This window comes from Papaver somniferum, unplaced genomic scaffold (genome assembly GCF_003573695.1).
Source record: "Papaver somniferum cultivar HN1 unplaced genomic scaffold, ASM357369v1 unplaced-scaffold_132, whole genome shotgun sequence".
Taxonomy (NCBI): Eukaryota; Viridiplantae; Streptophyta; class Magnoliopsida; order Ranunculales; family Papaveraceae; genus Papaver; species Papaver somniferum.
The window spans coordinates 17,436,353-17,508,441 of NW_020622381.1; the positions used below are offsets into that span (position 1 = coordinate 17,436,353).

Consider the following 72,089-nt stretch of genomic DNA (forward strand, 5'->3'; position numbering starts at 1 on the left):
TTAAGGAGAGAGATTTGTCTACCTCGAATATAGATGAACATTATTGTTCCGACGAAACATGATTGCACTGATAAGTGTTTTCCCGATTACCTTTGAAACGAGACTAACTCTGTTGAAGAAAGGGATGCAACCAAAAAGATTAAACTAATTCTAAATCTTGTTAGAATCTAGGCTGATAGAATCAATCGGTTGAAAAACAATGTCAATGCACTTATTGGTATAGTAAAAGATCGTGACTCTAATTTAAAGGCTCTTAGCGAGGAAAGCAACAAAGTTTTCTCCTCACTCGAGGTAAAACTCAAAAAGGATGCCTTGGAAATTGAACATCTTTTGAGTAAACTCTCTATTCGAGGATGTTTTAAAGAGTCCACTATACCAATCGCTTTTGTCTCAGCTGAAGCTAAATCTCAATCTGTTCCGATTAGAAATGATGTACTTGTATCTTCCTCTAATAAAGGAAACTTCACATCACTCGTAAGAAATAAATCTCCAAACAATGTTGTTAACTCTGTTCACTCTGATCACTCAGGTGATCGGAAGGTGTGTCTCTTTTGTGATTCAGAAGGACATGTTGAACGAAAAAGCAAATCTAGGTTGAATGACAAATCTATTGTTCAACTTCAAAACACCTTAGATTTAATTCTCAAAGGTGTAACTGACATTCGTATGTCTAAACCAATTGGTCTTAGTACTCATCCTGTGATTTCTTCCAGGAAAGTCAGTTCAATTTGCTCAACGAATGATCAGACAAATTATAACTCTAATACAATTTGGTCAAGGAGATTTTAGAAAGGTCCCTCTCAACCTAATAGGAAGAATGATGTCCAAGATGTGAAAAAGGTTCCTTTAGATGGAAACAATAGTGGAGATATGAAGGACAACCTTAATCTAATAATTGAAGATACAAGGATCTTATCAACAGACTGTCAAAATCCTCCACACAATCTTCTTCTGGTAAGGACTCTAACTTAGTCTCATATTTTGATGACAACAAGTTTTATGATAAATTTTCACATCAAAAAGGATTTTCTCCTAGAATTGGAAGAAAGAAAAGACTCAATCGTGAACACCATTAATTTAATGAGCTTAAGGCTCATACTTGTGCTAATTAATCACAAGGGTTGAATGTTTACTCATAAAATCCTGTTGAGTAAGATGTGCTAATAATCGGGTATACTTTCGGAGAAAAGCTTTCTGACTAGTTGAGTTATATTCTTATCGTCCATAGCTGAATTGTCCACAGACAGCCGTGCCTAAGTATTGGTTGTGTCTCAAGAATCTCTTCGTTTTTTTTGTTTGAAGAAGTTTTGTTGCAACTATGTTTCCTGCTACTCTTGTGCTCTAAATTAGTTCTCTATGGAGATATAAAATTTATTGAGCCAAATTTCTGTGAAAGAAAATCTTCACGTAGCAAAATTTTATTGTTGAGACTTAAAGTTTGCTCTGTGTTAGTTGGTTTTTCTATTTGGGTTCGAATTATGTTCGTACGGGTACCCATGACTTACTTGTCACGAACAATTTTTAGAAACCCTAAAAGTTGCCTTCCCTAAGAAACCATTTAAATACCAAACCTATTGAGTCACGTACGCATACTCTAGGCTTTTGTGGTTTTGTCAAGAATGTCTTCTCCTTCTCGCACTGGTTTTGCAAAAGGTTTTCTTGATAAAGGTATTGGTTTCGAGTCCAAAGGGAGGAAGAAAAGAACCCTAGCAGAAGATGATGATCAACACCTTAATGCCTCATGCTACTATGCATATACTCATCAAGATGTTGAGAATGAGGATATGGTTTCTGCTGAAGTGGTTCATGACTTTCTTAAATACTTTGAGGAAGCAAAACTGCAACTCGTTGATACTATGAAGGGTCTTGATGTGTTAAGAACTAAGTTGAAAAAGGTTAATTCAGACCTTGTTCTCATGAAGACACATGTTAAAGATCTTCTCAATGAGGATATCTTCTCTGAAGAAGCAGTGGATGTTGTCGATCACAAGCTCAAAGGACTCAAGACTCGTGAGGATTCCGGAAATGATTGATTTCCGTTCGTGATCGATTTTTTTGGTCTAGGAGTTATTGTTTATTGTCTTTATTTGTCTATGAAAATTCTTATGAGAATTTATTCTTGTGTTTTAAGAAGGATAACTAGGGTTTGGAATAACAATTATTGTGAGTATATATAGCTATTTCCAACGTTTTTCATCTTGCAATGTTTATGGATTTATTTATTTAAATTCTAAAGTTTATTCGGAAGATGATTTTTGCAGTATTAATCTTTATGATTTTATATATTGCAACTTGTTATGAGATATGTTTATTTGCTTCCGTGAACTAGGATTGTCCCATATTTGCTCAAAAGTTAAGTCTATCATATGTCTTTATTGATAAAAGATAGAATGAACTTTTGACAACAAAAGTTAAGCCTATTATGTCATTATGCGAATATTGATGGAAGATAGGATGAACTTTTATCTACAAAGATTAAGTCAATTATACGTCTCTATGCAAATATTGATGAAAAATAGAATGAATCTTTGTATATTCCGCAGTATTGGTCTTTCTGATCTATATCTTTGTGTAAATACTGTGCGGCTCCATAAGTTCTCTTGTGTTGAGCATTATTAAATTAATCATGGGTTATCTTGTGGTTAATTTAATTGAGTATTTTGGATGCAAATTCATGTTTCACGTGATTTGTTAATGTCTAAAGAAATCCTTCTTTTATTGTGAAAGTAAGGTCACTCTTGTAGTTCTTTCGGGAATGACATTTTATGGGGAAAGTTCTTAATTGAACTTGTGTTTAATTGCCAAATCTTTGTGGGGAGTGCGGCTGTGGAATATTGTAGGAGTTTTCTTATATCTCTATAAACTCCTTGATGAATACACTAGTTTCGTCTATGTGAAATCATCGAAACAAAGTTGATAGGTTCTCTTTTGGTCATGAAGTATCTCTATGGAAATTTCATTAGGATCCCACTAGTTTTCGTACCTTTGCCAATTTATATTGACAAAAAGGGGGTGAATTAATGTGTAGTTCACACTACAAATACATATGGTTTACGGATCATTATGTAAGGGGGAGTGGTTTTCATGTGAGATGAAGTATTGACTAAGGAGGGGTGATACATATCACCATAGTTGTAACGACACTTAAGCCCATCAACGCTATTAGACCAGTCAAGAGACGTTTATCCGCTAATAACTCGATTAGTTTTTATAGATTTAAATTATTAAAAAATAATCTAACAGTAGTTTAGAATCGAAATTAGTATCGTCAGATAGATCTCTAAAAGTTAGTCGAAATGGACTGCTCGAACGTGTCATTGAGATACCATATGAAGAAGTTTTATCAATTTGTTTGCGGAGGTAAAAAAATCGTAATTCGGATCTTATCCTTGTGGCTTCCCTTATCCAGAGCGCTGGGTGTCTCGGTGATTTTGATCGACCTTATCCCCAGAGCCACCGAGAAGAATTCATATTCTTCTTTTCTTCTCTTCTTTTCTTCTTTTCCTGCTCTTCTTCTCTGTTCTTCTTCCCTGCTAAATTTTTGTGTGATTCGATCGAGAAAATTATTTGATGTTGTAGTACAAACGATAATGAAGATGGTGTGGTTCTGATTTAGGAAGAAGAAAAATTGAAGATTGTTACAGATTCGGGATAAGTTTGAGAAGATCGAAATTAGGGTTTGGAAAGAAATTGAAAGGTGAACTGGGTCTTTAATGGATGAAGAGAAGAGGGGTTGTTGTTGATTTGATGAGATGACGCTATTCTGATGACAAATAGAAAACATGTAACTTAGGGTTTTATCAATTCGGGAGTTTATTGTTTGATTTGATTGGTTGGTCGAATTATTATGATGGGTTTGTGTTTGATTGAGGTCTATATGATTCTATAGGATTTAATTTTAGTTTCATTAAGATAATTGAGTTTCAAATTAGGGTTTTGATAAATTGAAGTTGAGAATTAGGTTTGCTGAGATGAGAATTACTGATGAAGAAGAATTGGGAATCGGGTCTGTGGATGAATGAATTGGAATCCAAGTGAAGGGTTTGTGTGAATTAGAGGAACAAGTTTGTGATAGAGATTATGTAGAGGAGTATTGTGTAGTGGTTTTGGTACTGTTAATGAAGGGTATGTCTGTGAGTGAAGATGAATTAGATAGTAGATTCATAAGTGGTGGTTTGCAGTGCCAGTTGAGGTGGAGGTGAGTTTGGAACTGGAGTTGTTGAAGTTGCAAGAAAGATATTGATGATGTTGTTATTGCAGAAATGAAGATAGGAATTATGGCTGGATATTGAGTTGCCTGTTCTTTGATGTACTATTCATGAATTTGTCTGTATGTTGGTGAGTGCAAATGGTTGGAGGTTCATGGATCAATTGCTGATGACTAGCACAATGAAGGAAGATGATGGTGTCGAACAGAATTGGGTGGTAGCAGCTCCTGGTTGATGAAGTGATGAAGATAAGTTACAATGAGCCAGTGGAGAGATTGGAACTGATGTATCTTTGCATGAATTTGATACAACTTGGAGCTGAACTCCAAGTGGTGCTGCTGAACTGAGATTAAGATGAATATAGATAAGAAGTGGATTTATTGCTTGGAACTAGAACTACAAGAGTAATCTGGTGATAGTTAGATGTGTGTTTAGGTGCAGATGAAGTGTGGGGTAGAATTCTGGTGGTATTGTTGCTGCTGCGGGAGTTGTTGCAATTACAGGTTGATGTGGAGTGTTGAACAATTTGTAATGAAAATAACATTGATGTTGAGAATGGATTGGATATGCAGTATAAAGTTGGGTTTAGACTGCAGCTGTGAGTGATGGTGTTGGGTTCGTATGTCAATGCAGGGGGAATATGAGCTGAGATGTTTGTAAATGTAGAATTGGTGGTTGTATCTGATGGAGCAGTAATGGTTTTGATTGAGAGATGGGAGTAGTCTTGGTTAAGTTGTAGAGTTGAAATTGAAGTTAGAAATGATGTGTTGTGTGTAATTGATTTGTTTATAGTTTTGAGTTTCTTTTCTTTTCAGTCAGATTTATATCTGATTTGTTCGACCCGACTTAGATTATCTGACCGAGTTGGATCGGTGTTAACTCACCGAGTTACCATGGCTTGTCTTGAGTTGACTCAGTTGACCGACTCAGGGACCTGACCAGTTGACCTTTGACCTAGACTTAGGCTGTTAGTTGACCTCCCTGACCTGACGTCGACTGTTGGAGACTGTCTGTTGACCCAGCTGAACCAGGCCTTGGATTATTGGGCTGGTTTAGTGGACTTGGACTTAGAGTCAATTATCCTATTGAACATGAATTGGACCCTTATGGTCCGAATTGCCTTTTGGTTCCTTCTACAAAGTTGTACATATTCATAAGACATGTCTACTGGACTATAGAACCAACCTAATTGTATTAGTAAACCTTTAGATGTGCTAAAGATAGATAATGAAAGGTGTAAAACCATAAATGTGCATAGAACCATTAAATAGTTCACTTAGTCTATAGATTTGCATAAGATTATGATATGAGCCTTGTGTGAGCCTTTTAGCTAATTTCTTAGTGTGCTTGTGTGATAACAGTTACTCTTTATTAACAGCGATCGATTCAAAGGATAAACCAGTGGATGGTGGATTTCGAGGTAGGCATGGCTAGTCATCTAAATAGGTGGGAACTCTGTAACCTTCTTGTAATCATTAAGATTTCATATATTCTGCGAGCATGATTAGTCTTTACTACTCCGTGAGCATGGTAGTGTATACTTTGATTTACTATTCCTGTATCTTGAGTATGACGTATATGTTGCATCTGTATGTACGGTGTTGCTATGATGTGTTGTGTTGATATGCATTGTGAGATTTCCCTGCGAGGAATGTTTGTGTTCCCCACGACTCTTAGCTAATTAAGTAAGGCGGTAATTCATCCGTCGACAATATTATTTAGTAGGGCGGTAATTCATCCGTTTAAATATTATTATAACTATTTCGTTAGTAGGGCGGTAATTCATCCGTTATAATATTATGCTTATTAATATAGTAGGGCGGTAACTCATAAGTTTGAATATTACAGTAGTAGGGCGGTAATTCATCCGTTATGATATTATATATACTATTTTATTTGAGGGAAATCACTCGTGTGAATATTATACTTGTTTGTCTAACTTTCTGATCTTGATGGTAATATTCTGAATCATGGTTTGTATGAGCACTCTGTGTGGGCAATGTTATTATTATTGATTAAGGTTGCTTTCGCGTCGTCTTCTCCAATGAGTTTGGAGAGGTTAGAGTGACACTTGCTTCGTAATGCATAAATTTTTGTATGATTAGTTTATTCTTGTTTTCTTTCAATTTATATTCTTTAGTACTGTGGAGCATGTTAGTGGTTACTTGAGAGTAATATGTTTCCATTGGGCACCCCTTTGGGATGATGTGTTCACTTGTTCCCACTTCAGTTTCAGTTTTCCAAAGACATGGTTTACTTGAAGACATCCGCTTCCGTAGTTTAAACCGATATTCAATTAAGAACGTCTCTTGTATCTTTCATATATATGAATTCTTGTTGTTTTGTAAAACAATACACATATATACTAATATCTTTTGAGAGTTTCATCTATAAAGTATCAGAGAGCTTCGGAATTAGTTTTGTTTTACTTTATGTAATTATGTTCCTTAAGACCAATGATCTAGATGTTGTTACTTCAGGATTAGGCTATAATCCTATTGGCTAAGCAGGTTTAAGATTAGGGGTGTGACAATAGTATTGTTATCAAAGTTGTGATACAATTGTACTTTGATGTTGTGTAATAATACTATGACACTATATAACAATGATTGAGAGCAATTGTTTTCTCATTGTTATAGCTACGGATCTTCAACAACGATGATGCTGAGTTGAACACGTTCAGAATCACTGGAATACTTGGAAGTGACGAAGATTTCAAGTAGTGTTGAAGAACCAAGGAAATCAAACATTTGGATTGAGAGATACAAAGTTTATTTATTTTGTAATCCATATATATTGATAGTTTTGTCACTAAAATTGACAAAGGGAGAGATTTTTAGAGCACTGCTCGGTCGAACTCGCAAGCATTGCTATCTCAAGCTTGTTTGTCAAGTTTAATTACCAAAACTATAAGTCTTGATTTCTAGTCTACTTATAGCTAAGTCTCGGATTAAGATAGAAAGTGTAGTTGAGCATTACACTTCACGACGTTCATCGATTGAAGACGAAGAACTACTAAGGGGAGCTTGAGGAACTTCATCAACAAAAGGTATGTTGAGACTTGAACTCATCTATCACTCAAAAGTATATCTACTCTATCTCCAATTTGAAACAAAAGTCGTGTAGCTATATAGACTTTAATTATGCACATTTGATATTTCGAGATGAGTTTAACTCGCTTACATATTTCTCGAAATATGTGTTGGTAAGATTTCGCTTTAACCAAGTTCATCTTATATTCTTGACGAAAGTCAAAAGATAATCATGTGAAAATCGCCTGGTAACATCTTACATGATTTGTGTGAGACAGTCATTTGATGTAGACTCGGAGTGTTTCGTATTGATCATTCGATCACTTGAAAATTGCTTTGAAGCTAATAGTTTGTGTGAGATAGCTATTGTCGTCTTCCGAGAATGTTTCAATGATTGAAATGGAGTTTAGAACAATTGGATATAAGCATAGTATGCGTACTTGCATATATGTAATCCAAGTCCGGGAACCATAGTATGCATACCCGTATGCGTACTGGTTGGTTTAGTCAAAGTCCGGGAACCTTGTACGCATACCGGTATGCGTACTGGCGTGAGGTTCAGGTTCGGGAATTTCTGCTGAGTTTGGAAGGTATGCGTGCCCATTCGCATACTGGCGAACCCAAACTTAGTACGGGTACTTAGGTATGCGTACCCGTATGCATACCTGAGTAAGTTAAGTTCTAAAGTCGATTTGTTCATGAACTAATACATTTATATAATAAGGAATGCAATCTTTTGAAAACCGTGGATATAATGTTCATGACTTGATTCGAGTGAATCAAAATCGATTTTGCTTCAGTTGTGTCTTGTATACTTATATGAGAATATAAACAATTGAACAACTCTAGAACTAGTTTCATTTGAGTCATTTGAACTAGTTATGGTTAAGATGGATGAGGTTGATATGAAAGTGTTCATATGGGTAACTTCGGTTAACTACTGTTGAGCCAACAAAGGTGTACACGTTTAGGTACGCTTGCTCATATCTAAATGAAGTCACTTTTCATTTGTGTGTAACAATCTAAGTTCGATCTAATGGTTGAAAGATATTAGCTTGAGTCAAATCAGGTTTTCATTTAACGATGAATATTGAATGTTTGTTACCGAGGTAGTATTGATTGCAAACCCTGATTTGAAAACTATATAAAGGAGAACTCTATCAACTGGGAAACCTAATCCCCACACCTCTTGTGTGATACATGTTGCGACTAGAGTCGATTCTCCTTTAACCTTAGGTTTTTCACGAAACCCTGTAGGTTAACGACTTGAATACTTCATTGGGATTGTGAAGCTAGACCCAACTATTTTCTCTGTAGTTGCGTGTTCTGATCTTGTTGTTTCTATCGTGATTGAGTACTATCTTCTCTAATATTTGCTCGAGATTTAATCTCCGATAGGCAAGATAAAAAATAGTCACAAACATCTTCGTCTTATCGTTTGTGATTCCACAATATCTTGTTTCGCTACCATATGATTAAGATTATTGTGAGGTGATTGATATTTCTAGGATGTTCTTCGGGAATATAAGTCTGGTATATCAATTGGTTCCTGTTCACCTTGATTTATCAAAAGATGGAACAAAACTCATAGATTTATCCGTGGGAGACAGATTTATCTATTCAATAGACTTTTCTGTGTGAGACAGATTGGTTTATCAAGTCTTCGACTTTGGGTCGTATCAACTCTTAGTTGTGGGGTGAGATCAGCTAAGGGAATCAAGTGCGCAGAATCCGGCGTGGTTCCAGAGGCGTAAGGAACGCGACTTTACCTTGATCAGTGTGAGATTGGTTAGGGCTCAACTATATTTCATTCTGAAGTTAATGATCGCTGTCGTATGTGTCAAAAATAAATTACTTTCTTACTACTCAAAATATAAAAATATAGCAAGGGCAAGAAAGGATCGTTCCCACAGAAGAGGTCTTGGTTGTCTATATGTGTTGGTATCTTAAGCAAACAAAGGGGGATATTATGATTTTTATAGAAGTAAAATAAACTAAAAGCAAAACAAGGAAATAAAACACGCAAATCAAGATGTAAAGATATTGGTTAAATATTCGTTTTCATTCACAATCATGTTCTTGTGATAATAACTAGAATTGATTAATTGATCTCTCATTATCAAAAGCCCTAGGATACCTAGTCATTAGAATATCCCGCAATTTCCTGATTTCATCACACATACATGTAAAACGATGCAAGTATGAATTCTACCAAAAGAATAACCTAACGCCTTGCGCTAATCAAGTTCAATTCCCATGGAGTATTAAGATTCATGAAATTAGGCTAATCAATGCAATTGAAATACATTGCACAAACAATTCGAACAAAGGTCATGGTTCACATATGATTACAAGGATATATCACTATAAACTATAACCATATTTATGCTACTTGTGTTCAAGAATATCGCTCGATGATAAACCCTAAACTAGCAATAGATGTGATTATAAGTTCTACCAATTTGCAACTTGACAAAACAAACAATCAATCATGTTGTAATACGTCAATCATACAACTATATTTTCAGAAAACCATGAACGATAAATATGAGACAAAACTAATATATTGAATCAAAGAACCATGTTATGTGAAATCCAACAAATCCATAACCATAATAAAATTCTAGCTCATGTTCATGGAGTTCATAACAAGAAGAAAAAGAAAAACTTTCATATTTCTAAACCCTAGAACAAAAGTAGAGGTAAAAGATATCCTCTCTCCGGTTGTGGCATGAATAGACTTATATATACTTTTCTCCTATGTGAATAGGTTTTCCAAAATATTAGAATTCCAAATCCCGGCCAAGGCCTGACCAGCTCCACCAAATTCACGTTCCAGCCCAATACACGCCCATAATGTCATTTAGAAGATGGAAAATTTGTCATTTGGTCCTAGGCCCATATAAGATGTTATAATAGGGTCCAACCGGGAAACAAACTTAATCTAGGGTCCATAGTTGTTTTAAACAAGTAAAAGACATGACTACCCATCATAATAGCACGTGTGGCGCGGCGATAACAAAATTTAGAACACGCTCAAAAAGAAGAGAGATAAAATATGCAAAAGAATAGCTTTCCTCCATCTTTTTTCTCCCACTTCTCCCGAGATTTCAATGAGATCGATGGAGTTTGGTTGCAGTGTAAAAACTGGATTTCGATCTCTCGTAAAAACTATATCTCGATCTCTCGTCTTTTGCTCCCTAAATTAACGAAAGAATGTAGTTGAGTTTAAGTTGGATCTCTCCTGTCAGATTAGTCTCTCCATCTTTCATTTTCTTTCAATCTTTTAGATTTTAGATAACAGGTAGTGGCGGTGGTGTTGGCGGCGGTGAAGGCGTTGGAATTGAAGATTTGTATATATGTTTAATTCGTATAATTTTTCTCCTTCTTTGTCTTCTTTGTCTTCTGTTCTTTTTTGTTTTGTTTTAATCATGGTGTAGATTTTGGTTGCTAGTGTACCAGCAATTGTTGATATAAGAAAAATAAAGTTAGTTATACAATCCTAGAGTATATATATGTTGTACTAATAAATTATCTAGGTCGGTTTTGACATTATCAACTCTCGGTACGTATTAGCCATACTGAAAAAAAATTGACACTAGAAACTTTCGGTACATATTTTCCATACTGAAAAGTATTGGCTAAACTTTCAGTACATACTAGCTATACTGAAAATTTTGCTATCATTAACCTTCAGTACATATTGGTTGCACCAAAGAGATTAGGTCGGTTTTGACATTTTCAATTGCCAGTACAAATGTTCGCCGGGGAATAAATTCCTAGGTCATTTTAATTGATTTAGACATTAGGATCAATATTGATACTGAAAAAATTTACATAAATTTGTTGGGTTTTTCATTAAGTTAGATAGACAACGATTAACCGACACACACATCAGTTACAATTACATCCTCTTTTCTTAAAAGTGAAAATAAAATTACATGAGACCATTGAACCCTGAACCAATGATCCATCACTTATAAAATAGACTAAGATAGTACAAATCACATGTTGTAGAAATTGAATTAATACAATTAAGAATATACTCGGAGACCTCTCACAAATACATGAAATTTGAAGGATTCAGGTGTATTCTTCATTAATGGATCATGAATCCCCAAAAGGATATTATCGCAGGCACAAGTATAGCAACTCTATGTTCAGGACTTGAATGTTTGTTGAACATCACCCTGAGCTTATGTTCAACAACAGAGATTGCAGAGGCACACAATATCGATGAACTGAACATTACCACCGCGCATCAAACCTAACTCTGCGGGTGAAAAGAACAACATGTTATATATCTAAATAATAGTACAACAACAAGCCAATCATTTTAGATTGCCAGCTACATAAGAATGATAAAATGCTATCAAATTAAAAAGTACATCCTAACAAACTGCAATTTCCTATATATATGGGTTAAAATCGAAACAGAAGCACACACGCACAGTGTTTGGTCACTGATTTATATTGAGCGCAACGTTTATACACCGAGAAATAACACAGTACATCATTTATACACTGACAAAATAACACAATACATCGTTTATACACTACTTTTATTTGGAGTGCAGAGTTTATACACTGTCCAAGAATAGATACAATCCTAAAATGTCAAAAGCCTACATAGTACATATAAATTTCATGGCAAAACTTGTACCTGCCAATCTATGTGGTCCTCAATACCATCACAACGTTGTGCCCATCCATCCACAATGACCGGATAAGCTTCCTTCCGCCGCAGAACAGATGCAAAGAACTACTGCCAAACAATGGTGTTACACTAATTTATTAGAGTACATACCTGTTGCACCTCAAGTACATACCCGCTGCACTGACTACAAATAAACGTAAAACAAAAATCAAAGTGAAGTACACTTTAATTTGAATTACACTATCTACAAAAAGTCAAGAAATGACAAAATATACTAATTTTTTGGTGGCAGTCATTGTCCAGACAGTTTAATCATCTAAAGGAAGTGTAAAATACCAAACCTGAAACAATCGATCAAGAATAGCTTGTTAACCCGTAGTTCCAAATCGACCTGCTCTGCCAGCCTGCGAAGAGAAATATATACTTAGTTAACAAAATTTCTTGTTTACAGAGGGGGTGCTGCCTCTCAATCTTGCTTGGTTACTTTGCAGAAGAATACATTACAATTACAATTAATAAAAAATTACAGAAAATCAAGTTTAGCACTGCACTGCTAAATTATATACAAAAAATATGGGTTCACTTAGAATCAAACTCACCATGGCACCATCTGACAACATTTTCTGCAAGTAAAAAGATGCAGATATGTACATACAGAAACTTGATTCCCCCGATAGCCTACAACCCATCAAAATCCCCTTCAAACTCCAACCTTCACATAAATTTCAAAGATGATAGACACTATATTCCATCAAAATCACTACTATTCTATTCTGGTAAAAAATGCGTACATAATAAACGCACTTTGTGGAACTGAGAGTACATAAGAAACGTACTCCCAAAAAAGAAACAATATTAGCATCAAAGCTCAAAAAAATTCCCTCTCTATTACAGCACATTATATTATTATCAAAACTACAGATGCTAAAACAACATTAAGCATCTCCGTTTGAAAACCGTAGTAGTTATATCAAGTTGTTCGCCGTCAAGCCCCTCACATATAAGTTATTGCCAGGAGGGAATCTACATCTAGTAAGCAAAAAAATGGAATATACACACTCAACGATGATAAATAAATAATCAGCACCATCACTCGAATATGCACCATTTCTCGACTACCAAAACCTAAAAAATGCAAGTCATTCACAGTAAATCAAATCCTAAGCACTCAAGATTAAGATAAATTTACGGTCTGCTTATAATTCCTTAATCACAAATCTACAAACATTAAACCGTATCCAAACAAAGAGTAACTATAATCCTGCATAGCCGTGCTCAGTCTATAAAAACTGTACTCAATTTTTATGACAGTACACCAAATATACACCCAATTCATTTCTCTTTTTTTTTTTTACTGAAAGGCCTCAATTCATTCTTTATACATCAATAAATAACATTCCAGATAAGCATTTCAAGCTTGTATCCTTGAATAACCCCAATCCATGACTATATTACTAAGTAATTTAAACAATTTTCGATCTCAAATTAACATATCAAATTTTCCCATAACGTATTTAATAGCCAAAATATCATACCAAACAGATCGTCAAAAATACATCGAATCAATTTACGGATAAGCAATCAAACATCCAAAATTTGATTACTAATAAACTGTAACTAGTAGATCTAATCCAACACATCATTCCAATTTAAGCAAGATCATACCAATTGATGCAATTGCCACAAATAAAAAACTCAGATCTGAAAATAATATCTCAAAACCATAATAAAAAAATGAAAATAAGACTAAATTGAGCATCTCACCATTTTTTGGGGTTGTTGGAATAATCAATCGAAGGAGATAAAGAAGATTAAATCCAGGTCACTAAATCTTAAGTGTAAAAACTGATCTGTCGATCAAAGACCTAGCAAGAATCTTCATCGCCAGTCGCCAGAGCTCTTCAAACCGAGAGAGAAAATGAAAATAAATGAATTAGGACTGGTTCCACCATAAATATATATTATGGGGTTTTTCGGTATTTTGGACGCTCCAATTTCCTAGCACACGTGTGGCAGGACCTGTGAATAAAAACTTGGGTCCAAAATTCTTTTCTGTTTTTATTATGGACCGACGGTTAACAGGCTCTTAACGGTGGACCTGCCATTAACTAGGCCCATAATAATAGTACCTATTGGTAATTCCTACTTAGAAGATTACTAAACCCGTTAGTCTCAAGGAACTGACAAACTAATTCAGTTTTAACACCACAAACCAACAACTCCAGATTCTGTAGCTGCTTCACTTGCACAACTCACTGCAATCTCTGCTCAAATATTCTCTGTACTCCTTCCTTAACTTCTGCAACAGCACCATCTCAGTTCCACTTGCACTCCCAGCTACAGTAGCATCAGTAGCCATCTATTTGAGCCATCTGCATCTCAATCAACCTGCAATGTTCTCCTAGCATTCATCAACACACTCAAGTCCCATTTCAATTCAGCTGCACCTGACATTCATCTATAAGTCTGGTACCACCATCTTTCCGCAACTTCCATCCAAACAATCCAAAGACCCTGGTTAGCAGCACAATCTCAGGAGCATAACTTGAATCAAGCTCAAAGCCAATCTTCAAATCCACCAGCACACCACCATCTGCACCATTTGATCTTCAGTTCCACAACTACCAGAAACTGCTCCATTCACCATACTGCAACTGCTCAGACTCCAGGCTTCTTAGCTTCCCTGTATCTCCAGTGTTGTAGCTTCTCCATTCTCCCATTCTAGAAACAGAAACCTTTGTTAGTTCAACTCATTCCCCGTCTTCAGTGCAAATCCACCTCAGCCATCACAGTTGCAAGACCCGTCACCTGCAAATGCAACTGCAACAAGCTAATTCTGTAGCTTCTAAATTGAGCCGTAATTCTTCATTCCCTGTACAGCAGCAGTGCCATTCTCTTGCAATTACCTGTGCACAACCTCAGCTCAGTTTAACTCAATCCAGTCACCTTCTTCACTAGAAATTCCAGTTCACTTGGCTTGCAGTAACACATTCATTTACACTGACTCATCCTGCAACACAGCCATATAATTTCAGCACTTCCATTTGTTCCCTGTATTGCATTCACCATACGCAGCTCATGAACCATCACCATTTCAACTGCATTATCTTCTCAGCACTAACTCAGACCCATTAGCTCAATCAAAAGCATCCATTCAACCACCTGAGCCACCATGAGCTCAAACCCATTCACCAGATGCGAATCCGATTCATACCCATCTCTGCAATCCAGACATACAAACAAAAGCAACTAATTTCTCATCCTTGTTCATCACCGATGTCTCAGTAGCAAATCCATCATCAACTACACCCATTTCTCTTTTAAACTTTGAATCAAACCCACAATTGAACTCAAGCCAACTCTATTCATCAACACAACTGTTAATTGCTTCATTACAGAGCTTCAATTTCTCCCCCATCAATCGAGAGCAGCAGCAAAATCTATGGAAACCATAACTCTGAATCGAACTCGAGCTCCATTTCCTTCTCAGCTTATCAACAACAACACCAACAGAACCAAAGCCTCTCTCAAACTCTTCAATTTCTTCTTTTAATGGCTGGAGTTCTTCCTTAATTTCTTCTTCATTAAACATCACCATTTCCTGAATCGACTGCACTTTAATCTTCATTAACTGCGCAGCTCAAGACCCCTTCGAATTCTCTGAGTTTCTGCTCTTGATTTCTTTTTATCTATTTCGGAGTAACAACAGCAGCAGCCGTTGCTTTTTCTACTTCTCAATTTCAGGGCAGTGTAATACAGTAAAAACTCCATATATTCATACTCCATATATTAATAGCCTCTATATATTAATAAAAAAATTGGTTTCAACTTGTAAAATCATATATAAATTCACCTCCATATATTAATAATCTCTATATATTAATAATTTTGTTAGGTCCCAAGTGTATTAATATATGGAGTTTTTACTGACAATGATTGACAGACAAAAGAGAACTCTCGATTTAGGGTTGTGTAGGCTAGTGGATATTGCCACCCTAGTGAGGTAGATAAGGGCCAACCAATAATTTCCTTAGATACCTGCTCATTATATAAGGGCCACCAAGGTCTGCCCCTTGCTTCTCTAGACTAAGCTGCAGTGGTTGTCCATATCGTCGGCTTGGCTCCTCTCCGCTCTCAATAGAAATTGCATATGAAATGACCCTTTTTCCCTTTACACTCCAAATAGATGTTTTCTCCTTCTTTTGCTCATAATGACTCCAATGTACCTATAACACTCAAAAGCAAATATAAGATACATAATTTACAAGAAAATAACAAAGAAAGCATAAACAATAGATAGTAAATTAAGGCGTTTGTGACATTTATCAGTTAACTTGGAGTATGCTAGTGTCTGTAGCGGCTTAGTACAATGTGGTGTTCAAATCTGGACTAGGTCACGTGGTTTTCTGCATTTGCGGTTTCCTCGTTAACAAAATTTCTGGTGTCTCTGTTATTTCTTTTCCGCGTTATATTTGTTTACATAATTGAAATATCACAGGTTGTGCGTAAGTTCAATCAATTGTGAATCCAACCTTTGGTTGTTGATTAAATTGATTGGCATTTGGATATTGGTTTTTGATACCGTCCAAGTTATTTCTTATATTCAATCGGGCTCGCAAATATCTATTTGTTTGATTGCAGATTGAATTGAGAAATAGAGATATAACTCTTTGATATACTTTTCTTAAGATTGAGTCTGACTGTCTAGTTGATTCTCTTGGAAGTATATTGGAGTTAGTCCATACAAATTGCTAAGCGAAATATTGGGTGTGGTTGTTAGACCCCCCCACTTTTTCATCAGCAACTTGAGTTTCTTTGCTCGAGATGTCTGTGTCAACAACTTCTTCTCTGGATTAATTTAACAGATTCGTTCAATCTTGAATTCAGGTCCAGTAAGAGAAACAAAAAGAAGAGATGGAACTTGGGTATAAACCAATTGGTTGAAGCCGTGAATAGATGGGGAAGAAATTACTTACTCTGTTCTTGCCGGTATAGCCATGAATAGTTGGTATAAATTTATTTGTTGGAGGATATTTTAGGTAAGAAATGTGACACGTATTTGTTTTTTCCATGTGTGTTTAACTGGTGACTCAGCTAACTAGGAATTGGACGGAACACATAACAAAAGGAGGTTTTGCTAATTTAATCTTTGTGGGGGAGGTAACTTAAATTAGCGATCTTTCCAGGGGAGGTAACACAAATTACCCCTAAAAACAATGACTAAACTACCTATTCTAAATAATAACCGAAAACCCTAAAAAAAAATCATGGATTCGTCGAATTAAAGCGATAAAAACCCAAAAAATGGTAGAGTCTTATCTAATTGGGACCATTTGAAGTTGCTTAAGAGCTTGACTATCAGAACCACCTACAGCAGGGACTTCATCTTCTTCAGGTTCTTCGTGTTCTTCTTGTTCTCCGTCATTTTCAGTAACAATCTCTTTGTTATGGGAGTGTTGTCCAATATTTGGATCGTCACCACGATATACATTTTTTACTCGAGTTTTTTTGGGTTCTTTTCTAGTCATCGTTTTTATAGAAGAATCGACGATAATTTGATTCAACGATTAACGATAACGATGTATTGAAGTGGAGTTGAACGAGGGAAATCTTTTTCCTCTCTGCAGTCGGAAAAGAAGATGAGAAGAGGAGAAGAAGAGTTGAAAAGAAAAGAAAAGAAATGAAATTAGGTTTTCATTGGTTTTATCAGTCAAAGGGTATAATCGGTAGTTTACTCAGCATCTCATTATCTACCGATTTTTACAGTAGCCCCAAATTTAAATTTAGCAAAATTTTAAGATTTCGAATTTCTCGACTTTCACAATCGTTGGTTTCGTCATGTTCATTTTCTACCGATTGTGATAGTATCCCCAAATATAAATTTAGCAAAATTCTTAAAAATTCATTTTATCTACTTTCACTATCGGTAGTTTAGTCATGGTCATTATCTACCGATTGAGATAGTTGCCCTAAAAATAATTTTTTCAAAAGTTAATAAAATTTTGAATTTATCTACTTTCACTATCGGTAGTCTCGTGATGTTCATTTTCTACCGATTGTTAGAGTAGCCCCATATATGAATTTAGCACAAATTCATATTAATCGGTAGTCTCTATGCGTTTTTTAGCTACCGATTGTGCTACCAAGAATCGGTTTCTAAAAACAATTATTTAACTTCCGATTATTAAAGGGCATTAAGGTATTCTACTAATCTTTAGTACATCCCATAACCACACCTGTGAGATGAGAATAAAAAATTCGCCCCTAATTCTTTCAGCGTCGCCTCGAAAATGCTAGGTTACGAAACCTTCCTTCTCTTTTTTTCTTCTCTATACAAAGAAGGTCTTTTATAAAATCTCCACATAAAGTATCGCAATTCAGTATTAAAGTGCAAGATATTTACACAATGTGATTAAGTATAAACAAAATAGTCATAATAATGTATCACCATCAATTAACATGACTGAATCAATATAATCTCCACATACACTAACTCATAGTACACTGCACGTCTGAAAATAGCAAACACAAAACGTTGGATAAACCATAAACAATAATTACGGTTGGTCAACAAACAACAACCCTCATAATTTGAGTCGATTGGCCATGTCCGAGATAAGTACATATAAACCCATACGGTTTGTGTCACTTTTGCCCATTTTCCTCGAATAAGTACTAGATAAACATCCAATTGCAGATGAGCTCATAGAAACGTCTTCTCCTTCACTATAAAAATTGTAAACTTCATTCAGAAATGAAGACAATTCATATAAGTGACTTACTTTAGCACTATGAAGCAAGAGTAAGTAAGTACCAATAGATTTCGATAGAAAGTCTCATCTTATGTTTTTAGATTCAGATGTCATAGCTTTATCAATTTATTATAAAGTATCGCTTGACATTCCATAGTTGTATTTAGAATATTTGGCATTGAAAGTGAAACAAGTAATGTAAATATCGGAGCTGCACCTGTTGAACGCTACAAAATTCTACCCTAAATCTCTGCCATTTTAACTTGTTAGTCAGTCTCAGCTTTGTAATCATCCTACTAATCCAAAGAAATTCATGCTAACTATTACAAATCCAAACAAATTCATGCTAGCTATTATTTTAGTTCCGTTAAATCTTTGTGCCATGACTAATTCATGAATCATGGATTTCACATAATTTTATGAGCGTTAACTTCGACATCAACTTCTGTTCTGGAAAAGAAAAAAAAAAAACTTCGATCTCAACTTATTTGGGAAAATTCCTTTAAATGAAAGTAGGTTTTCATAGTCAATTTTTTTAATGTAGCTAGTACCATAATGAGCCATACACCTAGTCAATTACTAGGACATTTTAAAGTAGGCAATACCAAGAACATTGTAAAGAAGCATACCTCTATTGTCTGAAAACTGACTTATGGAGCAAACATTCTGAAAACGTGGGGGTACCAAAATACATCACCAAATTTTTCTTAGCTAGGCAAACCTGTATGGACAAACTTAAATATAATTCCGAGAGTTCAACTTAATGAATCTCAATCAAGAAATAATATTCAGAGTTATATCTCTTTCTCTCACAAACAGAAAGTTTACAGAGACAAGTCTGTGAACCTGATTTGCGGTTGAGAGTGCTTGGTGATTGCAAAGATAAATTTTTAAATATCAATCAAGTTGTATCCAACAAACAATGATGGATGTATCTACTTTGATTGATTAGTACAACCTGTGATATTCAATTATAAAGATAAATAATATAATACGGAAAAAGAACTGACACAAATACCAGAAGTTTTGTTAACGGGGAAACCGCAAATGCAGAAAAACCCCGGGACCTAGTCCAGATTGAACACCAAACTGTATTAAGCCGCTGCAGACACTAGCCTACTACCAATTAACTTCGGACTGGAATATAGTTGAGACCGAATTAAACCCTCGCAGCAATTCAGTTACAGTCACGCTCCTTAAGCCTTTTGAATCACAGCAGGACTCCGCGTAAATGATTCCCCTAGCTGACGTCCTTTACATCCTAAGAGTTGCTTAAACTCAATTGAATATTTTAAACCAACCTGCCTCCCACATATAAGCCTATATGTGTGATTTCCTTTTTTATCATATATCAAGGTGAGACTGAAAATCGGTAGCAATAGACAAAGTCTAGCTAACCTCAAAATACAGAATTATGCTACCCGAAGTCCATCTTATATTATTATTCGCCTCACAAGTATTAAACTTGTGGAATCAACAAAGTCTGAGCCGAATATAACGTTGATGATTTCTATCTATCTTGATTGATGGAGCAAGCTCAACAATCAAATAAAGATCAAGATACTCGATCTATCAAGATAAACAATAGCTGGACCTGGCTTCAAGAATCCCTATGAAGTCTTTGTAGTCATTAAACCCTAGAAGGGTTTTAGGAATATGACGACTCTAGTTTACAACTAGGACACACCAAGAAAGTAGTGTTGGGATTCAAAAATCCCAGTTGCTTGAGGTTCCCCTTTTTTAGACATTCAAACCATAGGTTGCTTTAGGTTTAAGCTAAGATAGCTTTGAAACCAAGCAGACAATATCCACCGTTAGATGAATCTTTGAATCTGATTAACCGTGTACAAAGACCACGCTCATGAATGTTTAGTCGAAACTATCCAACTGATCTATAAGCTTGGGCATTTTCATATAACACTTAAGACTTAACTCGAGTCACAGTTATGTGATCAAATATGTCTATGGTGTTTTTAGAGATTATTCAAATGCTAATTATCTCGGAGAAATAATTTTATGTTCATATGAATTTAGTTGACATGGTAAGTAGGCGTACTAGGTACATATACTTAACATGTTCGTGAATAGTTATGTCATGGTACGTGTACCGGTATATATACCTTAAGACATAACCGAGTTCCAGAGTTCACATAACTTTTTCGGTATGCGTACTAGTATGGATACCATTAAAACATAACCGAGTTTCGGAGTCCATAGAACTTCTATGGTATGAGTAACGGTCCGGGACCAACAATTCTTTTCTAGTATGGATACGGGTATGTGTACTGATCTGGGTTCACAAGTTCCCAGACTTTTTAAGGTGTGCATACTGGTATGCGTACCAAAAAGTTGTTGTCCGACATATAACTACTCTTATACATGTACTGAGTACATGTATTACGGCTTTAGAGCTTAACAATTTTCCAGTTTGTAAGACTGATATGTATATTGTCTTATATTCGAATTTATAGTAGTTTTATATTTATCTCTAAATTAACTCGAAACATTCCCAAATAACATCAATGACACATATCACTGTTCCAGGCTATTTTCGGATGATAATCTTCAATCACGATTTAGATTATGAATAATAAATTGTTCTTAACCGAAATTCATCAAGTATGAACAAATATTCATTAAGCTTAGTCATATTTCGAGAACTAATTACCAAGATAAACTTGACTCGAAATTCTTGATATGCTTGGATAGTCTAATTAGTTATGCGACATCGTTTCATAGATAAAAAAGATGAATATAACTTGAGATATAGGTGGTTTAGTCTTCACGTACCTTTTGTTGAAGAAGTTCTCCAAAAGTTTCGGTTGATCTTCGCCTTCAAACGGTAGAACGCAATGTTGATTGTCGTGATGTCCGTTTCTCAACTACATCTTCTATCCATCCGAAACTTAACTAATTGTAGACTAGAAATCAAGATACAGTTTTGACAACTAAATTTGAGAACAAGCTTGAGATAACAACACTTGTGAATTCGACCGACCAATGCTCTAACAACATCGGTCTAATAGTGCAATGGAATTGGATTTCGTGGTATAAATGAAAGTAATTGAATTACCTCAACTAAACACTGTTTTTTTGGATTTGAATTCAATTCCAAGAATTGAATTACCCCATAATTGAATTCCTAGGATTCCAATTCTTCCAACCAAAAGAAGTGTAATTTGAAGATTCTTATTTATGTAAACATCCATTCCCTCTTATTTCCATTCATTTATATTAAAGAAACAAACAACAACTTACACTGAAACTGGTCCCAACCAAACATGCTTAAAAAAAAAAAAAAAAAAATTCACCAACAAGCCCGTCCCTATAACCAAGACGACCCATAATTGGATGTCATTAGCTATTTAACAACAAAAACATAAAATCATCCAAAACCAAACTACACATGCAAACACTGTCTAGCTGCAGCGTTCATCAATGGCTCCAACTTTAGGTACACTTCTTATAATCTTTTCTCTCTTCTTTTTTCCTCTCAGTACTCGCTCTCGTCAACATCCACTAGACCCTCTAACGCCATCAGAGTTCATTCAAATCCAAACCATAGTAAAAAAACTCGTATGCTAGTTCTGCCTACAACTTAACTTTTCAATATGCTTGTTTAGAAGAACCAAAGAAATCGAAAATTCTTTCATGGATGATTAATCATTCTTCATCCAAAACAAAAAAAGACTTACCTCGTATGTCCTTTATAATAACACGAATCAACGAAGAAACACACGAAATCATCGTAGACATATCGAACAAGTCTATCGTTTCTGATAAAGTTTATACTGGTCATGGCTATCCAATTCTTACATTTGAGGAACAAACATCAGCAAATAGCCTTGTTTTAACGTATCCACCGTTTCTACGTTCCATTGAGAAGAGAAAACTCAACATATCCGAAGTTGTTTGTGCATCTTTTACAGTTGGATGGTTTGGAGAGAAAAAAAAAAATGTTAAGAGAAATACGAAAATGTTGTGCTTTTACTTAGATGGGACGGTGAATTTGTATGCTAGACCTATTGAAGGTGTTACTATTGTGGTTAACTTAGATGTGATGAAGGTAACAGAGTATACCGATAGGTTGACGGTTACTATGCCTAAAGCTGAAGGAACTGAGTATAGGAAAGCCAAACTGAAATTGCCATTGTTAGGCCAGCGGTCAAAGGGTATTACGGCCATTCAAGACGGACGCGGCTTCGACATTGATGGTCATTCTGTAAGGTTAGTGTCAATCTTTGTCTATATATTCGATTTTTCTTCTTTGTGGAATTTTTGCATGATAGGAACTTTGTGGAAAATCAAGTTATTTTGTAAATAACAGGTGGGCGAACTGGAAATTCCACCTAAGTTACGATATGCGGGCAGGTTCTGCAATATCTTTGGCATCAACTTACGATCAAGAAAAGGAGAAATTTCGTCATGTCCTGTATAAGGGATTTGTATCTGAATTTTTTGTACCATATATGGATCCATCAGAAGAATGGTACTACAAGACATTCTTTGATGCTGGTGAATATGGATTAGGACTGTGTGCATTTCCACTTGAACCCTATAAAGACTGTCCAGCCAATGCAGTTTTTATGGATGGGTATTATGCCGGACAATGCAGTTTTAGGACTGTGTGCATTTCCACTTGAACCCTATAAAGACTGTCCAGCCAATGCAGTTTTTATGGATGGGTATTATGCCGGACAAGATGGGACACCAGTACAAGTTAAAAACGTTTTCTGTATTTTCGAAAAATATGCTGGAGATATCATGTGGCGCCATACCGAAACTGCTATTCCGGGTAAATTCGTAAGTGGATATCGGACTAAATTAGTTGTCAGCTTTTACTGGATTTTTCATTGAAGCTTAGGAGGATTTTATGGCTGTAATTGGTTTTGTTTTGCAGATAAGGGAGGTCAGAGAAGAGGTGAGCTTAGTAGTAAGGATGGTTTCAACTGTTGGCAACTATGACTACATTATTGACTGGGAATTCAAACAGAGTGGCTCAATTAAAGTTGGGGTAAGAAAATTCATTCTGGAAACTAGACTCATTTAGAATATGTACGCTTCTTTTGTGATACCTGCGGCATCATGCATACTAGTAAGTTTTATTGCATGGCACCAGGTGGGACTAACTGGAATCCTAGAAGTGAAAGCTGCAGAATACACCCACAAAGACCAGATCGAGGAGGAAATCTACGGTACTCTGTTAGCTGACTACACCGTCGGGGTATACCACGACCATTTCCTAACCTACCATCTTGATCTGGACGTTGACGGTCATGAAAACTCTTTTGTGAAATCCACCCTGAATCCTAAGCCAAGATAAGACTGGGAATGAAGCCTACACAACTGTTTGTTGTAAATCCTAATAAGAAAACTAAAATGGGAAATGACGTTGGGTACCATCTGATTCCCGGATCACAAACAGGTTCACTTTTGTCTGACGATGACTATGTTCAAATTCGCGGTGCATTTACGAAGTATCAAGTGTGGGTTACCCCTTACAATAAGTCTGAGAAATGGGTTGGTGGATCATATGCTGATCAGAGTCAAGGTGATGATACCTTAGCCACCTGGAGTAGCAGGTATGTAAATTAATCTACAAGTTGTTATTTTAGTATCTTTAACGTGGACATAACTAGGCCATTCTTAAGTATTTTCTCCCCAGCGACAGTTCGCCCGCCATTTTGAAAAGGATGGAAGACCAGACCACCTTGTTCTTCTAAATGATAAAACTTCATGTTACTGTCTAGGTCCACTGTTCAATTACCTCTTAGACCCCATAGTTTCTTGGTGAGACTGGAATTTAATAACATGGAATAATTAGCATCACCTTTTGGACCAGTTCATAGTCATGGCCGGTAATGTATTAGGAGATTCTAAACATTCATTAACCAACAAAGAATGCTTCGAATATATTCTAAAGAGTAATTACCAACTATTCTTGTCCTCTTGTTTCGACTCCTAAGAGGCTTGACAATGTTGATTATCGTTGATTCCAGGGACAGGGAGATAGAAAACAAGGACATTGTTTTGTGGTATACGTTGGGATTTCATCATGTACCTTCCCAGGAAGACTTCCCAGTAATGCCAACACTCAGTGGTGGATTTGAGCTTCGACCCGCGAATTTCTTGGAAAGCAATCCAGTCCTTAACACCAGGAGTCCCCCTAGTCCTCGGACATTCCCTAATTGTACCTCTGTAAACTCTTGAACATACAATTCTGGTTCACGTACGCTTTTATCATGTCTGAAATGATTTACTGTTAGACACTAAGATATTGAATCGGATAAATTGGAAGTTAAGTCCTGACTTAGAGAGTCTTTAGAATAATGTAAACCTCCTATTTCAACTAAAGTGGTTATTCATTTTGCAAATATTTTGGTAGCAGGTTGATTTGAATAGATGGTGATTGAATCGAACAAGACAGACGTATCTTTTTGTTTGACTACTCAAATCGCACCAACCGATGCAAATGGTTAAGCGTTCCAAAAACATTACTAAAAAGAAAGAAAAAAAAAGAAAGCAAAGTAACATGGCCTGAAATATGATTTGAACCTGGCTTAGATTGGGACAACAAGTCTGCAAAAACCAAGAGCTACAAGCACATGGTAAGCATTTTTCCTTTAATAAAAGAAAAAAAAAAGGAAGACCTAAAGTTGACATATATTTTTTAAAAAAGCTCGCAGCCTTTCCAAGTTGACTCTTGAATAGTTTGGTGCAGACCCATCATCACAGACACTCATAACTTAACAGCACGCTTGATCTCTTTTTTTTTTCATATAAAACTCTATTATCTACAGGGAATAATATCATCACAATTCATAAACCAAATGCATATTCTTTTTAGCTAGCTACTAGATAAATCAAAACAGCTACTAGCTAGCTTCAATGGCTATATCTTCTCTTGTCCTGGTATTTCTTTTTCAATTGTGCTTCACATCTACTACTACTAGTCTTAAGCACCCTTTGGACCCTTTAACACCCTCTGAAATAACCCAAATAAAACACATAATACATAATTCTCACCTAGGACAATCTTCTTCTTCTTCTTCTAACATCTCTTTTCATTATGTTGATCTCGAAGAACCAGAGAAAGCCGATGTAATTCAATGGTTGTCGTCGACAAAACGCAGGAGTTATCTCCTCTTCACCGCCGAGCCAAGGTTGTGGTTCAAGCTCTGGACTTCATCCATGAAATTATTGTGGACTTAAGTGCTGGTTATATAGTATCAGACCAAATCTACAGAGGATATGGATATCCCAGGTTCACATTTGAAGAACTCTACCAAACTACTAAATTCCCTGCAAAATATCCCAAATTCAAGCTCTCAATTCAAAAGAGAAGTTTGAATTTGTCAGATATTTTCTGTTTGCCCCTCACTGCAGGGTGGTTTGGAGAACGTACAAAGAAAAGAAGCCTAAAAGTGGTATGTTACTATCAACAAGGAACCAACAACATATATGCAAGACCTATTGAGGGGATTTCTATGTTTGTTGATGTAAAGTTGATGCAAATAACAGAATATCTGGACAGATTCCGAGCTCCAGTGCCTAAAGCTAAAGGTACAAGTTTTCATTCGTCACCTCATAGAAACAAGTCGCAACAAAAGAAGCACGGATTCGACATAGATGGCAGCATTGTTCAGTGGGGAAACTGGTCTTTTCATGTTGGTTTTAACTCAAGGGCAGGGCTCATCATCTCGACTGCGTCTATATACGACCAACAGAAAGGTAAATCCCGCAGTGTTTTATACAAGGGACACGTATCGGAGACGTTTGTCCCGTACATGGATCCGACAACAGAATGGTACTTTAGGACCTATTTGGATGTAGGAGAATATGGGTTTGGTCAATCAGCTAATACACTGGAGCCATTGGTTGACTGCCCCGCTAATGCCAAATATTTAGATGGATACTTGGTTAGAGCAGATGGTGAACCTTATAAAGTTCCTGGAATTATATGCATTTTCGAAAGGTATACTGGCGATGTATCTTGGAGACATACTCAAATTTCCATGCCCGGAAGAGTTGTAAGTAGTACTTTGAACCTTAGACCTCCCAAGTTAAAGCTGGTAATTTCCCTGTGCATTTGGGTTACACGTTGTGACATTGAGTTTATGTGAAATTTGCAGATAAGAGAAGTTAGTGAAGAGGTTAATTTAGTAGTTCGAATCGTTTCAACTGTTGGGAATTATGATTATATCCAGGATTGGGAATTCAAAAGGACTGGTTCTATAAAAGTCGGGGTAACAATTTTTCGCTATTTCCGTTGAATTATGATTATATTTCTCAGTGAAGGCTTTATGAATAGTGGCAATTTTATGTTCTTCAGGTGGGATTAACAGGTATTTTACAAATGATGGCTACGTCGTACGCAAATATGGACCAGATAACTGAAGACATATACGGAACCCTCGTCGCAGAAAACACCATTGCCATCAACCATGACCACTTCATAACATACTACCTAGACTTGGACATTGATGGGGCAGAAAACTCTTTTGTCAAGTCAAAGATGGAGAAAATGAGAGTACCAAAACATATGCAGTCCCCAAGGAAGAGTTACTGGACTGTCACTCGGGAAACAGCTGAAACTGAAGCACAAGCTAGAATTCGGCTAGGTATGGAGCCCGTAGGATTATTAGTTGTAAATCCTAATAAGAAGCCAAATGTGGGTAATATTGTGGTTTATCGGTTAGTTCCTGGCTCGTCAGGTTCTTCACTTCTGTCAGATGATGATTACCCCCAAATTCGTGCAGCCTATACCAAGTATCAAGTTTGGGCAACTGCATATAACAAGTCAGAGAGATGGGCAGGTGGACTTTTCACTGATCAAAGCCATGGTGATGACGGGTTAGCTGTTTGGAGTAGCAGGTAATTTCCATCTAAACAATTAGGTTGACTTAATCATTAGGTAGTAATGTAGTAACAAAGACATTGTGGTCTATATATGCAGGAACAGAACAATCAAGAACAAGGATATCGTACTCTGGTACACAGTTGGTTTACATCATATCCCTGACCAAGAAGATTTCCCAGTGATGCCGACACTGCACTGTGGATTTGAGCTCCGACCAGCAAACTTTTTTGAGTTCAATCCTTTGTTGAAAAATTAGAACCTGCTAATTCTAATATGACCAGAGGTTGATTAGTGAAAATTGTTACCTTTTCTTTTCGGTTAGCTTCCTAGGAGATTTTATTCGTCAATGAGAAAATAGAAAAGAACCAAGGAGGGTCATAGTACCTTAACCTCAAGTAAGCTACGATAAAAAGAGAAGATGAAGCAAAACAATTTTAAAATGTAATTGAAGAAAAGATCATCTAGTTCTAACATTTCAGACTGCTTTGTTTGTATGTCGAGAGTCAACATTGTAAAATATGAGAGCTATTGTAATCTTTTTTTTTTTTGTTTTATACTGCGGCTTTTATTAAGAAAGTCTAAAGACTAAAGTCTGAAAAAGAAATTCAGGATACATTAAGCTAAAATTTTGCAAGAACAATGTGCTAACGCAGTAATGCTAGTACACAATAAGCACGAATTTAAGCCTTTACAGATTTATAAAGTCTGACGGTTTAGAAGTACACGTTCATTGTGTTGTTATGCAAATGGGCACCAATAGCGGGACTTATTCACCTTCACAAAACTATTGCCAGATCTACCTCTGGTATATTTCTCAGTCATTTTACACATCAATGGACACCTCACAGTTTTTTCTGTCATACTCATCAATGGACACCTCTACGGTTAAAGATGGGTTTTCTTATGGGGGACCCACAGATAAACTGTTTAATCTGACCGATAAGTTACTCTATTTTATTGGCCTATGAAGAGAAACGATTTTTTTTCCTAAAGACTTTTTCAGGTGAAAGATGGGTACTCTATCGTTCTTCCCTCCGTCACTTTCATCTCAACTTAGGAGCCATGAAAATCAGTTGTCATTAAAAACCCAACTTTCAAATCCTCTTAAATTTCCTAAAATCTCCGTAACTAAACCTTCTTTATCTAAGAAATCCTGCAATAGAAGCGTAGTTGTTCACAGCAATCAAAATGACTCTCAATTTGTGGATGAAAACGGTGTAGTTGAAGATATGGATGGTTATATGAACCATCTCTCTCTAGAATACGATTCCGTCTGGGATACAAAACCTGCTTGGTGAGCTTTTCTTTGGCTGTCACGTTATCTTATCCTATTGTAGAAACCAGTCTAGTTTGCTTCATTTTGTTAGTTTTAATTGTAACTTAATTGTGAACTGAATGTATTTGAGATTGTGCCGATGTGGAATTAAAATTGTCCTGGAGATGGGTCAGCGTGGGCACTCGAACTACGAGAGTCTACCCTGGCCGAATGAGGAATTAGGATTTTAATTATTTTGGTTTGAAAGATGAGTACTCTGCACTGTTTGTAAAATGCAACTTGTTAAAGCTTTGTTCACTATGAGGAATCCACTACTGGTCAGTGGTTAGTGTGGGAACTCAAACTACTAACCTTAAGTACGAGAGGCCACAAGGGGAATCAGGATTTAAATTGCTTTATTTAGGAACCCATGTTTATGACCATCTTTCCAAATGAAACTTGTTGATGAATTGTTCACTATGCGGAATCTACTACCGGAGTGTCAGTAATTGGTTGTAACATACCTTTCTTTGCCTTCTTTTTAGGTGTCAGCCTTGGACGATAACGCTAACTGGAGTATCGGCGATTGGTGGTAGCTGGATCATAATGCACTCAGTGATAATCAGTGCAGTGGTTGTCTTTCTAATTTCTGCATGGTGGTACATTTTTCTCTATTCTTATCCTAAGGTACGATAACCATTCCTTTTTGATATTTGAATCAACGATCCAACACTTCAAGCTCAAAACAACCGAATTTTGACTTGTTGAAATAAGCTGATTGGTTGCAAAATACTAGTACAAAGAAATGAAGAACAAGAATACTGCAGCTAATCATCAGTCACTGAAATTTTCTGCTTAAATGTTAGGATGAATTTGGCAACTAGACCCCTTTCACTTGACATTGTCACATTCCCAGCATTTTGATCACTATTTCAAATCACGTTTTCAGAACCTTCTTGAGTTTGTGTTCTTGTTTGCAAGCAAAACTAGTAACCAGTGTTCCACTTCCCCGTTTCCAGGAAAGCTATTTTGGCAAATGTTGGGCCATATCTATGATGTGCTTAGGAAGCCTGTTTTGCTATAAACTAAAATTACAACATTTCTTGTCTACAGGCGTATTCAAGTATGATATTGGAACGTAGAAACAAAGTTAACAGTGGTCTCGAGGATACGTTTGGTAATTACAAGAGCCAATGATCTTTGCCCATGAGTATACACAACAAAATTGTTAAGTCAGTCAGTTTTACTTATATTTCTGTAAATTACACCATGAACAAGAGTGGCATTGTCTTGTGAAGATACATGTGCTGTAACCGTGTAATGTTTATACAGGCTAGAACATACATTTCTTTGGATCAAATCATTCATTTATGAAAGAATTTGGTAACAAACTTCTGATTAAGAATATCATGTTCCCATATATTGAATGAAAATGGTTAATGATCAGAACATTCCCAGAAAGAAAAAGTAAGCACTCTGCAATCTCTGAGCGAAAGAGAGGTGGAAAGGTACATAGAAAGATAGAGATTGCTGATGATGATATAATGATTACTTCCTAAGGTCTTTCAAGAATCATCTTGCAAATCTTTGTCCAACATCAAAAAGGTCTGCTGTGGGTGCTGATTCTGGTGCCTGTGTACCTGCACTGTATGCGGGCGCTGATACTGGTGCCTGTGAATTGGCATCATAAAGTTCAGCCATTGTGTGTGCTAATGCTGGTGCAGCTGCAGCTGCAAACAAAGATCATGAGTTAACCTGTGCACATCTAACTTCTTTTTTTTTCTTCTGAAGCATAGTAACATTTGATGATGATGACGAAAAAAATGGAACTATTGAACTGCAAATCAAATGTCCTTGATTCTTTTTTCTGCAGAAACACAAAATCTTGTTGACAGCTTCTTTAGCAGGACCGTATATGGTTCTGAATAAAGATAACCCAAGTGCTAATTTTCAAAAATAAATTTTCATCTTTGAATCTCATAATAAAACAAAAGAATTAGGGCTATTTTGCGTTTCCTCCCCTGCCAAGATTGCTAATTAGTGTTTCCTCCCCAAATAGATTGAAATTAGTGTTTCCTCCTATCGTTAGGAATTCCGTCCATTACTCAGTTAGTTGAGTCAACACCTGTGCATGCGTGACAGAAATTATACACGTGTTTCTTCATCTTCCCAAAATATCCTCTAAAGATCCCTTACCTCCAAAACCCAAAAATGTCTGAACAGTACACACTTGCTAGACCTGCTTCTTCATCGTCACTTTTACAGAAGCCAGCCGGGTCTTCGGCATAAACCAGAAAAGAATAGATAATCAAACTTTTTGTTCATTGATCATCATTTAAATGGAGAAATCAAATAAACTTTTAAATCAAAACCCAACTTAGGATTCCCAACAAAACAAATTATTCAACCGAAAAAATCAAACAAAATCTCTGTTAACCAGTTGGACAACACCCATGTTAGTTTCTCACCCAGTATTAAACATCTATTTCATGTCATTTTGCTGCTCTAATAAAAGACAAGTATACACCATTAATGGGGTCGTCAATCTTATTTACATCCCTTACCTCCAAAACCCAATTTTGTTCCATAAAATCATCACCATTTTTTATTGTCAATCTCCGATCTATACTTGAATCTAAATCTAAAATCGAGTTTCTGTTCGATCCAATTCATCCAATAATCCATAAAATATCTTAAAGATGTTAATGGGTCAATCCAAATGGAACTGGAGATGGGGTCGGGATGATATTAATAATGATGATGGTACTGTTAGTAATTCCTAATGGAATTGAAAAAAGTTTTTTGCTTGCCTAATGGAATTGAGTGAATCAGTGATCAAGGGGGTTTGGGGAATGAGTTAATGAAGATGGGACTTATATCCAGATCTAGAAAATCCTAATTTGTTTTGATAAAAAAAAAACACCCTAATTTTAGAATTCTAAAATCTCATGAAACGTGATATGGGAAGGGTTGGGATGAGGGGGTCTTGGGGTTAAAATGAGTTTTAACCGATGAAGAAGACGAGGATATTTTAGGTAGTTTATGCGACATGTGTACCTTTTTTTCCACCGATGCTGATACATCTAACTGATATTTGGATGGAAAATTTAACGACGGGAGAAACACTAATATCAATTTTTTTGGGGAGAAAATACTAATTAGAAATTTTGGGAGGGGAGGAAACACAAAATAGCCCGAAAAATTATAACATCTTAGCTTAAAAGGAGGTTGATCTCGTATATAGACAAAGTTAAACATCGTTCCCCAAAATAAAAATCTCATTATAGAATGTCTACCTACCACATACTCAAAGTAGTTAATATCGTGTATCGGTATGGTATCGGCCAGGTCCGATACACCTATACAAAAGATTATATCGGTTTTTATCGGTGATACATCATTAAGACCTATAATTTTAAATATTTATAAATGTTGCAATCCAAAAAAAATTGGTGCTCTATGATGCATTAATTCTCAAAATCAAAAGCTTCACAGTACAAATTTAATTACATTCCACCATCACTAAGAAAAATGAAATAGTTAGAAATTTCTTTACTGAATCGGGTTGAGTTTTCAAGGGTATAAAGGAAGAATATGATTACGAGGAAGAGTTTTATTCACAGATTTTCATATCAAAATAATTTACTCTACTAAACTACCCTTGCCTATATTATCAGTATACCGGTGAAACCGATATATCGGTTTGTACCGGACGATACAAGCATTTTTATCGTTTAATTCTTGTATCGCTGATATTTTAGATATCGTATAGATTTTTTTCCGATACACGATAAAAACCTATAATATAGGCCAATACAACATATATTAACTACCTTACACATACTCCGTGAAAAATTTATACAGCTAATAACATCAGGAATGCAACTAAATGTTTATGCTATACCTTTGACTTGTCTAGCTAAAAAGCCAAAGCTGTAGCAACTATGATAAATGCATTCCCTCTTGCATTTATCATTGCACTTGGCGAAGAGAGCGAGAATCCTGATTAAAAAAAAAGGTATATTTATAGGAGAAATTAAGACTACCCCTACCAGTGGATTATTTGAAATTGCCAAAGAATGGATATAACAAAACTATGTTTAAGAGTGTTTGTTGGAACCAATTATTTCCTAAACATGCATGACCCTTATGGGTACCAAATGTATAAATTTTTATCATAGAAGGATTGTAATTCAACAGAAATGTGATAGTAATACCCTTAATTTCACTCTACAAATTGGTATACAGTATATTTAAATGAAATGTTCTAGTAGTTCACCCCTAGTCCCAAAATCAACATAATCATGCTTCTTGCAACCATATTCTCACAGTTCTATCCCTATCAAGACCAGCGGAGGCAATTTTGTTTTCGGTAGGGTGGCACGTTACAGAGACGACGGTATCGGTGTGGCCTTCCAGTCTCTGAATCATATTTTTCAATTGAAGATCCCATATGTAGACACAGTGATCTTCTGACCCGCTCACAATGTACTTCCCATTTGTCACAGAGAATGTTGATGTTATGCAAAATACTCTGTTTACATGACCTGTGTAGACTTTCAAGAACCTTCCTGTGGAATAATTCCATAGCTTCTGCATTTGATAAAGAATAAAACGATTTGTCAGAATACTCATTAGATGTTCATATTCCACGAATTCTCACTTACAAACTGTAAAATAAGTTCAATAACATAAAGAAACTGTGAAGCGGGTATCTGTTAGAAAGAAAATTATAAAATCAAATTTCTACCAAACAATGTGCCAGATAACTAACTCAAAATCCCAATAGAATTCTTATAACACCTATTAGCTATGGGAAAGCATACATGTTTTAAAAAACGGGTGAGCAAGACATTTGAGATGAAATTTAAAAAAGAAAAAGAGAAGTGGCATGATAACAGGGACTATGCGTTTAACAAAGTTTATAGGCAAATGCATGTGGTAAGATGTAATTTTAGGTATTCTTGTCACAGCATGCATTCATGGAACAGTTGAAACTGCTACGTAGAGCCTACGTGAAGTTCAATGGTTAGAGAGAGATGGTCACAGGTATAACAAGTTATAAGTTTCTTCGGAGTTGATTTTTTACATGGCCTCAAAAATGAGTGACATTTGGATTGTGATTCCTGTTTATAGTTTCATAAATAACAATCCAGTGTTAAAAGGCTTGGTCAGAAACTATACTAAACACTCATCCATAAAAACTAGAACCCTGTTTCAGTTTACAATAACGTGTACAAGTCAGAATCGCATAACTGTATCTTTTAATGTGTACCTACATCCTGTAAAATGAGCTAGACTACGCAACATAAGTATTCATCAGCTGTTCCAACACTCTAGAAATAAACAAGGTAATAGAATGGCATAGCCCAAAAACCATGAAAATGCATGTAGTGAGTGAACTAAAATACTAATGTTCCAACAACAACAAAAACTAAAAACTGAAAAAACTAATAGAATCAAGTAGTATTTTGATATTATGTTCACATAAATTTTTTATTAGTTTCTGCTCTGATCATCTCAAACGTAACTTTCAAGTTCACATAAAATCATATCAGTCTCAAACTCTCTTCCACCTAAGAGATACCCCACCACAGAAGAATGGCTTAAAACAAAACCATAAAAATACGTGTACTGAACTAGCTAATAAATTCGAGTACTAATTTGATAATCAATACTTTGTAGTTATGTGGATATATTTCTATTCTGATCTAGTCATCTCAATAATGACATTCAAATTCACAAAAATCATAACCAATGAGAGTTCATACCAATCTCAAACTTCACCCAAGTACTACTCATTGATTATCAAAATCGGAGAAAAAAACAGCGGAACACCAACTTACATGTCCAGACTAACAGCTATGTTATAACTTCGCTGGCTTCAGGTCACTAATCACTTAAATCTAGATGAAGAAAACAGCCCTTTCGAGAAATATACATACAAATGCATTTCAAATTTAACAGTAAGGAATGAAAAAAAGAAGTAAATATCAATACGAATGAATGAAAAACTTACCAGAGTATCATCAAGGGTAGCAACCAGGATAAACTTCCCATTAGGCGAAAACTTAGCAAAAGAAACGGCAGGTCTTTTATCATCAATTAATGTTTTCAAACAAGCTCCAGTAGCAGCATCCCAAATTCTACAAGAACCATCATGACTACCAGAAACAATAATTGATCCATCTCTAATAAAATGTACAGAAGTAACAGGTTCAGAATGACCTCTAATTACATGTACACATTTCCCATTTTTAACATCCCAAACCCTGACAGTTTCATCAAAAGAACCAGAAACAATCAAATTTGATTGAGGATTAAAATTAACACAAAATACAAAACCAGAATGACCTTTTAGGGTTTTAACTGATTCACCAGAATGTGCATCCCAAATTCTAATGGTTTTATCATCTGAAGCTGAACAAATGTAGTGTGAATCAGATGACCATGCTAAATCTGAAACACCTTCCGCATGACCTATAAGACGACAAACTATTGTTAGGGTTTGTGATGACCAAACAATTAGGGTTTTGTCTAGGGAGGAAGAAGCCAAGAGAGCTCCATCGTTTGAGAATTTTACACAGGATACTGCTCGAGTATGTGCAGTTAGGGTTCGAACTAATTTGTATGGTTTGTATGGTGGTGATGGTGGAGGTGGTTGGTTTCCTGGTCCGCCACTCGCCATATGGAGAAGAAGTAGAACGGTGGCCAATTTCTTGTTTGTTTTGATTTTTCTGGTTCCGCTTTGGTCAGCAAATTCATGTAAATCTCGTATTTTATCACTGCTATGGAACCGACTTACATTTGTATCACTTTTATTTTCACACTCTGTTTACACTCTTATTTTTACCACATTAGTTTCCTTTTTAGGCCGGTTTTTACGGACCATGGCAAAAAAAAAAAAAAAAAAAACTCTATTGCCATACCATGTTGGAGTCCAAATCTGTTCACACTCCTCTAACGAGTGTATATTTCGCATATTTTTCTGACTGGTTGATTATTTAACTGATGGCCCCATTACCCTCCATGTTTAGAATCATGACTCTCGTTACATAACTCCCTAAACTAAATCAAGGGTAGAGATTAAAATGTGAAATATACACTCGTTAAGGAGTGTGCACGAATTCGCACTCTGTCATGTTACATCTTGGCGTTCATCATTATCCATATCGCCAGCGGTACTAGGGGTGTACAAAATGCCCGGAAGCCTGCGGCCTGCCATGTATCGTCCGGGTCCGAAGGAGCCCATGGGTGCCCGAAAGCCTGTCATGGGCTTGTCCGGCCTGCCCGATAATTATAATTGGGCGGACCCGGATTTTTGTTCAAATATTGGAGTCCGGCCTGTTAGCCCGTCCGGTAGCCTGTTTATTTACCCGGCCTACCTGATTACCAATAGCCTGGAATAAAGTTTTCTACTAATGTGATGGATTTCTCAAGACCTTAAATTTCAAATTTGGACAATTTATTGAGATTCGAGAAAATTTTGAATTACATTTCACAGTAATGATTATGAATTGTTTGAAAAATCATTTGAACGAGTTACAAATATATCATCATTTATCAAGCGAAAAAGACAAACCTATATACTTTCTAATTTTTTGAATTATTTTTTGTGCCCGAGGCCTGCCCGGCCTGGCCTCGTCTGTATTGTTTCACGGGTATGGACGGGCCATGGGCATTAAATTTTTGTTATTGCCCGGCCCGACCTGGCCTGTTAAACTTAATGCGTAGTAAAGACTAAAAGCCCGTCCGACCCGGCCTATGCTATAATCGGGCTTGGGATGGCCTGCCCGGCCCGATGTACACCCCTAAGCGATACACTGATTATCGTTGACGTTGTAAACTCGATCGCTCGATTGAAATTTGATTTTAGACAACTATTGTGCAACTATTTCCCCCTTACTTCATTCATGTATATACATCCTTTTACTTCATCAAATTCCTCAAATCATATATTTTACCTATTTCTTTAATTATATTCTCAATTTTAAATTTCATAATCAGTGGCGAATTCTAATGGTGAGAGGAAAATTCATATTAATGGGTTCAAATCACCGTAAGAAACGTATCTTCGGATGTTGCAACAACTTGATGATCAGGAAGCTGAAGATAGAGAACTAAACAACACTATGTTGCTCGTACGTTCGGGCCAAATACCTAGAATTTCAGAGCCAAAAGAAGTATTCACAAGAAGATATACATATCGTGGGGGGAATGGTTCCACCAAAAGCTGATGCACGATTATTATTTTTTCTGATTATGGGTTCTCCAGTCAAGATTTCCATCGTCGATTCTGCATTCCCGAGACTTGCTGATAAAGATTATTAATGAGATTTGTCGGATAGAACCTCAATTTAATTTGATGCATTGAATATTAGAGGTCATACTCCTGAACAAAATTTATTTCGGATCTAAGGAATCTAGGTGATGGAAAACCTGAGGATTTGAACACTGAGTATCATCGTATAGGAAAAACAACTCCATTCAACTATCTTTCATTGTTTTGCGAAGTAATAATTAATCATTTTGGTTTAACGTATTTACAAAACCAACCGAGGAAGATGTTAGAGAAATATTAAAAAAAAATGAGGATAGGGAATTCCCAAGAATGCTAGTTAGTCTTGAATGCATGTGTTGGGTATGGCAGGGTCGCCCTACTTATTGGGTCGGTCAATATAAAGATGACTATCCAAAATCAACCGTTATATTAAAGTTGCTGCTTCTTATGATTGTTGTATATGGCACGCTTTTTTGATCTTCCTGGTTCACAAAATGATATTATTTTTTGCATAAATCGCCGATGTTTGAATATCTAAAGTGTGGAATTTGTCCCCAAGTCCATTTCGCAATCAACGACCATCAATACACTCACGGGTATTATCTTACGGAAGAGATCTATCCAAAATGGTCAACCTTGATTCAATATTACCGTCATCCCCCTGTTGGCGAATTGGGTTGTTCGTACCGCGTCTTGGTTTAAGTCCTCGTAAAATGCACAACATTATGCTCACTTGCATAATTCTACATAACATGGTAATTCAGGAACCCGTCGTAATAAGGAGTGGACTAACTTTGAAGATGAAGATTTGAGGCCTGAGATTCAACCAGAAAGAGGCTTTCCTGCAAGGAATTATGCGTAAATGACTAATTACATTCAAAACAGGGATATGTATGACAGGTTAAGAGAATTTCCAATAGTCAATCCTTGGGAATAATATGGAAGAGCATGTGGGCGTAATTTTTAAGATTTATTTCATTATTAGTTTAAATATTTAATTGTTAACTTGTATGTAGTTTGTTATTCAATATTATTTTTTATAAAAATATCCAATTGTCACTTGGCGGTTTTCAGTTGATCGAGCGACAAACACTCTATCACCAACGACTAGTTTTCCCCCAACGACTTTTAATAAATCTCATATATATACCCACTCATACCCATTTCAAAATAACACCTTCTAGTTTCTACACCAACATTTTACAAAATGTTATACTCTCAATCCTTAAACTCCATCAATATGGCTAATCCTGACTTTAATCTACACGTAGATTTATCTCTTTGCAAAAACTATGTAATCCAAAGAGGGGTGAAGAACGACGCCAAGATGGTTTATTCAGTCAGAGTTATTGGGGTAAAGTTCATGAAATCTTCTGCAATGACACACGTAACCCTCACAACTGGGATCGTGCACAACTGTTATGTCGATTTTTTAAAATAAGAAAACAAGTTGAAGAATTTATATCTTTAGTTCAGATTGTAAGTCGATATAGACTTACGGGTGAAACCTATGATGAAATTTTTGTGCGATCTTGATAGGAATTTCGAAGATGGAAAACAAAGAATTTTGAATACGAAGCTTATTTTTCACATCCTTAAGGAGTTTCTCATTACCCGTATGGGATTTTAATACGATGTAATAATATTAATGTAGGGTTATAATTAAGTAAAACTTATTAGGTAAAATAAGGTAGAACTGAGCCACTTTTATTTTCAAATTAAAATTAAACTTAATACATCAATTATCTAATTAATAGGTTATACTACATCGAACTCATCATCATCACCATCGGCTGGGTTGTTAACAAATCTCAATTGTTGTTCGATATGTCTTTGTAGCTTATCAAATTCCAGTTTCCATACATATTTTTTTTAGTTGTTCACAATTGAAGTGTCCGCACCAAGAATCTTATGTTTGTCATAGTGATTTATAAATTTGTCTTGAGAAATCCAAATTTTCTTCATCTCCCTGGTTTTGAATTTCCAGTCAACTGCTCTTTGCTTCTCGACGGTCTTTTGATGTTCCATAAAATCCTCCATGTTAAAACTCTCCGAGATTCCTCTTTCTTGAGCTGATTTTCTAACCATACTTGCGTTGTTTCTCCCGACCTCTCTTGGCTTGCATTATTGCAACAACATATAAGGAGACTTCCTTATTGATTGTAATGAAGCATTGCGACAACCCATAGAAATCACAGTCGTTAGTGTTTAAGGGTTTGTTCGTGATACTTCAAAAATATGTTATCTCACATAGTGTTGTCGTGTTGTTGTGCACCATCGATACAATCTTGGGTAAAATAAATATAATTTCGATAAATACATTCATCTTCGGGGAGAGAAAATTTGGAACCCGAACTTTGTTACTTTTTCCCTGAGATTGAGGTTGAGATTAAGAAGTCATATTACAGGTGAAAACGCGGGGGTACCTATTACACCACCAACGTTTTCGTTCGGGAACCAGTATAAACAATCCTTGTACAATCTATATGTTTAAATATGGAATTGTATCTAAGATTTCATTAAAAAGGTAAAACTAGTATACACACGAACAGTTTACGAACCAAATTCCAACAAGAACAAGCCTTGTAATCCATATTTCAAGATATAAATTCTCCAAGACGAGTCCGGTAGGTTCTTACAGTTGTGTTAATACAATATAGGTTTAGATACGCACAACCTATTATATGTCAATTATAAAGATAAAACAATATAATGCGGAAAAAAAAATACAGACACAAAAAGTTTTGTTAACGAGGAAACCGCAACTGCAGAAAAATCCCGGGACCTAGTCCAGATTGAACACAATGGTTATAAGTTGTTACACCAATTACTTACTACCTATTCAGACTAGATGTAATACCTGCTTCAGCTGTATTCGAGCACCTATAGAACTCCTAACTGAAAGTTGATTCTTTTTAAGAATTCTTCTCGTAAATATTCTAGCAGAACATAAATTCTCTTTAGAAGATACTCTTGGAAATCTTCTAACAGAACGTTAATTCTTTTTAGAAGATATCTTCCAACAATTAGGTTATGGAACCGCGAACCCAAATTGAGTCTTCCTCACAAGATCACTTAGACTTAGAAACAACTAATGATATCTTGCCATATCAATTATAGGGTTTACAACAAACAAATAAGAACAAGAACTGAAACTATCAAAAAGGATAGATTCCCTGTGCTTTACGATCCCCAAGTAAAGTCTTATAAAACCTTACACTTGATCATGAAGAACAAAGTTATGGAAAACAACCTTATGTGACCGAATTCCAATTTTCCCAGGGATAGGTTGTATTGTCACATGGAAACTCTATTTATAGTGAATGACCAAGTCTAGATTGCTTGGGAACCAAGCTACCTTGTCTAGGAGACAAAAACCCAAGTATATGGCCAAAATAGGGTTTTAGTCATGTAGTTACGTGAGAGGGTATGTGTACCGTTGCAAAAGTCCGTGTAACCTATTCCTATTCACGAATCAACTACTACACATATAAGTGTTGGATTAATGAATCACCCATAACTTCTTCGTTATGACTCGAAATTGAGTGAGTCTTGGCCCGTTGAATTCGTATGATCATCCACTACAACACGAGAACCTTTCCAGGGATAAAGGTTATGCTCATTAAAGTCATGAGCTCAAAATTTTTAAGTATATACATAAATGTGTATTGTCATAAGAGTTATTCCATAGAGTGAGCACTTGTTTCCATAGATAGAGAGGTATAGTAAACAAGAGAATAAAGTATTGTTACTAACCTTTAATGAAGTTCTTCACGGATGTCTTCTTGTAGTCTTTAATCTTCATTCTTCAAGAATAACTTTGATTCAATACTCTACTTCTTAGACCTAATTTAGTCCGAAAATAACTTTAGTATACTAAATCAAGAATGCGTTTTGGCAACTAAATTTGACAATTAACTTGACATAACAACGCTACCGACCGATGCTCTAACAATTTCCCCCGTTGTCAATTTTAAAGACAAAAGCATTTACATATGCTCTAGGTCCAATATGCTTTTTGATTTCTTGAATTTTCAACGTATTCATCTATGCATTTGTTCATTATGTACTCTTTGAAGATCCGCAACATAGTATTGTTACCTTCCACAAAGTTTAACTATACCACAACTTTGAAGAAATATTATGGTGTTATGTTTCTCCCCCTTAGTCAATACTTACGTCTTTTGCATAATAGATGAAACCCACATATATTGATTCACTTGCCTTATTAATTCTCCCTATTTTTGTCAATAAAAATTGGCAAAGGTACGAAAATCATGGGGTCATAATGAATATAACCAAAAGATACTTCAAGATTCAAATGAATTACATATCAACTTTATTAGATGATATCATAGTGTAATGACCAGTACCCCTCCACCGATATTGTCCCTACTTAGCCACTGTGGATATCTAGCAGTGTAAGGTTTTCAACGGGCATCGCTGCGGTAATCCAGCAGAAACTTCCCGGATGGTCACCCATCCCTGGATTACACCCTCCCGAGAACGCTTAAATGCAGAGTTTTCTGCCAACTCTGGAGCCAATTGTACTGAAAACGCCTCGGCGTTAGGAAAGGACAAATCATTGATTATATTCCATTCGGCCAACCACTGCCGAATATCGGGGTATTACATGACTAACTAAATTAAAATGCCATTATGACCCGATAAACTAAATACTTAAATAAACATGTTACTATGATTCAATAAACTAAATATTCGGATCGTTACTAATGGTCGGGGCTGTAAACCCCGGATATTATCATCCGATTAACTAAACCCCGGGCCTTAGGCCCCTACTAATTTACAGACTCAAATTCCCGGGCCATAGGCATCTGATTATTTGTTTCGACTAACAGAACATCGGGGTAGCAAGCTCCGTCAAATCTATAGGATCAAATACACTTCCTAATATAACTAGATTTCATGATCAAATAATTTTATAACTATATAGTTTCTAACTTTAACAGATTCCTAACGGTCGGGGTCGTAGGCCGCAGCTAATATGATCCGACTAACTAAACAGTGTTGTCGCAGGCCCCAGCTAACCTATAGGCTCATTATGTGGTCATAGGATTTGAGTAATACCCTTATATTATGGTATTGCTCTATTGTTATCGATGGAATGTCTACTTATCAAAAAACTTCTTAAATTTATAGATCACTCAGCTTCATTATTTTAGCCTTAAACTTACTCATTAAAGTTTTAGTGGATGATAAAATAAAGGTTGATAATACTTGAGACAAAAAATATAAACAAACAATGTTGAAATACTACGTTACACTGCACCCATTGTATCTAAGTCACATTCACCCACTTCCCTAGGTAACAAGTTTTTTGATAGTGCACGTATAATTTACTTAAGGTGTCTTTTAGCGGATTTTTTGGTATAAAAAGTAATGTGCAGTTTTTTGAGTATTTTGAAAAAAAGATCTCAAACTATATTTTTTTTATAAATGTATATATACATACGTAGGAATGTATGACTTCTAAACAATATTACAGCAACGATATTTAAGCATTGCATTTTACAATAAATCTAAACATATTATATTGAGTGTTTAAAGTTACAAAACGAACCATAAACATACAAACAAATACAAACGAGGAGGTTGAGTCCCGAACGGGATGATACTTGTATATATTTATATATACATATTTATGTATATGTGAACAATGGAGACATGGGATAGTTAAAAGAGAAGAATAAGAGAGATGATTGTTTCCTTTTTGCTAAAAAAGGCTCTCAATGATGAGCATGTTTGGAGTGTTTCGAATGTCGATGCTTCACATTTTTGTTATGTTTCGAATGTGGATTTTTTGGATATGACTGTTTCATATGGTTCTCCTCGCCTTGCACTTTTGGTGCTTGGTAATGCGCTAAATCTTCATTGGACTTGCCTACAAGAAAATTCACAAAATTATATCATTTGATAAATCAAGCCAACATTAATTAAAAGAACATTAAAAAGCTAATTTGCTTGTTCCTTTGGTGTTTTATGGACATACGTCAATCTTACATTTTAAATACATGAAAAATAAATGAGCAATAATAATAACACTACTAGTTTTCTCTTTTAAGCTTTCCGAAAAACTATTTAAAAAAGAAGAACAAAAAAAAAAACCGAAATGTCTCTAAAATGAAGAAATTAGGATCAACTTTTTTTTACGTAAATTTTGTACAATCATATAAGTACTTACCCACATGAGACTGTATTAGACATGTATAAGAAAAGTGTAAGATATAATTCATTTTTCGACAATGATATATGTTTAAAGATAAACAAGAAGGTAAGTTATTTAGTACTTCCTCCGATTTTTCGTTGCATGAGTTGCTCATTATAACCGAAAGACGAAGCAAAGCAATAGTTGGCGCAAAGTAAATAAGATGCACGACAGACATTCATGCAACTTCGAAATCCACGTGCTTGAGCTTTGTCCACGAAGAAGCTCGTCGATGCAATCAAAACTAACAGCGCGACGACGCGGAATTTGTTCGTGCTTAGTGCCATCTTTTTCTCTCACCCACTCTTCGTTCTTTCTATCCTAAACGTTAAATTCTCCGCTTGTTCTTGTAGCCTCAAAAGGCAATGTATTTGATGATTTTGATTGCTATTTGTAAGAGTTCATGTGACTTATTTTGTCTTAGATTAGTTAGTGGTTAATAAAAGATAATTTTTGTTGCAAGAAATATTCAAACTAAATTTCATCCATAAAACTGAGAATTCAGTTAAGGCAGGGGTATAACGTAATCTGATAAAGATGGTATGGATGGGACTTCCACATCATACCCATCCGTAATGCATGTGGGTATCTCATTGAATGTAAAAACATGAACCTTATAATACTTAGACACGACCAGTACTTTGGAATAACAACTTTGATATATGTACCATGACACTATGTGTATGATTTCCTTAACAATAAAGAAATATACAAGGAATATTAAAGAGATTGAGACATTCAAAGGACTGAATGATCTTAGTATTGTATAAACATATTCATCTGAATGATAGTAAGGGAAGATCTGCTTGTCTTTCAGGTGCGGTTCTTATATTATCGACGTAGAGGTAGAGTCCAACTCACGGTCTCGTATAACTTGTTGCACCTTGGTGCATGGAGAGCATCTCCAATCGGAATTTGGTATACTTCATACATAAAAGGTGTTCCAGGACATCCATATAACAATGTAAAAGCAAAATTTATGGGAGAGAAAACTTCATCTCCAAACCGTGGGATTTTAAAATACAATTGTTTCATATGTATTTGAATTTACTAGATGGTGCCCATGCTACATACTTGGCATAATTAACTTTCTTAACAACTAATAAAATAACGCTGCAAAATTAATAGCTTCGTGTATTATTTTTAATACCTCTAACCGAAAACTTTTTTCTTCCTAACATAATGATGAAAATTGATAGTTTCATATACCTTTTTTGTTGTACCCTCCAATCAATATATTGTTTCCCCGATAAAATGATGTGGAAAACGGATTCCTGGATATACATTTTTGTTATATCTACTAACTAATTTATTTTTCTTTCTAATAAAAGGATGATGAAATTGATGGTTGCATGTATATATTTGTTATATCCTCCAACCAAGTTATTTTTCTTTATAATAGAAGATGATGAAAATTGATTGTTGCTTGTATTATTTTATCACACCGCCCAACCAAATAAAAAAAATCTCTTTGTAACAAAATTATGATGAAAATTGGTATTTTCTCGTACCTTTTTGTCCTACCCTCCAACCAAGTTCTTTTTTCCCCTAAAAAAATGATAATGACCATTGATAGTTGCTCATACCCTTTTGTTATACAGTCCAATCAATCTATTTTCTTTTCCAACAAAATTATGCGGAAAATTAATAATTGCCTCTATATTTTTGTTATACCTTCCCACCAATTTTTTTTCTTCCTAACAAATTGATGATAAAAGTGTTATTTTTTATTTAAATAGATGAGGTATATTACTAAAATTACTGGAAAGCATATGAAAAAAATAAATTGTGTATTTTTACTGGAAGCCTCTACTAAATAATGTAGTACTGATTTTTCATAGAAGTCGTATTAACAAAAAAAAATACAAAGGCCAAATAGTTTAATTAGGAGCACAAAGACAAAAAAGATTAATACATACGTATTAACTAAATCGTGTACCCTCCTACCTTCATTGATTAAATACATATTAACAAAATCGCGTGTGGAGGAAAGTGACAAAGTGCAATTTACCTCATCTAAATAGTTATCTGAATTTCGCATTACATAATGTAGGTAAAATTCTTCGGAAGGATATATTATTGGTATTCAAAATAATATAAATGGATTTTGTACTTCTTACCAGGAAAAATGAACATATAAGCTCAAAACGGTGTGTCCACGAAAAGAAAACGGGTGGCCATCCGAAAAACATGATTCTAAATTTTCGCGAGAGACTTATCTCATCGAAACATTAATTAAATACCCCTAGAATCCAATGTCTCTATAAATACCCTTATTCATTTAATAAACATCCATACCTTCTGTATTCCTTATCCCCTTGAAATAGGATTACTTAAATACCATTTCTTATAAGTTTTCCTTACATGTGACATGCTTCTTTATTTTAAAAAACAACTAGTTCCATCCCCACTACCACCAGCGACCCTCCACCACCATCCCACCACCACGCTACCATTGCCGCTGGCACCACCACTACCACCAACGTCACCACCACCACCACACCGTCGGCGGCGGCGGCGCCACCTATGGGACGGAGCTAGGAATTGTAAACATGGGGGTCCTAAGTTAAAGAAATAAAATTAAGGGGGTAATAATTAATTTTTCTTATAAATAATGGTAAAAATGAAGGATTTTTAAGTGGTTAGAGAATATTTAAGGGAGGCGGGAGCCACCATTGGCTTCCATGTAGATCCGTCCCTGCCACCACCGTAGCCACCATTCCACCGTCGTTATCGCAAACACCAGTCCACCGCCACCACCTATGCTGCCACCATCAACACCAAACTCAAAAGCCAGGTTGACACCAAAAATCTAGTGTCAACAACTCAAGTTGATACCGAAACTCAAAAATTCAAAAATTGAGTTAGGTCCAGATTATGATGTCAACATTCCAAATTGACATCATAATCTAATATCGAGAATCCAAGTTTACATCACTATCTGGTGTAACAACCCAAGTTCATATCAACATCTAGCGTTAACAACTCCATGTTACCACCACCATCGACCACAACCATCATTACCTCTCCACCACCCCACCACAACCTCCGCCTCCGCCACCTACCACCAATACCAAGTCAAGCCAAATTCATACTAAAATTCGATGTCAACAACCCAAGTTGACATCATAGTCATGGTATCAACAACCAAAAAAAGAAAAAAAAAAGTTGACGTCATAATCCGGTGCCAACAATCCAAGTTGACATAATAATATGGTATCAACAACAGAAATTGATATTATAATCTGGTGTTAACAATCCAAGTTGATCCCAAAAATATAAATTCAGAAAAGAAAAGAAAACGGGAAAAAACCACGTCACATAGCGACCAATATGCAATTATAAGGAATTTTGACGAGTTATTAGAAATAAAAAAAGAAGAAGGGAAGTAAGAAATACTAAATAGGAATTATAAAAATTATATTTTTAAAGAATATTTCAATTATACCTGCAGGTGTATTTGTGAAAAGGAAGGGTTTCCACTATCTCAATTTAGTTGTCCTAACTCATATCCGGTAGATGCATAATTCCAATGACAGAACCTCTCTAATAAGAGTTAGAACTTGGAAGGGTTAGTTGACATATTGAACGCTCAATATAGAATGACAATAATATACTTGTAACGATTTAGTAATTTGTGGGTTTTTATGTATTCTCCAAAATAAATAGCTATTTTATACATTGCCCCCTTTTGAAATTGATAACAGGTAAAACCCTCTACAAGCTTACTCTAACTATCAGTTAAGTGAGCTCATGCCTAACATTATAAAGTATTGAATATTCAAAAACACTAAAATACAGGGGGACAGTTAGCAGTGGTGTTTAAGGATTTTAGAGAGCAAAGTTAATCGAGGTGTTTAACAATCATTCGTTGCTTCGAAAAAGGAGAAGGCTTTCTTCCTAGCGATGGAACCTGAACATATCATAATGAGGTATTTTAGCGAATGATGGATCATTGATGTCGAATTGCAATTCAATGCTTGAGCCAATATATTGGAGCCTTTTACAACTGAGGTGATGATTTATATTCATACAAATAAAGCCCACATAACAGCTATATTCCCAAAACCGAAACGACAAAATGTAACAATTATAACAAAAAATGAAAGGTCCAACGAAAAGCAAACATGGTCAAGAAAATCAGTCTTGTTTCTGCAAATATACGAATTGTCCTTAAATATTGTCGTAATAATTTAAGGGAATAAGAATAGGGATGGGAGCAAGTATTTAAATCGTGAGGCGAAGGGTGTCTCGTTTTCTATTTTTGAGAAGCGATTCGTAGGTTGAATCGTGAAGCGAAGATTTATAGTTGGCATTGAATTGTTAAATACTAGAAATAACCCGTGCTGTAACGGAACGTCATGAGAAAAATTAATCTAAGTTCATGGTTTTCTTGCAGCAATTCTCAAACGTTACACAGGTTGATGAAGGTTTATTGTTTCTTATTTTAAAAAGATATGAGTCAAAATATATTTTCTTTATGAATAATAAATTATGAGTGTAATAATATTAGTTTTAATTGGTTGTAACAATTAATTGTTCACTTTGTTTTTTTTTTTTGCTACATTAATTATTTTAATTAATTGGTGAGGAACTAATTATGAGGGTCATCATTGATCTGATCTGTGATAAATGTATAAGGGTTTGTTAAATCACTTGAATCTTCTAAATTACTGGTGGTGCACTTGCAGAAAAAAAGTACCATATGTTTACTCCTCCATTGAAGACCCTGTTTGTAGTTTTGATAACGACATAATTCGTGGTTTCATTTTGATATACAGATTTTGAATAAATTTTTACTCTCATTGATTGTGGTTTTATTATATAGGTAAAAATCTAGAACTTGGTAATTTTTAAAATTTTCATATTAACAAAACCGTTTGATTATAATATAAATTCATCAATTTTAGGATGCTTGTCCGGCAGTATAAAACCAAATAATTTCTCAAAAGTATCCACCAAGTATTAAATACATGATGTTTTTCAAATAAATATTCGACATTGGAACGAAAAAAGATAATCCACCATAATTTTGTTGCACCTTTATTTCATAGTTACTGTTGGTATCCATTGCTCAACATTAGACTATATCGGAAGTAACATACGTGCACATCACTGTTCAAAATATTTCTTCATGGTACCTTATCATATAGCTGGTTCCAAATTTATTTATTTTTAAAATATTGATAAAAGCTTTAATGTTATCTTTCTTTATTGGTTGATGAAGGATGATTAATTTATTACAAACATTAATATCAATTATACATATTTTTAACTCCAAAAAATATAAATAATGGTCTTTATTTATCTTTATGCCACATTTAATGTTTTCTTAAGATCATAATGATGAGAGGAATCTAATTAATGTATGTTCAATAATGAAAAGAAGTTACAATTGTTACATACGTCAGATGTCTTTGGTTAGGATAAGATTAGGATGGTCAGATGCAATGTTTGTCTCTCAAAATGTTATCCGACTGTCGAAGGCTCAAAAACCCATTATGTTTTTTATTATAGATATAGTTTTATGTGTTATAAATCGATATGCAAACAATCATAAATATAAAATTTAGGCAAAAAGTATTTATTCAATCCAATTTTGGAGCATTCCATTTTTGATTTGTGATGTTGATAATGCATTAAATATTAGAATTTTATCAAATAGTAAATAGAAAAGATAAAATTGATGTTTCGAATGTATTATTTTTTACTTTCAACTGATAGTAAAATAAAATCTAATAATTTTACACAGTAAATAATGATTTTTGTTATAGGGAAAGTTGATTTTTTTAGGGGGAAAGCATTTTAAGGGGAAAGCTAATATTATGGAGATGTGTATAGGGGAAACATTTACTGGAATTGACTTTCACAAATTATTTTGAATTACTACATTACCCTCTGACCATATATATATCCAACTGACCATGAACTTCACTAATGCACGAGGTGTATTTGATAAAATGTATCACCGATTGTCATGGGTGAATTTTTGCAACTTTAATTGGGTTTTTCCAGTACCATTACCATCATAACAAACCGCAGAAGGCACAACATTTTGGAGCAACTTTAAATCGCTAATCTTGTGAAAACTTTATGGAGGGAAAAACTAGACGGACCATAGGGTTAGATATCAATATTTCAGTCACGAACATGGGAGAACAAATAAAAATAAGAAGAAGAAAAAGCAAAAGCTACTGAACATTTGGTGATCTCTGCTAAGTTAAGCCCTAACAATAGTTCTGCATCAAGTATGGAATTATTTTTTCCTATCATTATTATATTATTAGATGCTTCAAGAGATTCTAAGTGTTACCAAAGATCACGATCACTCTTAATCCTGATGATTTTGAAGCTGGGGTTAAAAAATATACTTGTTTTCCTATCATTTGAAACTAATTTCTTAAGAAATTTATAGATTCCTAATATTTTGTTACATTTTGATTTGTTAAGTTATGATGGAAAAACAATATTGGATGATGTTTGTTGCGATGCTTCAGAAAAATCACAAGACACTTTTGGGGTATCGTCGATTAGAATATTTGCCGGTGGTGTTTCTTTAAGAATGCAGAGCATTTATTTCTTATTTTCTAGTTCATGTCCGTGGAGGTATGAACGATATAGTTTAATTATAAAAATGATTTAGATTAATCATGTTTATACAATAGCTAAGATATACGATTAGGTTAAGTTGAGGGCAAAAACTAAACTTATGCTATGTGTTTTCTTAAGGGGAAAGACAATTTTTTACTCCTCCCCTTGAATGAATCAAAGTCAAAAACAATATACTATAGTCAAACAATTTTAGCTTTCCCCCTAAACAAATCAGCTTTCCCTATAACAAAAATCTAAATAATATTATATGTTTGTTTTGCTAAATTTGTTATAATTATCTTGAAGAATTCATTATATTGTGTAAATATATGAAAATAATTTATTCGGATATAATGTGCCGCCACGGCACGACAGGATACAACAAGGATATTCATCTGTTATGTCAGTGTGCCATGCCGTGTTTTGACTAAAAAGTACAACAAAACACGTCTTGAATTCCTGAAACGGGACTAAAAAGCACAACACGAATCAACACGTCTTAAATTCCTGAAACGACACATCACGACATACAACACGCTAGACAGACTTCTTCATGTGTCGTTCTAGCACTGCATGATATATTTTACACCACTTGGAGAGCTTTAACTGACTCGGTTCCACTCGATTACCGTAACACTCAGAACTATTAGTCGAATTAGGATTTTAATGATTTCGGGTTTTCGATCCTAAACTAGTGGAATTGGAACCAATATCGGTAAATTTGTTGGGTTTCCATTCAAAAACATATCAATTCTTATTACAAGAAATTGTCTTTCTCAACTTGAAAGTAATTTACATGCATCAGAATTTATTGTTATTCATTTACTTATGCTGTAATTGATATGAAACAAAAAAGAAATGGAAAATGAGAAATCTAAAGTCAAAACTCGATGTAAACTTCAGATAGAAAGTGTTGAGATCCGACAACGAAGTAGAGAATCCTAATACTAAATATAAATAAATTGACCATTTGATTATCGGTCAGCTACTTAAATTCATTTGAATTGGGGATTAGCCACCAAATTTAGCAAAACTTTATAATACATTTGGATAAATAAAGTTATAAAATGTATCTAACCTAAAAATAAAATCGTTGTTCTAACATTCCCAGCCCCTTGAAATGCCACTGGTCTCAAGTTGGATCTCAAGACGATATGATTTATTACATTTAACAATTGCTAGCCAAGGTGGATTCCATAATCTTGATAAGCTTGACTTGTATAACGTAAAAATCAATCCAGTTAAGTTGCTTATCAGATCATCAATATTCTCATGTGCTAGAAGATATATTCTTATCATTCTGGTTCTTTTGGCCCCTACTCGTGATACAATACCTTGGAACATATAAAATTGCATTTTGAACCGTTTGTTGCTTGTGTCCTTAAGATATTTGAGGACTATTGTATAACTTCCAGTAATATATACAGTAAGTTCAAATCCTATATTAGCTCTTCTCATTCCATGCTTCTCATTGTACTCAACCATTAAAATCATAAGTTTCAATCCTTATCCACGATCAAATATCCTGCGAGTAATAATGATCAAACAAGATTTTGATTTCTCCTATAAATTCGAACAATGGACACCTCCGTATGCTCAGTCCCCTAAGGTAAACACATGTATCATAAGATCTTGAATACATCACTCCTGCTCAACACCATTTAACAAGTTATTTCATTTTTGTACCCATTCGTGTTTTCTCCACTACAAAAGATTTAATCCCAATAGAAAGGAGCTCAAACTTTTCTCGAACTAATTGTAATCGATATTCCTTGACGAGAATTTAAAATTTTTTCACTTTGGACTGTTTTTACTGTTTTATATGCAGAAGAATCATGCGATCGGTTACAAGGCAAGTCTTGCATTTTTAGATCCTAACACAACATGTAGTATCCATTTTTATAGCTATACAATAATATACATCTGGACCGTAGAAGAACCAAATCAACAAATTCAAGATATAAAATTTATATAGTGTTATCATATATAAAACATGAGAAAGTAAAGGAACTCGAATCTATAGTGGTTCGATGTTATTACTTACGCTTACTTTGAATCTAAAACTTTATTAATGGTGAAGAACTTGTTACAATAAGGACTAGAAATAATAATAAACTCTCAACAAAACCCTAGTCTAGCATTTTCCCTCTTAAAACTTAACTAGGCTTCTCAAGGAACATGCCCTGTATTTATAGGGAACATGTTTATACATCAATCTTTGATATCTATATGTTATCTAACTTGATATAGGTATCCTCCAATCTTCAGTAAGGCCTTCTGCTCTATTTGTTACCATGATTTCTTGCTCGCCGTTATCGGGAATGAATGGTAGCATGATTCACCCTATTTTTACTTCTATGATTGTAGGATCACTCATCATCGATGATATATAGGTTAGGAATCAACAAGCATGTTGTCTTTGTACCCAATGTGTCTGAACTTAATGTTTCCAATCCCCGCGATGTAGGTGTTTGGTAATTTTAGGTATCACTGTATAAGCATGGATCTAGGGCCTGGTGTTGATACCTGAAAAATAAAAACCCATTGGTAGGGGAAAACCACCCATTGGTAGTGTGGTCAGCTCGGTCTTATCTTGTATGGTTGGTGGACGTCAACCATGATAAAGATATCACAATATCGCATCCCTACTTCATGTGACTCTATTACTTATTTCATGGGAAAGTAAAATATGGAAAAGTATGGATTACCTTTTTATGTAGTGGTTGTTTCTATGGTGAAGCTCTGGCTAGTATCAGCAAACACGTAGAAACGGTTCCTCGCAGCGGCTGCAATTAATGCTAGATGGAGCAAGTATGACTGTTTGGGCGAGCAAATGTGTGGGGTTATCATGGTTGTTTGTAGGAGCAAAGAGACTGCATTGTCGCGGGATAAAAATAGGTAGGTTGGATCTGCATGGACATCCGTGGAAGCAAAAGGGGTTGGCTAGACGTGTACGTGAATAAGGGTATCCAGGACCACGAGATTTAGTGGAACGGGATGAGAAGTGTCCACGACCACGGACCTTGGAAGGTACAGAAGTAGCTACGACCACGAACCTTGGAAGGACGGGACGAGCAGTGGTGGCCACAAACACGAACCTTGGTAGGACGGAAGGAGCGGTGGTGGCCACATGCACGAACCCTGGTAGAACGGGATAAACAGTGGTAGACACAACCATGAACCTTGGAAGGATGGGAGGAGCGGTGGCCATGGACATGAATATTGGCAGAATAGGACGATCGGCTTATTCCTGCAGGATTTTCTCGGCCATCGTGGCCCAAAAGGGATTCTCCCCTTTAAAACTCACGTATGCGTGAGTTTACTCCTCTCTTTTTTTTTCTTATTCAGTGAAGCAACTCCTCCCCGATTCTCTGTGTGTGGAAACTCACCTATTACTGCTTTCTTGATCATAAGTGCGACCTTGATGTATTGACTTGATGAAAATTTCAGATTTGTGTCTTCTTTCCAAAACGGCCGCAAAATCTCCATCCGAAGTTGGAATGAGGTAGTTGACATCTCATTATTTAGATAAGAGGAAGATCTAACTTATTCAAAAATAATTTTTGATTCAGAGTCTATTTGATAGGTGAAAAGGACCTGACACCGAGAATTCAGAACTTTCGAGGAAGAATTCTGTAGGTTTTTCAGCTGTCATGTAGTCGAGAGTTTCGACCGCCGTTTACATCCCGTTTATCTGACTTATGTGCACTTTTAATATAATTTAGTATATTTTAGTATACATCCATACGAATCATTTGGTACATACATCACCTCCATATTCTTCACCAATTAGCATCGATTTCAGTTCTTCAGGGATAATGGAAAAGATGTTCTGACGGAGTTTTTGCAAAACGACCATCAACCTTTCTAAACTACATGACATGTCTTAAAACACTTTTTAATGAATGTTTAGGTTTATAATGGACATGTATTATGAATTCTATGGTTTTTACTTGAATCTCCATGCTTGAGCCTTTTTTTGCTAATTATATATGACGCTTTTTATGATTTTTCAGCGGGGGTACGACCCAAATGGAGAAAGACCTGGGGAGGGAATCTAGGAAATTACCGTGGGTGACGATGATGATGAGGTGTCTCTCCTGTGAGTTATCTTTTGATGTGTTAGCACCATCAGTAGACTTGGAGGCGGTCCTGGATGACTCCGTCTGGAGTTGACATTGTTTAGGTAACATCTTCTCCATGAGTGCATTCAGATATGCGAGTGTTGATGGTGGTTTTTAGCTTAGGGAGAAAATTGTAAAAGTCTGTCTACCTGATCCGGCATCAGAAGTAGTAGACCTTGATATGTCTGTATTCTGCAAAGAATTTGAAGAATATATCGAAATATGATGAGTGCCTATGCCTCTCTTCATATTATATTAAAACTCAAGCTCCTAGATGAATTGTTCACTAATATAGAGCCTAATGAGTATTTGAAGTTCCTACCTGCATTATCCACTAATGCATGGCCTGCTGAGTATTAATACTGACATGACAATTAATGTTCGCTCGCAACGGAGTAACAAAAATTTCCCGAAGTATCGGGATTAAGATACGCATGAAGGTACTCAATCAGAAGCACGCAAGTTGCGCTGCTCTTTGAGATAAAAATTAGTGATTTTGTGCCAGCGCGCAAAATTCACTAGAAATTAATTAATTTTGTGTCAGCACGCAAAATTCAATTTTCGAACCTAATCAATTTGCAAAAATTGGGTTTTTTGTGGTTTGCGTAGTATCTCGAACCTTATTGGTCGAGACCAAACCTAGGCAAGCTAGGAAATCGATCCGTCATGGACTAGTAGGAGCAAAATCCTACCAAAAGTAGAAAGCAAGAAACAAAGAGAAACTGCGGAAAATAAAGATAGCAGCAAAAGGAGGCGCGACCACATCACTTGGCCGGACAGTTTGCGCTAGCAGGCGCTTCCCGTGGCCGACCGGCCACGCCCCATATTATTCCCTGCTGGCCCCACTTTTTCATCAACAAATCAAAACGCTTTAAATGCGTAGCACACACTTTTGATTAAAAGTGGAAGTTGGCTGGTCGCACGCCTAATTCTTTAAGGAATTTAACATAGGATGCCCATGACGTCTCAAAATGATCACGACCATACGTTTTGGCCAGCCAATTCTACGAGCCTGGCCTCCTCCCAGCACATCCAGACAAGCTCCATGATACTCATTAGCGTGACCACTTTTATTCCAACCAATCAGAATTCTCATAGCACGTCGGCAACAACCCTAACCGCAAGCCAAAATTAGGCCAGTTGCGCGGATAAAAAGGGTTCAATGGAATTAAGACCGCATATGGTGGTCTTAAATCGGTCGTGACAGTCTGACTTCACCAGAAATATTGTTAACAAGGAAACCGCAAATGCAGAAAACCATGGGACCTAGTCCAGATTTGAACACCACATTGTATTAAGACGCTACAGACACTAGCCTACTCCAAGTTAACTTTAGACTGGAATATAGTTGATCCCTAACCAATCCCACACTGATCAAGGTACAGTTGCGTTCCTTACGCCTCTGAATCCCAGCAGGAATCTGCGCACTTGATTCCATTAGCTGATCTCACCCACAACTAAGAGTTGTTACGAACCAAAGTCGAAAACTTGATAAACCAATCTGTCTCCCACATAAATACCTAAAAGTTTTGTTCTGTCTTTTAATAAATCAAGGTGAACAATAACCAATTGATACACCGGACTTATATTCCCGAAGAATAGCCTAGTAATATCAATCACCTCACAATAATCTTAATTGTATGATAGCGAACGAAGATATTGTGGAATCACAAACGATGAGACGAAGATGCTTGTAACTACTTTTTATCTTGCCTATCGGAGATTAAATCTCGATCAAATCTTAGAGAAGATAGTACTCAATCACGATAGAAAACAACAAGATCAGAACGCGCAACTGCAGAGAAAATAGTTGGGTCTGGCTTCACAATCCCAATGAAGTCTTTAAGTCGTAAACCTACAGGGTTTTGGAAAAAACCTAAGGCTAAAGGAGAATCGACTCTAGTCGTAACTAGTATCACACAAGAGGTGTGGGGAATATGTTTCCCAGTTGCTAGAGTTCTCCCTTATATAGTCTTCCAATCAGGGTATGCAATCAATACTACCTTGATAACAAAGCATTCAATATTCACTGTTAGATGAAAACCTGATTAGAGTCAAGCTAATATCTTTCAACTGTTAGATCGAACTTACCTTGTTACACACAAATAAAAAGTGACTTCATTTAGATATGAGTAACCGTACCTAAATGTGTACACCTTTGTTGGCTCAACAATAGTTAACCGAAGTTAGCCATATGAACACTTTCATATCAACCTTATTCATCTTAACCATAACTTGTTCAAATGACTCAAATGAAACTAGTTCTATAGTTGTTCGGTTGTTTATATTCTCATAGAAGTATACAAGACACAATTGAAGAAAAATCTATTTTGATTCATTTGAATCAATTCATGAACATTATAGCCACGATTTTCAAAAGATTGCATTCCTTAATATATAAATGTATTAGTTCATGAACAAACCGATTTTAGAACATAACCTACTCATGTATGCAAACGGGTACGCATACCTAAGTGGCCGGATTAAGTTTGTGTTCGCCAGTATGCAAACGGGTACGCATAACTTCCAAACTCAGTTGAATTTCCGGAACTTGAAACTCATGCGAGTATGCATACCGGTATGCATACTAAGTTCCCAGACTTTCATTAACCAACCAGTACACATACGGGTATGCATACTATGGTTCCCGGACTTGGAATAACTTGCAACAGTTAGCATACAAGTATGCATACTGTGCTATATCCAATCATGGTTAATTGTTCTAAACTCTCACACAAACTATTAGCTTCAAAGCAATTTTCAAGTGATCGAATGATCAGTACAAAACATTCCGAGTCTACATCAAATGACTGTCTCACAAAAATCATGTAAGATGTTACAAGGCGATTTTCACGTGATCATCTTTTGACTTTTGTCAAGAATATAAGATGAACTTGGTTAAAACGAAAGCTTACCAACACATATTTCGAGAAACATGTAAACGAGTTAAACTCAGCTCGAAATATCAAATGTGTATAATCGAAGTCTATATAGCTATACGACTTTTGTCTCAAATATGAGATAGAGTAGATAGACTTTTGAGTGATATATGAGTTCAGGTCTCCACATACCTTTTGTTGGTGAAGTTCCACAAGCTCCCCTTAGTAGTTCTTCATCTTCAATCGATGAACGCCGTGAAGTCTAATGCTCAACTACACTTTCTATCCTAATCCAAGACTTAGCTATATGTAGACTAGAAATCAAGACTTATAGTTTTGCCAACTAAACTTGACAAACAAGCTTTAGATAGTAACGCTTGCGAGTTCGACCGAGTAGTGGTCTAAAAATATCTCCTTTAGTCAATTTTAGTGACAAAATTATCAATACATATGGATTACAAAATAAATGAACTTTGTAGATTCTCATCCAAATGCTTGATTTCCTTGGTTCTTCAACATTACTCGAAATCTTCGTCACTTCCAAGTATTCCAGTGATTCTGAACGTGTTTAACTCAGCATCATAGTTGTTTAATATCCGTAGCTATAACAATATATAAAAACAAGATGTTTTCGTATTGTTATACATTATCATAGTATTATTACACAACATCAAAGTCCAATTGTGTTAGAGCATGGATCGGTTGAACCCACCAAGCGTTGGTATGTCAAGTTTGGTTGTCATATTTTAGTGAATCAAAACTCATGTTAAGAGTCGCTTGATTATGTACTAGAGTCCACTTTGTATAGGTTAGCTTGAAAGTATTAGGATATGAGACATTACAAGTATTGCGAAGTCTTGAAGATGTGAAGAAGCAGGGAGCTACAACGACAACAATCATCCTTCCACTTGAGGTTAGTGATATTTGACTTGAACTGTTTCATTCCCTAACGTATCTTTCAAGTCGTGCATATTGAAAACAAAACTGCGAAGCATATTTGAACTCTAGATAGACATAGTATTAAGGAATACAATAAGAGGTTTATTGCTTAACAATTAAACTTTGTAGATAAGACATCGCCATATTCATTTGAATGTTATTGTGATTATGTATGGGTATGAGGTGAGGATTTCATCCTAGGGAACAATGTTTTACATGTGTTCTAAGGAAGTAAGTTCATAAACTTGTTTGTGAACCGAAAAGGAAATTGCCAGGTGTTATTGGTTTTGTTATTCATTGCATATCTTATGAACAACCAATATGTGTGATTGAGTATAACCGCTCACAACTTGTTTGTGTTCTTGGTAGAACTATTCACAAAGGCCTGACTTATGTATTTATTAGTGAAACCGATCTTAAGTAATCACCTGAGATGGTATGATCGGGTTTGTGATTTTATGTCTGACCAAATATGGGAAAGGGGAACCGATCCTAGTAAGAGGTGCAGTACATCACAAAGGGGAACCGATCCTTGTATGGGGTGCAGCAATGTTTATAGCAGAAAGGGGAACCGATCTTATGGACATGAGAAAAACGTTTTTAGGCAAAGGGGAACCGATCCTATGGACATGTGCAACACATATAAGTTAGATACCATATATATGTGGGAAACCGATCCTAGTACCTAGTCAACCGAATTTTGGAAAGCTAGTGTGACTATGCACAGTACTCACATGGAAGGTAGACTCGAAACTTGTTCTGATAGAACCGTTAAACCCATGATTGTGATTGAATGTTTGTTTGATCAATCGCATAGTTCTTGAAAGTCGGATGAACCAATTCTGAACTTTTTTAGAAGTGTGGAAAATTGGTTTCAAGGTTGTAAGTGTGAAAGGAAACTTACAAAGTAAGGATGTCCACATACTTTGAACACGTGCTATGAATGTTTATTTCTTTAATTGTTCAAAGTTATTCCTTAATAGCTAAGGGAAGAGAATCCCAGGATCGAAACATAAATAAGTTAAGAATCTTTTAATTAAGGCTATTAATTTCCTTTTGTAGGGAAATATAAGAATTAGTAATGTGCATTTACTAATTAGATTTTCCGAGAGATTTCTATCATTATTTTTGGACAGAGCATTTCCAGGAATTATGGAAACCGAATTTGTGCTTTAATGAATATCTTGAGAATATTTTTGGTTTTGGAAATTCCTTGGTGTCCAAACTTCCTTGTCTATAAATACTTGAAGTTTGTCTTTCTAGCAAACTAATCCTTCGTAACAACAGACTTCCTATTTTGTTGTTGTTACTGGTGTAGCCGTCTGTTCGGATAGGAGAGTAACCTAATTAGGCGAAATCTCTTACGACCGCTCAGTTTAAAGTCTTATTTGGGATTGAGAAGCACTAGCGTGTACCGTTGGTGGGAAAGTAGATAATTGCGGTTTATGTTTTGTTTTCGATTGATTTGATTGATTAACGGTGGTTGAAATCTGATTGCACCTAGTCTGTTTATGCTTGAGAATCTTCTCTTCTGATATAAGATTCACTCAAACTAGTTCAGAGTTTCGACAGGGATCTTTAGACTGTTGTTAGTTCTAAAGACAATCTTGTGATAATCCATTATTAACAGACTCCGTTCTGTGCGTGATTGATCACAAGAGATTCAAGTGATAGTGTGCAGGTTTTTATTGAAGATTTAAGAATATTTGAAGACAAAGAAGATATTGAAGATCTGACTTGGGTTTATAATCTTTGGTGTGCATCATACTTGTTTCGGTAAAAGAGGATCCAATTAATAATCGGTTTATCCTTGTGGTAGATTGGATTGATTAATTGAGTAGATCGGCATCAACATAATTCTTTGGATTAAGAGTGTTGTTGGCTTAATCTTAAACGATTACTTCGGTAATTGAACATAAGATATATCTAAAGACCTGACGAAGGAGTTTATGTTAAGATAAACGGAAGAGCCTTTGTCCGAGTCATATCACTTGGTTGAAGAGAGTTGATACCAAACAGATTTGTTGTTCCTTTACTGTTTGGAATACGAACCAAAGGAATTGTTCCAAGTACGTGACTTATTTATAAGTTGGAGGCGTGGGAATACAGAAGGAACTAGGTGAACTATAGGTTTAGTTGCTTGGACTCAACTATACGAAGTTAGGTGTAATTTTGTGTAGCGGCTTAATCCTGAGAGTATTCAATTCTGGACAAGGTCCCGGGGTTTTTCTGCATTTGCGGTTTCCTCGTTAACAAAATCTTGCCGTGTCATTTACTTTATATTTCCGTATTATAATTGTTTTATTATAATTAAATTAAATTACACGAACGTTAATTCATATTTACTTGATAGGTTAATCCTATTGTGTTTGGTGAAGTCCGAACCTTTTTATCAAGTAACATACTTCGTTGTTGTATTATCTCGATCTCGTATCCATAGACGATCACACGAAGTGTGAACCGATTAGTTGTATTGTCTCGACTCAGTCCATAGACAATCACTTTCGGAGAAAAGACTTATAGGTAGGAAAAGTTTTAGCTTGAGGTATATTTGGGTACCCTCGCCTTTTCAATTGGTATCAGAGCAGACAAACACGAAAAGATCTAACAATATGTGTTTGGTTCGATCCAACCTATAAGAATGAACTCGAGTTTTCATGAATCGACTTCAATTAACGTACCGCCAAGATTTGACGGAACAAACTATCTATGGTGGAAATCTGCTATGAAATCTTTTCTTCATTATCGAGACTTTAATACATGGCTATTAGTCGTCGACGGTTATAATTACCCAATGGTAGAAAATTCGGAAACTGAGTTTAAACGCTTAGTGGAGTTTCGAAACGAAGAAAAGGCTCTTGCAAAGCAGAATTCAGATGGTTTGAATGCTATAATACATGACGTAAGTCGCAACCTACAACATCATGTATCAACATGTCAAACTTCGAAAGAATCTTGGGATAACCTTCAGCTTATGTTCGAAGGAAACACTTCAGAGAAAGAAGCTAGACTTCAAACTCTTATGTTCGATTGGGAGAACCTTCGAATGGATGACAATGACACCTTTGAAGAGTTTTACCTTAAACTCTCTGAGATAATCAATGTCTCTTTCTCTCTTGGAAAGACTATCTCTGAAAAATCTATTGTGTGCAAAATTCTCAGATCATTGCCATCTAGATACAACTCTAAAAAAATGCAATCATTGAAGCCAATGATCTTTCGTCTCTATCTAGAAGTTCCCTTGTTGGAAAACTAAAAATATTTGATCTGGCCTATAAAGCCATGAAAGGGGTTTCGACTCAATACTCGAAAGATTCTGATGATCAGGAAGATCTTACTGCTGAAGATGAAGCTGAACTAAATCATCATTTGTCTCTATTACTCAACGATTCAAGAAACTATTGAGACATCGAAAAAGAGAATAACAAGTGTCAAAAAGGAAAAAATTTCCTCCACATAAACGTGAAGACACCTGGGATGATGATGATGTTATACCTCAATGATACAAGTGTAGAGGCTTTGGCCATATTTCTCCGGATTTTCCAACCAAGGACACACAGTGGAAAAGAAATTCTTGCACTGCCAGTCTTGATTATTGTCCTAATGAGAATAACCAAGTTGATGAGATAGATCATGTTGCATCCATTGCAGAAGTCTATGATTCTAAAATTCTTTCAACTATAGACACTCAAGAAGAGTTTACCCCTTCGATTTTCGAGGAGATGTTTCCATGTAAAGATAAAAGAACTCACCTTCTTAAATCCAACATAGTTGAAATGAAATCATCTCTTAATCAACTAAAACAGAGTTTTCTGAATGATAAAGAAAAAATTAACAAGCGACTAAAGAAAATCGAAGTTACTCAATGCTCCAAAGAAGCGCAAGTGTCTAAACTCATCTCCGATATTCAAGATTGTCAAGATGAGATCAGGAAGTTAAAAACAGAGAATCAGGAACTGAGAGACAGACTCAAGTACCTTGAAAAATCATCACCGTGTATGAATGATTTAAGAGACAAGAAGGTAAGGGTAAATAAATCTGAAGGATCTAAATCCATAAAACGTAATATTTCTGGTGATTGTTTCTTGTGCAAGCAAAATGGGAACTTTCAAAGGAAATGTCCAAATACTAAACAGAGAGAGAGAGAGAGATTGTATAAAACCAGAAAATCAAGATCTAAGCCTAGATCAAAGGTCTCTTAGAAACAAGAAAATAAGCTCTTCGAGCATCCTGATCTCACAACGAGATTAAGAGATGAGTCTAAGAAATTTTTGAAATATTCAAGGGAAGAAAATTCAACAACCAAATTGTGACAACCGAACCGGCTATCATGAATCCTTACTTGTTACCCTTGATAGTATACAATAAGGATATAGATGTAAATATTTGTGTAAAAATATTTCTAAAAATTGATTTTTCTGTTATAAATATAATTAAAATAATATTCTCAAAGATCTTTGAGAAAAAGTTCTAGAGATTATAAGAGGTAAGATATCTTACTTCATTTTCATAGAGTTCTGACAGAATGTCTACCTCTAGTTGCAGTTCTCGCAAAACCGAAAAGGTCTGGACTATATTGTTTCCGAACAAGAAACTTCGTCTTGAGTCTTCTGATGGCGATTCTGATTCATCTCCAGAGCTTCAACATGATGTTCCTAATGAAGAGATCTCTTCTCTCAATGATAATCTTCTCAAGAATCTCTCACTAAAGTTAGATCTAATTTTATGTGAAGTAAGGAACATGGAAAAGGATTTGAGGAAGGGAGTTAAAGAAGTCAATGACAATGTTGTGAGTCTTGAATCAAGACTTATAATTATAGAAGATGATTGGAATCCGGTAAAATCTGTTGATCCGGTTTTAGTTTTGGAAAAAAAACTCCAAAAAGTCAAATTCAGAGTTTTAAAAATGAGAAAGAATAGACATCAATATTTAGATTTCTTTCATTGATTGTATTTGTCTATTATGAATAAAACTATTATGAATAAAACTATTATGAATAAAATTATTTGATTGGTAATTTTTTTGTGATAGTTTTCGATTTACATAGCCTGCGCTTGAATGCTTTTATCTTATTGCTATGTATGTTTATGGGATGTTTAATTTCGGTTTTACTACCTTAATATTCGATCTCATATATTGTGAACCCTTGTGGTTTGACTTTTTGATTTAGCATGATTAAGTTCTAGCCCAAGTTGGTAGGCTTTATCAAAGAATCATGAGGGGTTCTGGTAGAAACAATATGTTAAAAAGTCACAATATGTTGATTCGGTTTTGGTTTAGCATAAAAGCATATGTGTTTCGACGGTTTTCAACTTTTGCTTGCAATTTTTAAAACCGATTTTCAACCTTTCTCTGGTAAAGGTTGGTTGTTGTCATTATTTTGTTTTGCATAAGGATGACAACATGATGATATTTCGATATCAATTCTCCCAGAACGAAGATGCAATCATATTGGAGAAGTGGATGCGAAATTTGAGGTAACAATCTTGTTAGTTAATTGTTTTCGGATTTAAGAAAAGCCTGAGTTTATATTATATATATTTATTGCTTTTGCTTAACAAAATTCGGTTCAATTGATGCTTATTCTATGATGTGTGTGTGGATGTGTGTGATTCAATTGGTTCAGGTTAAGAAAAACTATTGTTATCTTGCTTTATTGTGTGGTATCAATTGTTTAGACTTACAAAATTTCGGTGCAATTGCGGTGCTTTTAATGTCTATGTTGTTTCAATTGCTTCCGGTTGAGGTGAATGATTATGCAAGTTGATTTATGTTGGTTTATATGAATTATTTATGGCTTAACGAAATAAAAGGTGTACATGATGAGTTGTTTAGTCCAATTCGATTCTGGATAAGAGAAACTAAGTTAATTCTGATCTTAGTTAGACTTATCGAAGTGAGGTTTCGGTTATTCAAGTCTAATCGAATGCCTTAACAAGAAATGCTAGTTAACTAACCTAGTACTTGTCTTGATTAAAATTGAAAGGTTTAAGTTTATGGATGATTAGAACCTGATGAGAAAAATAGAGTTATCTTTATTTTGGTCTTATCGAATTAAGCGATTGTTTTTGTACAATCGGTTTAGCAAAGGGACTAAGGTGCTTAGTTGTTTTTGGTTTGCTAAACTAAAATGGAAAAATTATTTCGAACAATTGTTTCCTTGGTAACATATCAAAATAAAACTACTTGTAGTTTCGGTTTTGATATTGGTTATCAGAACATGATGTGTGGAACCCTCGTGCCTAACTCTACAGGTTGCAAGTCTTTTGAGATTTGTAAGATTCTTTTCGTGTTGTCCTTTATTTTTTCATTTCTTTGTCATTTTGTGACAAAAAGGGGGAGAAATATATGGAGTAAACAAGTGATACTGGCATTGATTCTATATTGATTGGTATCGCTAAGGAAAAGAACATTGGTGCTTGAATGTTTATCTAACTAAAGAGTGAAAGCATATACTAAGGGGGAGTAACATGTCATATAAATTGGTATAAAAAAGACGTGCAAATTGAATATCTACCTATCTTCCTTAGGGGGAGTATTAGCTTTGTTATTATAATGTCAACAACGACATTTTCAAGGATTGAATGTAAACAGTTTACTGTGCTGTTGAATTCGGGAATCAAGTGTATGTGTAATGAATTCTTGTAATTTGTTTATCCATATGATGTAAGATTTTTGTCACTAAAATTGACAAAGGGGGAGATTGTTAGAGAATGGCTCGGTTGAACCCACCAAGCGTTGGTATGTCAAGTTTGGTTGTCATATTTTAGTGAATCAAAACTCATGTTAAGAGTCGCTTGATTATGTAATAGAGTCAACTTAGTATAGGTTAGATTGAAAGTATTAGGATATGATACATTACAAGTATTGCGAAGTCTTGAAGATGTGAAGAAGCAAGGAGCTACAACGACAACAATCATCCTTCCACTTGAGGTTAGTGATATTTGACTTGAACTGTTTCATTACCTAACGTATCTTTCAAGTCGTGCATATTGAAAACAAAACTGCGAAGCATATTTGAACTCTAGATAGACATAGTATTAAGGAATACAATACGAGGTTTATTGCTTAACCATTAAACTTTGTAGATAAGACATCGCCATAATCATTTGAATTCTATTGTGATTATGTATGGGTATGAGGTGAGGATTTCATCCTAGGGAACAATGTTTTACATGTATTCTAAGGAAGTAAGTTCATAAACTTGTTTGTGAACCGAAAAGGAAATTGCCAGATGTTATTGGTTTTATTAATCATTGCATATCTTATGAACAACCAATATGTGTGATTGAGTATAACCGCTCATAACTTGTTTGTGTTCTTGGTATAACTTTTCACAAAGGCATGACTTATGTATTGGTATGACTTTTATTAGTGAAACTGATCTTAAGTAATCACCTGAGATGGTATGATCGGGTTTGTGATTTTATGTCTGACCAAATATGGGAAAGGGGAACCGATCCTTGTATGGGGTGAAGCAAGGTTTATAGCAGAAAGAGGAACCGATCCTATGGACATGTGCAACACGTTTTTAAGAAAAGGGGAACCGATCCTATGGACATGTACAACACATATAAGTTAGATACCATATATACGTGGGGAACCGATCCTAGTACCTAGTCAACCGAATTTTGGAAAGCTAGTGTGACTATGCACAGTACTCACATGGAAGGTAGAACCGAAACTTGTTTTGGTAAAACCGTTAAACCCATGATTTTGATTGAATGTTTGCTTGATCAATCACATAGTTCTTGAAAGTTAGATGAACCAATTCTAAACTTTTTTGGAAGTGTGGCAAATCGGTTTCAAGCTTGTAAGTGTGAAAGAGAACTTACAAAGTAAGGATGTCGACATACTTTGAACACGTGCTATGAATGTTTATTTCTTTAATTGTTCAAAGTTATTCCTTAATAGCTAAGGGAAGAGAATCCCAGGATCGAAACATAAGTAAGTTAAGAATCTTTTAATTAAGGTTATTAATTTCATTTTATAGGAAAATATAAGAATTAGTAATGTGAATTCACTAATTAGATTTTCCGAGAGATTTCGATCATTATTTTTGGACAGAGCATTTCCAGGAATTATGGAAACCGGATTTGTGCTTTAATGAATATCTTGAGAATATTTTCGGTTTTGGAAATTCCCTGGTGTCCAAACTTCCTTGTCTATAAATACTTGAAGTTTGCCTTTCTAGCAAACTAATCCTTCGTAACAACAGACTTCCTATTTTGTTGTTGTTACTGGTGTAGCCGCCTATTCGGAGAGGAGAGTAACCTAATTAGACGAAATCTCTTACGGCCGCTCAGTTTAAAGTCTTCTTTGGGATTGAGAATCTCTAGCGTGTATCGTTGGTGGGAAACTACATAATTGCGGTTTATCTTTTGTTTTCTATTGATTTGATTGACTAACGGTGGTTGAAATATGATTGCACCTAGTTTGTTTATGCTTGAGAATCTTCTCTTCTGATATAATATTCACTCAAAATAGTTCAGAGTTTCGACAGGGATCTTTAGACTGTTGTTAGTTCTAAAGACGATCTTGTGATAATCCATTGTTAACAGACTCCGTTCTGTGCGTGATTGATCACAAGAGATTCAAGTGATTGTGTGCAGGTTTTTATTGAAGATTTAAGAAGATTTGAAGACAAAGAAGATATTGAAGATATGACTTGGGTTTATAATCTTTGGTGTGCACAATACTTGTTCGGTAAAAGAGGATCCAATTAATAATCGGTTTACCCTTGTGGTAGATTGGATTGATTAATTGAGTATATCGGCATCAACACAATTCTTTGGATTAAGAGTGTTGTTGCCTTAATCTTAAACGATTACTTTAGTAATTGAACATAAGATATATCTAAGGACCTGACAAAGGAGTTTATGTTAAGATAAACAGAAGAGCCTTTGTCTGACTCATATCATGAAGAGAGTTTATACCAAACAGATTTGTTGTTCCTTTACTGTTTGGAATACGAACCAAAGGAATTGTTCCAAGTACGTGACTTATTTATAAGTTGGAGGCGTGAGAATACAGACGGAACTAGGTGAACTATAGGTTTAGTTGCTTGGTCTCAACTATACGAAGTTAGGTTTAATTTTGTGTATCGGCTTAATCCTGAGAGTATTCAATTCTGGATAAGGTCCCGCGGGTTTTCTGCATTTGCGGTTTCCTCGTTAACAAAATCTTGCTGTGTCATTTTCTTTATATTTCCACATTATAATTGTTTTATTATATTTAAAATAAATTACAAAAACGTTAATTCCTATTTACTTGATAAGTTAATCCTATTGTGTTTGGTTAAGTCCGAACCTTTTTATCAAGTAACATACTTCGTTGTATTGTCTCGATCTCGTATCCATAGACGATCACACGAAGTGTGAACCGATTAGTTGTATTGTGTCGACTCAGTCCATAGACAATCACTTTCAGAGAAAGGACGTATAGGTAGGAAAAGTTTTAGCTTGAAGTATATTTGGGTACCCTCGTCTTTTCAAATTGTATCACAACTTTGACAACAATACTATGGTGATATGTATCACTCCCCCTTAGTCAATACTTCACCTATTATGAAAACCACTCCTCCTTACATAATGATCCGTAAACCATATGTATTTGTAGTGTGAACTACACATTAATTCTCCCCCTTTTTGTCAATATAAATTGGCAAAGGTACGAAAACTAGTGGGATCATAATGAAATTCTCAAAGAGATTCTTTATCACTAAAAGAAAACATATCAACTTTGTTTCGATGATTTCACATAGTCGGAAATTAGTGTATTCATCAAGGATTTTATAAAGATACAAGAAAACTCCTATAATAATCCACAGCCGCACTCCCCACAAAGATTTGGCAATTAAGCACAAGTTCAATTAAGAACTCTCCCCCATAAAATTTCATTCCCGAAAGAACAACAAGAGCGACCTTACTTTTGCAAGAAAATAAGGATTTCTTTGGACATTAAAAAATTACATGAAACATTAATTTGTATCCAGAAAACTCAATTAAATTAACCAGAAGAGAACCCATGATTAATTTAATCGAAAATGCTCAACATAAGAGAACTTACGGAGCCGGATAGTACATTCACATAGAAGTGGATCAGGGAAAGATCAATACTGCAGAATATTCAAAGATTCATTATATTTTTCATCAATATTTGCATAATGATATCATAGACTTAATCTTTGCAATCAAAAGTTCATCATATCTTCCATCAGTATTTGCATAATGATACAATAGGCTTAACTTTTGATAAATATGGGACAATCATAGTTCACAGACGCAAACACACATATCCCATAATAATTTTTGCAATATATAAAACCAGTAAAGATTAATACTGCAAAATCATCTTCCAAATAAACTTTAGAATTTAAATAAATAAATCTAAAAACATTGCAAAATGAAAATCGTTGGCAATAGCTATGTGTACTCACAATAATTTTATTCCAAGCCCTAGTTATCCTTTTTAAAACACAAGAATAAATTCTCATAAGAAGTTTCCTAGACATTGTAGAGCTTTCTCAGGGCATCTACTGAGAATTCCTTCACATTATTGAAAAACCCATTGATTATGGGATTGTTCAATTCCTCTAAATCTTCAGAAATATCAGTTAACTCACTAAGTTCTCTTTTTAGTCCACTCAAGGTGTTACTTGTTAGAGACAACATATGTTCATAGTGAGCTATCTTCTCCAAAGAGGAAATGATTTGAGATTTTAAATCATTTCTTTTGTTGATGAAATCCTTCACTATACCTCTAAAGTTATTATCAAAATAACAAACAGACAAGAGGCAGTTAGAGGAAAAACCTTCTTCATCATTTGTGGATCTCTCCTTCTTTTTCCTTGAGGATTTGATTCCTTCACAGAGATACACATTAACTGCTTCAACTGCATCCCTTTTTGTGGTACCTCTATTTACAGGAGCCATGAACTGTAACTTTCAAGATAAAAAAAGTGAAGGGCATTTTGATCACAAATGAATATAAATAGACCAATGGACAGCCAAACCCTAGAAGAACTTTTTGAAAAAGTCTTTTACGGTTCATGATCCATTATCTATTTTAATTAAGAAGATATTTTCTTAACATAAAAAATAAGAATTTAACAATTATATAAAACTTGAGCAACCTTGATGCAATCCTCATTTTCTCAAGCTAAAGATGAGGATGCAGACATCACTAGTATTAGATAGTTACGGAGTGAGTCGAATGCTCACATCTTTTATCACATAGTGACTTATCAAGGTTTGTTGTATAAATAGACTTCTTACCTCGTCTGAATCTGGTTCTTTTAGATTTATTCTTGTCTTCAGGAGTACTCTGTTGATTACCCAAGGCCAGATTCATTCTTTGTATGTCATTTTGAAGTTTGGCGATCCTTTTCTTGTTCCTCTTGAATTTCCAACACTTACTTTGAACATGATTTGCATTTCCACAAAACAAACAAATCAAAGAAAATTTATTGTCTTGCTTATCTACCTCTTGTTTATCACAACATTCATCATCAATTATTCCAAACTCGGCTGGAACAAAAGAGTTGTTTGTGCTCACAGTTTTTCTTTTGAACCCTAAACCATTTGTGTTTTCAAAAGACTTCTGGCCAAATAACATTGGTGAGATTCTTTCAGAACTTCCAGACAACCTTTGCAGGCCACACTTAAGAATATTAATCTCTTTTTCCTTCAGAGATAGGGTCCTGGTGAATTCATCATTAAGACAATCTATCTCAAGAGTTTTCACCTGAAGTGATGATTCAAGTTTTTCCAGCGAAGCTTTTAGTTGGAGATTTTCTTGGTGAACTGCGTCACACTTATTCAAGAATTCAAAAATCTCAATGTCAGACTCAAACTCTGAATCGGAATTTGAGCAGGAAGAAGTTTCTGCCGTGATAGCTGAAAATTCATTGCACACATCAGAAGCATGCACAATATTGACAACCTAGGATGATTTTTCTTGTATTGAATTATCTGAAGCATTAACCGGAGAGAGATGTTTCTCACATCTTTTGTTTTTTTCACAATATCCTTGATCTTTTGTGCAATCAGTGATTTATCAAAATCAACATGTTTTGAACAACATTCATCATCCCAAGACAAGTTAGAAGCTTCGCTTGTGTTGGTCACATCATTGAACACAGATGTTCTGACTGTGTTCTGATCAAGATCAAGTATTTTTAACTTTCCAATAAGAGTATTTCTGGAAAGCGTATCAAGATTATTTCCTTCAACGATGGCTTAGAATAGTATCTAGATGGCAATGATCTGAGAATTTTCATCACATTGTCCTTTTCAGAAATAGTCTTACCTAACACAAAAGATGCATTAACAATTTCAGACACTTTGTGATTAAACTCATCAAATAAATCTTCATCTTCCATATAAAGGTTTTCCCAATCAGAATTTAGGTTTTGAATCCTAGCTTCTTTTTCACAGGTATTCCCTTCAAATACGGTTTCTAAGATATCCCACGCATCTTTATACCGAGTGCATGAAGTCATATGATGCTGAAGATCTGGGGTAATGGCATGGATGATTGCATTCAATCCGTCAGAATTTTGCTTTGCTGCAAGAATCTCGACAGCATCATAATCACCAATATCCTTTGGAGCAGTTAGATCGCCTTCTGTAACAACTGGAGGATTATAGCCATTAACAACATAAACCCATGATTCAAAATCACGCGCTTGTATAAAGGCACGCATAACAATTTTCCACCATAAGTAGTTCGAGCCATCGAAGACTGGCGGTACATTTCTAGACTTATAAGGTCTTAAACGCATTTTCCTGCTCTGATACCAATTGAAAAGGGGGGGGGTCTAACAACCACACCCAATATTTCTATTAGAAATCTGTAATGACTAACTCCAATATACTTTCAAGAGAATCAACTATACATTCAGACTCAATCTTAAGAAAAGTATATCCAAGAGTTGTATCTCAATTCAATCTGCAGTCAAACAAATAGGAATTTGCGAGCCCGATTTAATATAAGAAATAACTTGGACGGTATCAAAAACCAATATCCAACTGTCAATCAGTTTAATCAACAACCAAAGGTTGAATCACAATTGATTGAACTTACGTACAACCTGTTATATTTCAATTATATAAAAAATATAATGCAGAAAAGAAAAAACACATACACCAGAAATTTGGTTAGCGAGGAAACCGAAAATGCAGAAATACCCCGGGACCTAGTCCAGATTTGAACACCACACTGTATTAGGCCGCTACAGACACTAGCCTACTCCAAGTTAACTTCGGACTGGAATGTAGTTGAGCCTAACCAATCTCACACTGATCAAGGTACAATCGCGTTCCTTACGCCTCTGAATCCCAGCAAGACTCTGCGCACTTGATTCCCTTAGCTGATCTCACCCACAACTAAGAGTTGCTACGACCCAAAGTCGAAGACTTGATAAACCAATCTGTCTCATATAGAAAAGTCTATTAAATAGATTAATATGTTTCCCACAGAAATACCTAAGAGTTTTGTTCCGTCTTTTGATAAATCAAGGTGAACATGAACCAATTGATACACCGGACTTATATTCCCGAAGAACAACCTAGTAATATCAATCACCTCACAATAATCTTAATCGTATGGTAGCGAAACAAGATATTGTGGAATCACAAACGATGAGACGAAAATGTTGGTGACTACTTTTTATCTTGCCTATCGGAGATTAAATCTCGAGCAAATCTTAGAGAAGATAGTACTTAATCACGATAGAAAACAACAAGATCAGAACACGTAACTACAGAGAAAATAGTTGGGTATGTCTTCACAATCCCAATGAAGTCTTTAAGTCGTTAACCTACAGGGTTTCGGAAAAAACCTAAGGTAAAAGAGTATCGACTCCAGTCGCAACTAGTATCACACAGGAGGTGTGGGGATTAGGTTTCCCAGTTGCTAGAGTTCTCCATTATATAGTCTTCAAATCAGGGTTTGCAATCAATGTTACCTTGGAACAAAGCATTTAATATTCACCATTAGATGAAAACCTAATTAGACTCAAGCTAATATCTTTCAACCGTTAGATCGAACTTAGCTTGTTACATACAAATGAAAAGTGACTTCATTTAGATATGAGTAACTATACCTAAACTTTACACCTTTGTTGGATCAACAATAGTTAACCGAGGTTAGCCATATGAATACTTTCATATCAACCTTATTCATTTTAACCATAACTAGTTCAAATGACTCAAACGAAACTAGTTCTAGAGTTTTTCAATTGTTTATATTCTCATAGAAGTATACAAGACACAATTGAAGC

The 72,089-nt window shown here is 35.4% G+C and overlaps 2 protein-coding genes, 1 long non-coding RNA gene and 2 pseudogenes across 3 annotated transcripts; 3 read left to right on the forward strand and 2 right to left on the reverse strand.

The window, feature by feature from the left end:
• The first annotated feature begins 22,087 nt into the window (after window positions 1-22,087).
• Window positions 22,088-25,251, forward strand: LOC113333052 (annotated as a pseudogene).
• Window positions 25,252-25,477: 226 nt separating this feature from the next.
• Window positions 25,478-28,029, forward strand: LOC113333050 (annotated as a pseudogene).
• A 448-nt stretch (window positions 28,030-28,477) lies between these two features.
• LOC113333054 lies at window positions 28,478-30,184 on the forward strand. Its single transcript, XM_026579544.1, has 3 exons — window positions 28,478-28,803; window positions 29,310-29,451; window positions 29,878-30,184. The coding sequence occupies exons 1-3, from the start codon at window positions 28,520-28,522 to the stop codon at window positions 29,959-29,961; spliced, it is 510 nt and encodes a 169-aa protein (XP_026435329.1). The 5' UTR covers window positions 28,478-28,519; the 3' UTR covers window positions 29,962-30,184.
• Window positions 30,185-32,920: 2,736 nt separating this feature from the next.
• LOC113333053 (COMPASS-like H3K4 histone methylase component WDR5B) lies at window positions 32,921-35,504 on the reverse strand. The gene is made up of 2 exons (XM_026579543.1): window positions 34,784-35,504; window positions 32,921-33,357 (listed from the first exon to the last, which is right to left on the reverse strand). Exons 1-2 carry the CDS (start codon window positions 35,450-35,452, stop codon window positions 33,067-33,069), a joined length of 960 nt encoding a protein of 319 aa, XP_026435328.1. The 5' UTR covers window positions 35,453-35,504; the 3' UTR covers window positions 32,921-33,066.
• A 7,025-nt stretch (window positions 35,505-42,529) lies between these two features.
• Window positions 42,530-43,639, reverse strand: LOC113333359. Its single transcript, XR_003351956.1, has 2 exons — window positions 43,354-43,639; window positions 42,530-42,947 (listed from the first exon to the last, which is right to left on the reverse strand). It is a non-coding gene; the product is annotated as an uncharacterized LOC113333359 (long non-coding RNA).
• Between the last annotated feature and the right edge of the window lie 28,450 nt (window positions 43,640-72,089).

Bases quoted from the DNA above. Each gene is read 5' to 3' on its own strand.
- LOC113333054 (XM_026579544.1), top strand. From the start codon at position 28,520: ATGGGTACTCTATCGTTCTTCCCTCCGTCACTTTCATCTCAACTTAGG. The intron at 28,804-29,309 runs GTGAGCTTTTCT...CCTTCTTTTTAG, and splicing joins TGGGATACAAAACCTGCTTG to GTGTCAGCCTTGGACGATAA. The intron at 29,452-29,877 runs GTACGATAACCA...TCTTGTCTACAG, and splicing joins TTCTCTATTCTTATCCTAAG to GCGTATTCAAGTATGATATT.
- LOC113333053 (XM_026579543.1), bottom strand. From the start codon at position 35,452: ATGGCGAGTGGCGGACCAGGAAACCAACCACCTCCACCATCACCACCA. The intron at 33,358-34,783 runs GTAAGTTTTTCA...TATCAAATGCAG, and splicing joins CTACCCTTGATGATACTCTG to AAGCTATGGAATTATTCCAC.